Here is a 72,089-nt window from a genome sequence, read left to right as displayed (position 1 = left end):
CAGAACATGTCTGTGACGGACGGGTGAAAAGCAGTTAGTTTAGTTTACTTTACTTTAGTTTAGTTTAGTTTAGTTTCAGTGAGATAATCATTTAAGCTTCTCTGGAGATGTAAACTCTGACTGATGAGTGTTTTGGGCGTCTCATTCCTCACTGAGTGGAAACACCCGTCTGTTCCCTCACAGAACAACAACAAAGATCCAAATAGTTCAGCTGCTCACAAACAAACAAACAGGGTTCCTCGTTAAAGTTGCATCATCCTCACTGAAGTAAAAGTATTTAAGTAGCAACATGTAGCTGAAGTTTTAGAAGTAAAAGTATTCATTAGGCAGCAGAATGATGTGTTGATGTGATTTCATATTATTGATTTATTATTCAAAACAACTTAACCTTCCTGACCTGAGAGCCCCCGTTGGGGGGCTTTAGCGTGATGTAGGTCATATTTGTGTGTAAAACAATGGCTCTCTAGCGCCCCCAAACGTCGGACCGGTGACGCCCCTCGGCCAGTATATCCGATTTACTTGAAATTTGACACACATGTCCAAATCCTCTAGATCTACAAAAAAAGCCTCTCAGACCCCTAAGCTCCGCCTACTTAGATTTTCCACCATTTTGAATTTCGTGAAAAACACATTTTAAAAACGTTTTGATATCTCTTAGCGTTTACAAGATATGGACCAATAAACTTCTTAGGGCGGGGCTTATATGTCAATACCAGTGGCAGGCGTACATTGTATACCTGGGCCTTCTGTGTCCTACTGCAGGTGAATTACCTCCTAATAACCTCATTATGACGCATCAATCCAGCAAACCTGCAGCGGATCCACACATTCCACCACACAAGAGCACGAGCCATTCAAACACTATTCATACAAACACCACGATAGACAAATGAACAGTAGTAACGTTACTATGTAAAAAAGAAAAAACGCAGTTTGTGACTTACCGAAACTTAGAGTTTAATCCCAGTACATGGTTTCAGTTCCAGTAAAAAGTCCTTCTGGATTCATGGAGCAGTGATGACCGTCGAGCCTCGGTTGCATCTCTCCGGTCTGCTGCAGCAGGTTCACAGCGGGACCGTGATCCCGCCTCCACCGGCCGGCGCTGACCGCACGCCGGGCCGCGGTTGTGGAGATGTTTCCCTGTGAAAGTGTTCGTTGAGTTGTAGATCCACTCGAGTCTCTCCAAAAGTATTCAAATGCTACGGTGTCCTCAGGTTAGCGTAGCATAGCTTCAAACCAGCCATAACATGTGCAACGCTTCTCCGACGCTGTCAGCAAGAAACACCGTTCATACAAATCCTCTTCCTGCTGAGTCAGGGCTGCAGCTGTGGCGTTCAGTGACCATTTCTTATGATGTTCAGCTTTTCATGAAATGTCTTGAGGAAGACGTTGTCAGTAACTCCATCACTAAATACAACATCGTCCCCATTCACTTAACCTGCACATGGATTCACTGGTGAGTCTGCAGGCCTGGGGCCTCTCTTCTACCTAGAGACACAGAGGTGAACTCTGATTGGATCAAAGCTCTACTTAAAACAAGCTGCACTGAAGCAGAGCAACTGAGGAGCACAGTAGCTGTGCAATGAGAACATAAGATAATGGGAAAATATTATAATACATGTAGTGTATTTAAGAAAAATTATAAAATTATAAAATAGCTCTAACTTTGTGATTCTGTTTAGGCCAGCACCTGATCAATACACATAACTTCTCAACCGTTTGTCCTAAAATCACCAAATTTGCGCATGTGAACAACACATCCTGTAACGTACTCTGAGATTTTCTTTCCATTCAACCGCTAGGGGGCGCTACAGTAAACCCGCAATTTGGTGCTTTTTTGTCACTTTTTGCATTTTCAGCCTTCGTACTTTAACGAACTCCTCCTACAGAATTAATGCGATCAACTTGAAATTTGGTCAGGATGCTGTTAAGACCTTTGTGATGAAAAGTTATCAAAATCGTGAGTTTTCATGGAAGAACCTTGACGTGGTGTGGCGGCCATTTTGCCTCATTGGTTATGAAAAAGGAAGTTGTTATAACTCCAAGGCACATTATCCAATCCGCACAAAACTTCTTCGCGGACGCTCTCGGACGCGCAGGCCGGAGTCCCGTCGGCATCCGGGACATGCAGGAGAATGCGAGGGCCCGTTCATCGCTGCTCGCAGCTTTAATTAAAATTGTGTTTGTAGTCTCTACCTACATACATGTAGGCCTGCTGTATTTGATGAAGGTTACATTTTTCGAGGTGCTACGTGAGGCCCTTTAATAATCATAGTTTCTAAATGTTGCATAACAGCACGTACTGAAGGTAGAGAGACAATCCTATTTAAGAGAGACAGCAGCAACATGATAGGCTAATGTTAGAAAAGTTATATTCGACACCAAGTGTGGAATCAATAATCAGGAGATTTATTCCTGCAAGAAGCAGCAGGATACAGCACATACAGTTCTGCGTCTCATAGCTGCTCAGAGCTCCGTCTCTAAGTCCCTGTGTTTTATACACTGTGACAAACAACTTTCACACATGGTATAGTGAAGGTTTGGACCAGTTTGAACCATCTTCTTGGTTGATTCATATGTAATAGTGTGGTTGTGTGGGTCCCTGCCCAAGTGCGCACCTCATTGAAGTGAATGTGATATCTGTCTTCAAAAACATTCTGTGATTAGCAAGTTCATATGAAATCGAAGGCTATATTCAAACGGGTGCACAGTCTGTTTCTAAGCATCATGGAAAAGTACAAGCATTTTGCACACATCATTCTGTATTTTTCCAACAGCTGACAATGTCATTGTGAAATTGTGTTATTGGATAGAAGAGACCAGCTGATCTAGACAGTTGATGTCATGATCAACAGCCCCAAAGAACAAGTGTGCATGCGTGAGGCAGATGTATGAGAACTAAACCACAGGCTTAGTCATGCAAGAGTAGAGTCTTCTTGACTGAACTTGCACTAGAGCTTCATTAGAGGCATCTATTCCGTCTTTTCTCTATGATTTTAGGATGGGCTCATGGGAGAGTTTTTCCCCCGTCTCAGCTGGCTTTTACCCCAAATATTGTATATCTATTAGAACCGTTGTCACAGGGTTCAAATTAACGTTTTCGTTTAGTTTTGATCATGATATATACGTTTAATCCGTAAGGCATAGAACATGTGCATATAAGTGCTTGTTATTCGACAGCAAGAAGAAGAGGATGAGTGTGCAGCAGTCAACTAATGCATGCACCACAAGTTATAGAATGCAAGCTTGTGATAAAAACAAGTTATACTTTACTGATAAGAATATAACATTTCCATTACAATTGGCATAAGGAGGTGTGACCCAGTGACCTACTTTCAGGACAATAGGAAACGGGATATGTCGGTTAAGTCCTCCCACATACTGTATATTAGCTGCAGCGCATGAACCTGTCCTGTCAGAAGTCTCAGCTGCAGCTTTCACTTCGTTCTCCGCGAATTCATTAATTATTCATTAATTCAGTCTCAGCTACAGCTTTGAACTCAGTTATTTTAACTGATGTGCTTTTCGTCCTCCTTCATGTCGACAACATGAGTTCAGCCAACAAGGTGAAATAGTCTTGCTACACAAAATAAATTCAATTGTTTTCTGTTTAGAAAGACAAAGAACCTTCAAGAAAACATTTTTGAAATAGTTTTTTCAACTCTGCCATGAGAACAATAATAATGTCTGACTGTTTATTTTCCATTCTTGATGAGTTTTCACTGTTAATTCACCGTCTCTAGTACATGCTGATGCCTCCATGACCAAGTTAAGCAGATGAGACTGAGGACAACTATGGAGAAGAACAGATGTTCACTTTGTAGCTTTATGTAGCTTGCCAGAGTTCTCCATGGATAAATAAATAAATATATATGCATATATATTTTTATAAAATGATTTATTTATAACTATAAATCCATTTCATGTCCCTCACTCCCTAACTGTCCATGCTGGATCAAGTTAAATAAGTTGTTAGAATGACTGCCTCCAGCTAGTCAAACCTGTCTGCTGCAGCTACTAGAGAAGCTTCACATGTACCGCTTACCTTTCCCGATAGGCTGCTGTCTGAGTGTGAGGTCAGGTTGATCTGGGATCAGCTCTTTCACTGTAGTGTCTCCTCAAACTTCTCCTCTCATATGGGTCATCGGAGCTCGCGCTCGCCTGTAGAGACTAGTTCTGACGAGCATGCGCAATTGGGGGCAAAACAGATTGTGCCCATTGGTTAATTCTATTTGAGGACGCTGATTGGCTAAATTGTATCTCACACTTTCTATCTTTAATCAGCCATTGGCTAAACTGCTTCATAGACCCGCCTCCTGTTGGCACGTCCTCCAGAGCCCCAGAGCTGCTGAGACATGCAGACAGGCGGAGAGGACGTGCAGGAGAAGCAGATATTTTGAGCAGATATACTTTACACATATTACTGGGTGCATTCCATATTTCATTTTATTAATATTATTATTATTCTTTGTGGCTCGAGGGGGGCGTCGCCCTAGCGCCCTCTATTGACCAGCCGCCACCGCTTCATACCTTTATGGTTCATCAGACACCAATCCAAAATGTTCAGTATTTTATTGCCATATTAATCACAGTGCCTTCTGAATTTGTTTAGTTGCGCTCAACCACAAAAACGTAGAATCACATAGCACACATAACAAAACACACGGTCTAAAAAAAGAGTAGTCCTTGGTGAGCTTTCAGTGGCTTGGGATGCTCAGAAACTCATAGAATTATTTCCATGTGTCATAGGTCATGGGAAGACATATTTTATATGGGTTTTTGGCTTGGCCGTTTTAAATTGCCTCCATAGCGCCCCCTACAATAGTTCAAAAGACCAGCCCCGGCGCTACGTTTCAGCTACATGTATGAAACTTTGCAGGAACATGTACCTTATGGAGACTTAAAAATAAGTCTCTTGGGACCATGCTCTAAACCATACCGGACGTCGGCCATTTAGATTTCTGTGTCATTTTTCCATAGGGTTTGGCCTATTTCTAGTCGCTATACTTTAACTCCTCCTCCTAGGGAATTGATCAGATCCACTTCAAATTTGGTCAGTAGCAAGAATATTTCACCTTGTTGGCTGAACTCATGTTGTCGACACGAAGGAGGACGAAAAGCACACCAGTTAAAATAACTGAGTTCAAAGCTGTAGCTGAGAATGAATTAATGAATAATTAATGAATTAGCGGAGAACGAAGTGAAAGCTGCAGCTGAGACTTCTGACAGGACAGGTTCATGCGCTGCAGCTAATATACAGTATGTGGGAGGACTTAACCGAGATATCCCGTTTCCTATTGTCCTGAAAGTAGTTCACTGGGTCACACCTCCTTATGCCAATTGTAATGGAAATGTTATATTCTTATCAGTAAAGTATAACTTGTTTTTATCACAAGCTTGTATTCTATAACTTGTGGTGCATGCATTAGTTGACTGCTGCACACTCATCCTCTTCTTCTTGCTGTCGAATAACAAGCACTTATATGCACATGTTCTATGCCTTACGGATTAAACGTATATATCATGATCAAAACTAAACGAAAACGTTAATTTGAACCCTGTGACAACGGTTCTAATAGATATACAATATTTGGGGTAAAAGCCAGCTGAGACGGGGGAAAAACTCTCCCATGAGCCCATCCCAAAATCATAGAGAAAAGACGGAATAGATGCCTCTAATGAAGCTCTAGTGCAAGTTCAGTCAAGAAGACTCTACTCTTGCATGACTAAGCCTGTGGTTTAGTTCTCATACATCTGCCTCACGCATGCACACTTGTTCTTTGGGGCTGTTGATCATGACATCAACTGTCTAGATCAGCTGGTCTCTTCTATCCAATAACACAATTTCACAATGACATTGTCAGCTGTTGGAAAAATACAGAATGATGTGTGCAAAATGCTTGTACTTTTCCATGATCCTTAGAAACAGATTGTGCACCCGTTTGAATATAGCCTTCGATTTCATATGAACTCATCACAGAATGTTTTTGAAGACAGATATCACATTCACTTCAATGAGGTGCGCACCTGGGCAGGCACCCACACAGGGGCGGACTGGCCGTAGGGGATACCATATATTCTATGCTTCACAGAACACGTTAAATTTACTATAATACTTAGAGTCTATAATCACTGACTGAGATTTATACTTCTCCTCGCGATCTGTATTCACATTCATGGTTTCCATCTTCTTTACTCATCTAATCTCTTCCGTCAGTCTAACTTAGTTTTACGTGTTATTAAATGTCAATCCCTCGAGCCCAGTGGGTCCACAACCTTTTTTGCGCCACGGACCGGCTTCATGTAAGACCATATTTTCACGGACTGGCATTCAAGGTGTGGCGGATAAACACGTTGAAATAAAATGATACGATCGGCATTAAAACATGCGTCAAGACGCGGATGAAATTGCGAGAGAATCCGGTCATTTTTCAAAATAAAACTTTCAATAAAAAAAATCAATAAAACGGAAATAATATAATATGTATTCTTTCTGTGCGGCCCGGTACCAAATGACCCACGGCCCGGTACCGGTCCGCGGCCCGGTCGTTGGGATCCACTGCTCTAGCCTGCTCAACACTTGAGTCACTCACTCGCAGATAAAGCCGTTTTTGAGGGCGAGTTGGCAGCATGGCACCGGCACCAAAACATAAAGGTGGAGCTGGAAAGCTCAGGGAGAAAAAGAAGAGATGTCTGGAGGAAGGTGCATCAAAATATTTAAAAATCTCTGATTTATTTGGGAAACCACCGACTGGTGACAGTGATATGATGGTAAGTTGTGGCGTTGACTTGGCCAATGTTAGCTTGCTTTTCACAGATGAGGTAACGTTCCCTACAAGCTAGCCTAGCTCAAATACAGCAGGCCTACATGTATGTAGGTAGAGACTACAAACACAACTTTAATTAAAGCTGCAAGCAGCGATGTACGGGCCCTCGCATCCTCCCGCACGTTGGGGGTACTGGCAGGAAGCCGGCAGAAGCGGCCATAAATATCTGCGACCATCAGACAGCGAGCCCACAAGGTAGACGTATTTGTAATGCTTGGACTGTGTGACACTGGAAATTATGTAGTGCAAATATTTCACCAGTTCCTGTATCCACTATGTGGCGCTAGAGAACACGCGCAAACATGCATTATGTTGCTCTATATCAAGTATAGACCACATCGTGTAAATCCAATTCAGTGTGTCACATAACGCTGTCTTCCTGTTGCCAGTAGGTGGCACTATGACTTTAAGTGGAAATTGGCTCATAGACATCCTCAGGCCATGACTATTATCAAGTATGGCAAGTTTGGAACAGATTTGAGCAAGTCCAGTGGAGTTACATCAGCTTGTTTAACGGTGAATCACTTAAAATGGCCGCCATGCCACGGCTTTGCCATTCCAGCAAACGTAAAAAAAAATTTAACTTTTAATTGCAACAGTCTTTAGATTGTACTGACCAAATATGAAGTGGATCTGACAAAGTCCCTAGGAGGAGTTCGTTAAAGTATAGCGACTAGAAAGCATGGGAAAATTCACACAAAAATCAAAATGGCCGACTTTCCGTTAATTTTAGAGCATGGTCGCAAGACATTTATTTTTAAGTATTCATATGATACACGTGCCTACCAAATTGCATACATGTAGGTCAAACATAGCGCTGGGGCTGCATTTTTGAATATTTGTAGGGGGCGCTATCGAGGCAATTTGAAAGGGTCAAGCCAAAAAGCCATATGAAATATTTATTTCCATCACCTATGACACCTGTGCAAAGTTCCAAGGCTTGTTGAGCATCCTAAGCCACGGAAAAATAAGCTTCATTTTACATGGCGAATGACGCGTTGCCACGGCAACAGCGTTTAACAACAACTCACAATATTCATGATGAAGCATCATCATTGTCTTACAAATTACCTTACCATATTTGAGAGTGATCTGGGCAACTTCCTAGTCGAAGTACATCAAAGTATAAAACTTGTCATTTCCTTGTGCCAGTAGGTGGCGCTATGACTTTGTGAAAATATTGGCATGGAAATGTGTTCAGGCCTGGACCAGCATCATGCAAAACAAGTTTGGGGCAGATTGAATAAAGTACCTTGTAGTTACAACAACTTCCTCTTTCATGGCGAACGGCACGAAATGTGCCTGACATGGGCGCCTCATAAAACGAAGGTCGTTCAATGTCAGTACACCATTTCTGTAACTTTTCATCATGAATGTCTTTAGATCATCTTGACCAAATTTGAAGTTGATTGTATAAATTCTGTGGGAGGAGTTTGTTAAAGTACAATGCCTGAAAACAATGAAAAATGCCTCAAAATGCAAAGAAATGGGAGTATTACTGCATCGCCCCCTAAAGGTTGTATGGAATAAAAACTTGAGGGTATGTTACAGGACACAATGTGAACATATGCTACAGATTTCGTGGTGATAAGCCACATGGGTTTGAAGTTATATATATTGCTGTAGAAGGCCAATTCCTCATGAAATTCATTGGTCCATATATTCTTAATGCAATAAGATATCAACAAACTTTTCATAACTGTTGATGATAGATATCCAATAATGATTCACAGCAAGTTTGGTACCAATCAGACACGGGGTCTAGGAGAAGTGATTTTTTTTTTTTTTTACAAAATTCAAAATGGCGGAAGATTTTGGTAGGCGGAGCTTAGGGTCCCAAGAGGATTTTTTGTAGAACTCATTCAGTTGCTCATGTCTGTAAAATCTTAAGTAATTTGGACATACGGGCTGTCGGGGCTTGCCTTTCCAACTTCTAGGGGGCGCTAGCGAGTCATTTTGTCATGCTCGAGCATTGGACCCATAAAATATCAAAATTTCCCGCAGTCCTGATATGCTCGCCAAATATGGGGAGGTTGGGGACATGTCAGATACCCTTAAACGCATTTTCATCATAGGGAAGAATAATAAGAATTAAAGCTGCAAGCAGCGATGTACGGGCCCTCGCATCCTCCCGCACGTCGGGGGTACTGGCGGGAAGCCGGCAGAAGCGGCCATAAACATCTGCGACCATCAGACAGCGAGCCCACAAGGTAGACGTATTTGTAATGCTTGGACTGTGTGACACTGGAAATTATGTAGTGCAAATATTTCACCAGTTCCTGTATCCACTATGTGACGCTAGAGAACACGCGCAAACATGCATTATGTTGCTCTATATCAAGTATAGACCACATCGTGTAAATCCAATTCAGTGTGTCACATAACGCTGTCTTCCTGTTGCCAGTAGGTGGCACTATGACTTTAAGTGGAAATTGGCTCATAGACATCCTCAGGCCATGACTATTATCAAGTATGGCAAGTTGGGACAGATTTGAGAAAAGTCCAGTGGAGTTACATCAGCTTGTTGTTTAACGGTGAATCACTTAAAATGGCCACCATGCCACGGCTTCGCCATTCCATCAAACGTAAAGCTTTGAGTAACTTGTAATTGCAAAGGTCTTTAGATTGTACTGACCAAATTTGAAGTGGATCTGACAAAGTCCCTAGGAGGAGTTTGTTAAAGTATGGCGACTAGAAATCATGGGGAAATTCACACAAAAATCAAAATGGCCGACTTCTTGTTAAATTTAGAGCATGGTCCCAAGACACTTTTTTTTAAGTCTTCTTGTGACACACGTGCCTACGAAATTTGATACATGTAGGTCAAATGTAGCGCTGGGGCTGGGTTTTTGAATATTTGTAGGGGGCGCTATCGAGGCAATTTGAAAGGGTCAAGCCAAAAAGCCATATGAAATATTTATTTCCATCACCTATGACACCTGTGCAAAGTTCCAAGGCTTGTTGAGCATCCTAAGTCACAGAAAAATAAGCTTCATTTTTCATGGCGAATGACGCGTTGCCACGGCAACAGCGTTTAACGACAACTCACAATATTCACAATGAAGCATCATCATTGTCTTACGGCTTACCTTACCACATTTTAGACTGATCTGGGAAACTTCCTAGTCGGAATACGTCAAAGTATAAAACTTGTCATTTCCTTTTGCCAGTAGGTGGCGCTATGACTTTGTGAAAATGTTGGCATGGAGATGTGCTCAGGCCTGGACCAGCATCATGCATAACACATTTGGGGCAGATTGAATAAAGTACCTTGTAGTTACAACAACTTCCTCTTTCATGGCGAACGGCACGAAATGTGCCTGACATGGGCGCCACATAAAACGAAGGTCGTTCAAAGCCAGTACACCATTTCAGTAACTTTTCATCATTAATGTCTTTAGATCATCTTGACCAAATTTGAAGTTGATTGTATAAATTCTGTGGGAGGAGTTCGTTAAAGTACAATGCCTGAAAACAATGAAAAATGCCTCAAAATGCAAAGAAATGGGAGTATTACTGCATCGCCCACTAGAGGTTGTATGTTACAGGACACAATGTGAACATATGCTAAAGATTTCGTGATGATAAGCCACATGGTTTTGAAGTTATAAATATTGCTGTAGAAGGCCAATTCCTCATGAAATTCATTGGTCCATATATTCTTAATGCAATAAGATATTAACAAACTTTTCATAACTGTTGATGATATATATCCAATAATGATTCACAGCAAGTTTGGTACCAATCAGACCCAGGGTCTAGGAGAAGTGATTTATTTTTATTTTTTACAAAATTCAAAATGGCGGAAGATTTTGGTAGGCGGAGCTTAGGGTCCCAAGAGGATTTTTTATAGAACTCATTCAGTTGCTCGTGTCTGTAAAATCTTAAGTAATTTGGACATACAGGCTGTCGGGGCTTGCCTTTCCAACTTCTAGGGGGCGCTAGCGAGTCATTTTGTCATGCTCGAGCATTGGACCCATAAAATATTTGGACATACAGGCTGTCGGGGCTTGCCTTTCCAACTTCTAGGGGGCGCTAGCGAGTCATTTTGTCATGCTCAAGCATTGGACCCATAAAATATCAAAATTTTCCGGAGTCCTGATATGCTCGCCAAATATGGGGAGGTTGGGGACATGTCAGATACCCTTAAACGGTTTTTCATTGGAGGGAATAAGAATAATAATAATTCCAACAGATACAATAGGGACCTCGCGGACCCGACGTTGTCGGTGCTCGGGCCCTTACAAGTATTACAGCAGTGACCCAGCTCTGCCGCTAGCCACCGCTGTTCTGCTCATTTTCTGTAACCGGTGTAACGTTAGCGTTAAACATGGTGGAATTAGCAAACTAACTAGCCTGTTATTATTCCGGCTTATTCTTTTGTCACATGACGTAGATTAGCCCCAAACGGTCGACTCTATCTCAGGATTGGCCCTGAAAGATTAGGGTTCAGATAAAACAGTATGGTGATTTGAGTCATTTTCAAACCATGACATCCAGATTTTGATAATTTGGAAAGTAAAGTGATGTTTTTCATCACAGTACACTTATATAATTTAGCTTATAGCCCTATAAACATGTTTAAGTATCCAATTACTCTTTAAGTGAAAGTTCTGAATACTTCTTCAACTACTGCTGAAACCACAGTGGCTACGGAGCAGCACTTTGTCAGATACTTAACGGTGTGTGTGGGCTAGCTGCGGATGACCTTGCACAGCATTGGTTTAGGTCCTAACCAGCATTCAGCTCTTCAGCAGGAGACTCCCCAATCAATGCACTTAATCTCCCACAAATAAATCAGCACACAGGGGATATGTGACTGGACCGCCTTTGAGAGCGTGTGCAAGTATGTGTGGTCCCACTGAGGTTTTAGTGGCATGTGTGTAAGATAAATATATGGGATTTCTCGGGCAATAAACCCCAAATTAAGATGCATTATTTTCCCAACAGGGCAAAACTGACAGTCAATACAATCATGAAATATATATATATATATATATTGTAGCCACGTCATCAAAAGCTGCAGAGTAGAGAGAGAAATTGAGATGGCACAGAGTGATACAGACAGCGATACGCATGACTCAGCAGTTCCCTTCCTCATTAGAAATCCTGTGCGTGTGCGGAGCTGTTGAAATGTTTAGGATGCTCATTCCAAGCTGGGGCTCCTTGGCCAAGTTCATATTTTAACAGTGTTAAGAGTGACAGAGATTTGCCTCAAGAAATCAGTCTGATATGCTCTCAGAATACTTATTATTCTGCAACCTTCTTTGCCATTTTCGCTCCTTTAGTTGTAAATATAAAAACTTCATTACAGTCGTCATATACACATGTGGAATTTGACCTCGTCATTTAACTCATGAACCCATTTTAGGAGCAGTGGGCTTGTGGAAATTAACTTGGAGGTCATTGTCTCACTCAAGGACACTTCGACATGTGGACAGTAGGAGGTGGGGATCGAACATTATACGAATGTCGGAAACAGTAGCGTTGTAAAAACTGTAAGAAGCACTTAAATGTCTGGTTTTTGCATGTTTGGTTTGTTTTGAAGGCTTTTACGAGAACACCTACATGTTTTTTCTCGTGTTTTTAACAGCTGCCGTCACTACAAGCACTGCCACTGGACGCACAAATGAATAAATGATTATTTAATTTTTGTAGTTTTTTTTGGAATATGTATAACAAGCATATCATTTAGTTATCGCTACTGAGAATTTAACAAACTAAAAAATAAAAATAACATGACGTAGATAGTTTGCAGTTTTCAAGATGTATATTTCAAATTGCATCTCTTACACACATGAAAATAAAGTTGTGAACACCGGCTGAATATCTATTATCAGAATCATTATAACTGTGTTATAACTGCTGCTGTGTAAAGGGAATACTGCTGTTAAAAATAACCTGATTTGTTTAAAGTGTTTGCAAACACAATGTTGCACTTTTGTTCATATAGCCGTACCTTTAAAATAAAAGTGCACAATAAACTACTTTTGAATTCATTATTGAACTTTGCGCATAACAATGGGATTAATTGCGAATAATCACAGAAAATCATGCGATTAATCACGATTAAAAATTGTAATCGTTGCCCAGCACTAATATAAATACATCTGAAACCTTTGGTCACGTAATGTCACAGGCTCCAACTGCTGCTGAGTGCCCATGGAATTGATTGGTTGTACACATTTATACATAGATTTCACCTAATATAGTTCAGTTTCCAAATGTGAGGTATCATCAAAGAGCTCAGATGGCTACAATATCTTTTTCCTCTATGTCTGATTCAACAATGTCAGGACTTCAGTGGCAACAGGAGAATCTCAATACTGGTAGGCTTTATCTCGTCAGCACAGCGTCATGCAAATTTCTTGCTTGAGTCAAAGTTTTCATCTCACGTTGCATCATTTGTGTCGCATCGACTATAATCACCTATAATCATCATCGACATGGACTAGCGGAGCCGGAGATCAAACCGACGATCCTCTGATTGAAGGACGACCCTGCTCTCCACTTAGCCATAGTCTCCCTAAAGCTGCATCCTGTCTACTGTTTTGGTCCGGCCACAGCACCTCATCAACTCACCAATATTATCCCTAGTCAAGTAAAGGGGGAAGTAACGCTTAGCATGGCAAATCCAGCCCTGAAAAGCCTCTGCAGCTTTGTCTGCACACACATCTTCCATAGCGTGCAGAAATCTGGGGAAATACCCAGAGGTACATGGGTACAGGGATTTCAGTCGTAGACCTTCCATCTTCAGGCAGAAAAAAACTCCTCAATCCGATTTAGAAACTGAATATTTGGTGGGAGATAAACTACTGTAAAGCGTAAGTGGTCAATGAACCAGTTGGGGACCAGAGCAGCCCAGCGGAAACTGATGCTGTCCTAGATGCTTTAGGCCAGCTATCTAGTCTGGTGGAATGAGCATGTTGCGTAGTGAGTCCACGAATGTGGCAGATTGGCAGTATGGTAGGGGCCACGATAAGGGCAATGGACACAACTCCAAAGCGCAAGTTCAATGAGTTGGCGGGATTGCATTTCACTGGAGTTATAAGCTACCTTGTATGATTTGATTTCATGTGACAAAACCAGCTTGCTGTGAGTATTATTGAATTGCCTGTAATCTGTCTGATTAGAACACCCTCATGGAAGTGATATTTTACTATTTTTCTGTGTTTAAGCAAACAGTATTTGTTAAAGCAAGTCATTTGATATTTTCAAAGTCATTTTATTAAGCTGAGATGGATTTTGTGTTCTGTGCAAAGGCTGCTTGTGCATGCTGATCTGCTTTACACCGGGCACAGCTGTACCGTGGTCAGGTTTTCACACAGCCGTCATAGCTTATCGTAGAGTCATAACGTATTTTCGTATTTATGTAGCGATACCTACATGCATGTGTTATTCATTTTGGATCAAGCCTAGAACGTAACTCGTTTTTCTCGTTGGTATATTTTCTGGGTTATTCCTGGGAATCCCATTTCGCACCACAATCGTCCTTGAATTGGATGATTGGATGACATTGAGTGGTTTTATCCTCAAATCAGTAAACTGTCAATCCATGTTAACTAAGTAACTAATGTGATACTCGTGACATCAGCCCACCACTTTTACTGTGCGTGTTGGACTGTATTGATCTGAAAAGCTCGGACATCATGACACTGATTTTTGTATGTCTCGGCGGTGAAATAATATTACCATACTGCCAAAAGGGTCAAGGATAACCAATAGTTTGTTTGAATTTCTGATTAAGATGTATGTGATGACCTTATATGAGTGAGAGAGCTCCGTGCTGAATTCCAAACTCAATATTTGGAGCCTGAAAAAATGAAACCAATCTAACAGAATTGGATACTAAATCCCAGCGCTGAAGTTTGCATAATTTTAATTTAATTTCCCATTTGGTTTATTGTGTCAGCCAGCTGGGGCTCTTGTGGAATATATAGTATGACAGAAGCTGCAAATGTCTCCATTTAAATCTTCCTTTGTGTCTGCGCTGGTGTCACCTCTGCAGAGGTGTCTTATTCACACCTTAACAGAGAGGAGATGGTGAGGGTGGGTAACACCGAGGGTGAGATATAAAGCAGTGGAGATTGCACATAAGGGGGCACAAAAGGACGTAAATAATGTAAAGAGTTGTTTGAAACTACTTAATGAGGCTGGTGAGAACTTCCGCCTGTGACTTTCAACACCCTTGAAGTTTCTTGCCTGCTTGGGAAAATTGAGCGTCTAAGCACAGACATATCTTCCATGAAACATGCTATGGGTGTGCAGACAAATGTCTGAGAGGATCTCCGTACGATAACAGCGGATATAAACCAACGCATATGCAAGATTGAGCAGCCTGGTTTGGGCGGAAGGGGTGCGCCGATTCGCCAGGTCAACGAGGAGGCGCCGGGCCGTGGAAGGTGTAACTCAGGTACATGGATCCTCGACCCTGGATGCCAGCGCAACGGAGGGAGTCTGGAATGCGGAGCGGAAAAACGACGCGGCAATGTCACCTGTGTGGAGCCGTGTAGTAAGAGAGGGACGCCGACTAAAGCATGCCACTGAAATACAGCCCAGAGCGCGTCCTTCCAGAAAGAAGAAGACTATCGGTATTGTTGGAACCAGTGCTGGGGGAAACATACAAGTCACAAAGACTGAACTGGTGAGTGTATTTGCTACAAAATTCTCGCCCGACTTGGGCTCTGACACACTGGCAATGTATCTAAAAGAAAACCTCTGCCGCCATGTAATCTGTCAAAAGATAGACACTGCTTCAAGTCGGTTTAGCTCCTTCAAAATTACCGCCGAGTGCAATGAGGTAGGCGAAATGTGTGAGCCACAGCTTTGGCCAGAAGGGACTTTTGTACGGCGTTTCTATGAAGCCCGCAAGGCTGCAGCTGTGGGGTCACTGGGTGTAAAAACACCTGTTCCTGGAAGGAACATGCCTGAGGCTGGGTCATCCGCTGCCATGCAGATATGATTGTGAAACATGAGTATTAGAGTTGTGTCTTATAACTCGCATGGCTTGTGCCTGGGACAGAGCGCGACGCATTGTTATTGACACGCTCATGGAGAGCGCTGATATCTTGTGTATACAAGAGACTTTTTGAGCCAAACAAGACCTGGATAAACTTAACTGTCAATGATTTTCATGGGGCAGGGGAATCCACAACAGATCTAAGCAAGGGAATAGTGCGTGGCAGAATACCGGGGGGGGGTCGCCATTCTGTGGCATAAAAAATATGATCCACCGATCAGTGTGATTAGGCTAGAGGTGGACTGGTGCATAGCAATTACAGTTGTACATAATAAGAATGTTTTTGTAATTTTAAATGTTTACACTCCTTATGAAAGTAACCAAAACGAGGATGAATACCTTCATAGGCTTGCTTTTACAAGTTATTTTATCAAAGAAAGTGCATATAAAGTATATTTGTTGTGGGGGATATGGACGCTGATATCTCAGATAATAACTCCCTATTTAGTCAGCACCTCATGCAATTTTGTCAAGATAGCAAGTTGGTTCTTTCCAGCAAAGTTATGTTGCCAGTAGATAGCTACACATATAGTAGTGAAGCATGGCATACAGCCTCTTGGCTGGATCACTGTGTATGTACAGCTGGGTCTCAAGGATGTTGCAATCCTGTATGAGCTGGCTACAACAGATCACAGACCTGTCTCTATGACATGAAATGTTGAGAGTCTACCTACATTGACCAGTAATGATAACCATGAACACAACTTTAAAGTAGATTGGTCAAAGCTCACAGAAGATGATTTCTTGCATTACAATTCACAAACCGATAAGAGCCCAAGTAAAAGTAATATTGAAATACCACTTGATGCAATTCTGTGTGGCAACATTAACTGTAAAAACCAAAACCACAATAGTGATCTATGCATAATGTATGATAAAATTGTGAATTGTTTAAATAATGTCAGTGAATCATTCTGCAAAAAAAAGGGCTAAACAACCCCATCTTAGGCCAGGATGGAATGAATAAGTGTCTGAACTTCATATAGAGGCTAAAGAAGCTTTTAAAAACTGGGTTTTATCAGGAAAAGCAAGACATGGTCCAGAGTGTGAACACTAGAAACACGCAAATGCTAGATTCAAATATGCTGTGTGCTTTATTAAAAGAAATGAACAGGCCATGAGGGCGAACTCCATGGCCAAAAAGCTTCAGCAGAGTAAAGTCTCTGAATTCTGGAGAGAAGTTGAGGTTGCCAATAACACTAAGATGCCCTTGCCATCCAACATTGATGCGGCTACTGGTTCGGATAGTATTGCAGATCTGTGGAGTAAACATTCTAGGGATATTTTCAACAGTGTGAAGAGTGATTCATTTAATATTGGTGATGTTCCTAATGATGCTGGTGTGCGTATTTGACCTGATGAAGTGCTGTATGCCATTGAGAAATTGGCAGTGAACAAAGCATGTGGCCTTGACCAAAGAGCAGCAGAACATCTGAAGCATGCTGGCCATAGAATTCCAGTTTTACTTGCAATGTGTTTTTCTGGATTGTTAATGCATGGCGTACTTCCTGACTCTATGCTGACTGTTTTGTTAGTGCCAGTAATCAAAGATAAAACCGGTAAAATATCCAGCATTGAAAATTACCGACCAATTGCTCTGGCTAGTGTACTTTCTAAAGTATTAGAACAAATTATCTTAGATAGACAGTTCCTCCCCTTCTACTGGCGAGCCGTGCCTTTTGCTGGGCACCGGGATATAAAGTGACCAGCCTGGCCACAGTACAGGCAAAGATTTCCCCAGCGGCGGCACTCACGCTCCTCTGGAGTGAGACTGGTGCGCCCCACCTGCATGGGTTCAACGCCCCCAGGTTGAGGCCTTGGGGTGACGCTAGTAGCTGCTGGAGGACCTTGAAGCCAGGGGAAAGAGCGGCGATCTGTCTACCCCTTGCGTCGCTCCTGTCAGTTCGTCCTTAATGTAATCAGCTAGACCAGCCAAAAAGGCGTCGCACTGTGCTGCCGAGTTCCAGTCGCTAAGGCGTGCTCTCGTGCGAAACTCAATGGCATAGTCAGCTACTCTCCGGTCTCCCTGATGCAGTTCCATAAGTCCCCTGGTAGGATCAGGACCCTTGGAGACCACCCCGAAAACCTTGCGTAGCTCTGCAGAAAAAGCCAGGAACGAAGAGCAGGCTGGCGTACATCTCTCCCATCACAGTCGTGCCCTGCCTGTCAGGTGGTTGATGGTGAAGGCTACTTTAGCTTCCTCCGAGGCAAACATGTAGGGCTGCAGGGAAAACAAGATGGAGCAGTTTGTGATGAATGGGTTGCAGCCCTCAGGTTCTCCAGCATAGTGCTCTGGGGTTCCCACAAGGGGCTCGTGTGCTGGAGCCGGCGTCGGAGGGACAGGAGGCGGAGCTGGGATAACATGCTGCGTCAGGGCAGCTGTTAGTTGTTGGACCTGAGTGGCTAACACAGCCATAGCCTGCTCCTGGGCTGCTGCCGACTGACGTGTCTCAGCGGCGAGGTCGGTCATCAGCGCCTCATGCTGCTGGAGAGCCCCCTCGATCCTCTCAAAACGGCTCACTGGTGCAGGGGTGTGTTCTGGGTCCATGACTGGCCAGATTGTAATGTAACCGGTTGTATATGGACCCAAATGCAACACACAAGATTCCAGGGAACTTTGGCTCTTTATTTCAAACTTCCAGAAACAGCAGGCAGAGTTAAACAGTGTCCGGATCAGAAGGCTGGTGGGTTTACCGGGAGTCAGGCAAGGCGGGCAGAACAGGGACAGGCAGGGGCGATAACAGGAGATCAGTCCGGGAGAGAGTGCTGGAGAGTCTGGCATTGAAAACCGAAGAACAATCTGGCAGCGTGTGTCTGGGAGGCAGGAGTCTAAATAGTGGCTTGATTAATGATCAGAGGAAGGTGAGTGAACAGGTGAAGGGAGTTTAGACTGATGAGGAGGGAGTGACTGACAAGTAGAGTGAGGAGGGTCTGGAGCTGAACTGTGACAATTAGTATGCTGTTTATTTACAAAAATGAAATTTACACACTGAAATTCTACCCTTTTAACAGTGGAATGACTGTAGGTTTACTAGATATGAAGCCAGAGAAAAGGAAGGTTGCCTATTAACGATAAAACACAACACATAAGCCCATGTAGGAGCCTTATGCTCATGTATGAAGGCGGCGTCATCCAAAGCCCCACTGGAACATCTGGCAATTTGTCTCTGTAATTTTAGACAAAGACAGAAACCGTTTCTTTGAATCATTGCTTTCAACCATCTGGTGCATCAGGCAACATTTTACTTCAATAACATCGACCTTTTAAGGCTCGGTATTGATATTTTCTATTCTATTCTAATAGTAACAGTCTTCCATGCACCTCTAGCATTGATTCATAGTGGAATTGAGATACACTCTTGTTGCTCTATGGGATGACAATATATCTCATTGATTTTTGAAAGGACACATGAAGATTTATTGCCTTTGCCGTGAGAAACCGAGCCTCGGGGGAATACTCCAAAGCATCTTTTTCAGCCGAGGTCCACCTAAAGGCTAAGCCTGGCCGCTTGCCTGTCTGTTACCATCGGAACCCCATCCCCCATCCCTTCCTAACATACGCTGGAAGTGAGTGGAGGTGAGTCTATTGGATGGCCTTTGTTCTTTTCATTTTGCTGTGTGTGTGTTTTATGTGTTTTAGCATTGTGAAACCAAGGAGGGAGGATTTGCTCGTAACACAATAGTACTATTATAACACAAATGCACAAATCATATCACATAATTTCCTGGGTCGCATAGTCCTGTTTGTCCCCTCATCTTGCTGTTGCATGTAACACACAGCAAGAGACAGCAGAATGTTGACATAAGTGTGAACAAGCCACCAACGAGCTCTGACCAGATTCCCCACTGAGACCGATGAGTGGGACTCCACTTAATAGAGGTCTGCTGTGTCTGCCTCTGTCATTTTCTCCTTTTTTATCACCACGTATCCTTTTCTTTTTTTCTTCTTTTCCTTTTTTGTCTCCAATTGGGTGTATTTTCTCTCTCCTCTAACCCTCGATGTCCTCGTAGCTTCAGGCCATCGCAGCAAGGTGTTGACAACAACTGGTGTCAACAGAGGTGTCTGACTACCAGACGATAGTCACGCCAGATAAACTCCAATCAATGTCGGAGACAACACCATGCAACAAGCACATCTACCGAAACTTACTGACAGCAGACAGACATGGACATAGACAGACCTTTTGACAGAGGGATCCCTCTCCCAGGATGGACAGAAGTGCAATAGATGTCATATGTATAGATTGAACAACATAACAGAGTTATAACACATTCAATGTAATTAGAGCACATTCAATGTATGACGGAACCACGGCAGGAGGCAAGACCAGGTCCAGGTATAGCCACGATACACGGAAACCTGCGAGGCGGCGAGAAAACACAGAGACTCTGGTGAAGAAGCAGGTCAATAATGTGCATTAATGGTATCGGTAATGTGAGTAATAATAAAAATGATATTAGCAGGGGGAGTCAGCAGGGTCATGGCGGGAGGAAGGACCAGGGTCCAGGAAAGAAGCAAAATTAGTAATGAGGACATGAATTCATACAGAAGGAGATAGAGAAGAGGAGATAGGAGCTTAATGTATCCTAGGAAGTCCCCCAGCAGTCTAGGCCCATAGCAGCTTGTCTAGGGGCTGGTCCACGGCAAACCTGAGCCAGCCCTAACTATAAGCACTGTCAAAAAGGAAAGTCTTAAGCCTTCTCTTAAATGTGGTGAGTGTGTCTGCCCACCGGACTGAAACGGGAAGTTTGTTCCACAAAAGAGGAGCTTGGTAACTGAAGGCTCTGGCTCCCATCCTACTTTTTAAGACTCTAGGAACCACAAGTAACCCTGAATTAGTGGAGCGCAGCTCTCTAGTAGGGTACTATAGTACTATAAGCTCTTTAAGATGTGATGGTGCCTGACCAGTTCGGGCTTTGTAGGTAAGTGAAAGGATTTTAAATTCTATTCTAGATTTTACAGGGAGCCAGTACAGAGAAGCTAATACAGCAGTAATATGATCTCTTTTCTTAGTTCTTCTTAGTACACGAGCTGCAGCATTCTGAATCAGCTGGAGAGATTTAAGAGACTTAACCGAGCAGCCTGATAATAAGGAATTGCAGTAATCTAGTCTAGAGGTAACAAATGCATGAACTCATTTCTCTGCATCGCTTTGAGACAGGATGTGCCTGATTATTGAAATGTTACGTAGGTGAAAAAAGGCAGTCCTAGAAATTAGTTTTATCTGGGAGTTCAAAGACAAATCCTGATCAAAGGTAACTCCGAGATTCTTTACGGTGCTGCTGGATGCCAGCGCAATGCCATCTAGAGAAACTATATCATTAGATAACTGATGTCGGAGGTGTTCTGGGCCTAATAGAATAACTTCAGTTTTGTCTGAGTTTCATATGAAGAAGCTGCAGGTCATCCAGGTTTTTATGTCCTTAAACATTGATTGGTTATCTACCTGTCCGTTAAAGAAGAAGCTTCTTGCAGTAGCCAGTGCTTGTAACCTAACACAAACTATTACACTACCAACAGGAACTAGTACAAATAAGAATGGGCTAAGATCATCAAAATGTATTGATCAATGTTATGACTGCAAGTCATAATATAGGATAATGTATGCTGTGTGCCTCCCTGTCTGAGGGTGGTGCTGTGTATTGTGACCGTTTTCTGTGTGTCCTGTAGGTGACAGGTGATTGGACTGGGGACTCATGAGGCAGGACATAAGAAGGCACCTGTGGAGGCCGTTTCTCTCTTCTCCCCGGCTCCCAACCGGGCCGTGCGGCATCGCAACAGGGATCGTTGCGAAACAGATCGGGGCGACCGTCCTAGTACCTTCTGTAAACTAACAGTCCATGTAGTGGGGGGGTGAGCCGCTGTTTTGTTTACTTTTGTTTTCTCTTGTTTTGGGGGAGTTGGGTAAGCTGCCTGTCTTTTCTTTTGTTCAGTTTGGGAGTAGGTTAGGTAGTTGATTAATAAAGCGTGTTTTCTTTATTGTTTTGGGCCAGGCTCACCCTGACGTATATTACTACAAATGGTGTAAATAATAAATATGATGGACTGAATTACAGAATAACTGGTCGTTCTTGGGAGTGGGAGAGAGGGGGGAGACCTTATACAATGCTGCGTCCAGCTTCCCCTAGACCGGGCGTAACAATCACTTCTTCACAAATACCCCTGAACACTTCTCTAAAGCAGTATCAGTAGTTCTTGGTTTCAGCGATCACAATTTAATAGCACTTAAAAGGAAAACTAAAGTCCCTAAAGCAGCCTGTAGGATTACACACAAAAGGTCATACAAGCACTTCCAAGAAGAATCTTTTATGGAGGATGTAAAGAATGCAAACTGGTCAATAGTGTGTGCGAGGAATTTAAGTATTAAAAGCATTGTTAGTATGATTAATAGCATCCCTAGTGGTGGACAATAAAATGTCACAATATATAAATGTCAAAATATGTTAAACGTCACAGTACAGGACTGTCTCAGAAAATTAGAATATTGTGATAAAGTTCTTTATTTTGTGTAATGCAATTAAAAAAACAAAAATGTCATGCATTCTGGATTCATTACAAATCAACTGAAATATTGCAAGCCTTTTATTCTTTTAATATTGCTGATTATGGCTTACAGCTTAAGAAAACTCAAATATCCTATCTCTAAATATTAGAATATCATGAAAAAGTATACTAGTAGGGTATTCAACTAATCACTTGAATCGTCTAATTAACTCGAAACACCTGCAAGGGTTTCCTGAGCCTTGAAAAACACTCAGCTTGGTTCAGTAAACTAAATCACACGTATGGGGATTATCACAATATTCTAATTTTCTGAGACAGTCCTGTATATTTACTTATGGAATGTATTATATGTTTACAGTATGTTTACAATAAGTTTACTTGTAGAAGTCTTAAAACATAATCATTGAATGTATTAAACTAAAAGTATAGTTACTAAATGTTCTGAGCCATGAGGCAGAGACAGGGAGAGAGAGGAATTCTTGAGGACAGGCCCTACAGAGATGGCCACGACCATATATGGTGATAAGATGAGTTAGCAGAGAGGCGGCAACCGGAGGAAACAGGAGGTGGTCCGCTGGACAGATGACCAAGCGGGTCAGGAGGGCGTAGGAGGAGTCTGGAGGATTCCAGCCACACACTGAGCGAATACTGTCCGAAGCGCGAAGGGGACAGTACGATTACAGCCAATCACTGAGCTGATGCTGGACTTTGAATCTTTTTGACACATAAAGGACATTGTTTCTCTGGAAATCCTTCAGAGCTCACGGTGTCCATTTTACAGATAACTAGCACGAGCTGGACTGTTGGGTGGAACTCGTGTGTTCTCTGCTTCATGAAACATATACTATCGATAGTGTAATTCAGTTTGCAACTGTTTTAGCTTCTATCAAATTATTAAATACTCTTTTGAGTGTAAACCGGATCCAGCTGCTTTTTGGTACGACTCTGCTGTCGAAAGATAGCGAGTAGCGGTAGATGTGCGGTCTTCCACAGTTCTACGAAAGGTTTTGAACTCAACATGTGTCGGGAGGAGGACCCAGATTTGGCACTTAGTATATTCATGAAATTATTTATGGTAATTGCTGATAAACATGCACCATTGAAAAAAACAACTGTAAAGGCAAAATGTGCCCCATGGGTCAGTAGAGATTTAAAAACACTTATGGTGCAACGAAATGAGGCAAAAAAAGCGTCTGAAACATCTGGCTTACTTACGGTCTGATCGGAAATGTACTGTAAATTAAGAAATCAGGTAACTAACTGAACAGAGGGAAAAAGAGAGAGTATTACCAGAGTAAAATTAATGACTCAAAGAATGACGGAAAAAAACTATGGAAAATTATGAATGATATAATGGGTAGGTCATCACATCAAGCAATGCCTAACATAATATATAATGGTACTTTCCTAACCAAACCAGTAGAGATTGCCAATTACTTCAATAATTACTTCATGAGTAAAGTTGATCTCAGAAAGAACTTGACACCCACTGATGGCTCCTCCTCATGCACACTAATTGAGAATTATATGATGAGGGACAACAACTGCCAATTTGATTTTGTGCAGGTTACTTCCCCTGACATTGAGAGAATGTTGTTGTCTCTGCCAACTGATAAACTGGCTGGTATAGACCATCTAGATGGTAAACTGTTGCGATTTGCTTCTTATCACGTATCTATTCCAATATGTCACATCTTCAACAAATGCTTAATGTACGGTGTATGCCCAAAGGTCTGGAAAGTGGCAAAGGTGATTCCAATACCAAAGGATAAGAAATCAGCCTTCACATGTACAAATATCCGTCCAATTAGTATACTCCCCATTTTGAGCAAATTATTAGAGAAAATTGTTTTCAAACAAATGCAGGATTATTTTATTCGGAATAAACTCATTACTAGTTCCCAGCATGCATACAGACATAGTCACTCAACAGCAACTGCCCTTGCCCAGCTAACTGATGACTGGCTGATACAGATGGACAATAAGAAAATGGTCGGCACAGTCTTGCTTGACTTCAGTGCTGCATTTGATGTAATAGACCATGATATCATGATTACTAAACTTGAAAGTTATGGATTCAGCATTATGGCACTCTCTTGGATGGTTAGTTATCGTTCTGAGAGATCGCAAAGAGTCTTTTATAATGGTAGTTTATCGGACTGTAGATACGTTAGCTGTGGGGTTCCACAAGGAAGTTGCTTAGGCCCCTTACTCTTTTCTATTTTCACAAATGATCTCCCTTTGTCAATTAACAATGCCAAAATGGTAATGTGTGATATGACACTGTATAGCACTGCTTCAAACAAACAGGAACTTGCAACCATTCTGAATCAGGATCTAGAGAGAGCATCTGATTGGGTGAAAGTGAACAAACTAGCCCTGAACATTTCTAAAACTAAAAGTATTGTGTTTGGCTCAAAGAATATGCTTAATGGTGACACAGCTTCACCTGTCAATGTCAGGTTTGGCAATTGAACAGGTCAAAAAGACTAAACTACTGCGTGTATTGTTGGACGAACAGTTGTTGTGGTCTGAGCACATTGTCACTAAAATGGGACAGGTCATAGCTGTGACTAGAAAGTGCTTTGCTTATTTAACACTCTATTGTTTGTCAGGTGTTACAGTCCCTGGTCTTTGGTCACCTGCTATACTACCATTCAGATGGTCAGCAGCAGCTAGAAGGACTTAAATAAACCACAACTGGTTCAAAACCGAGCTGCCAGATTAGCACTCCAGTGTTCAACGAGAACCAATACTCTCGCCTGTCATGGTTCTCAGTGGAAATTAAACTCCACTATAGCCTCCTCATGTTTTTCAGAAACGTAGTATTTAATCAGACACCTGAATGTTTCTTCAATCAGTTAGAATACACATGTAACAGACATAACCATCACACAAGGAATGCTAGCTCAGTTCACTTGATACCTCCAAACCCAAGAACAAACCTCTTCAAACGTACAGCTATTTTTCGTGCAATTACTGCTTGGAATTTACTACCTCCTCATATAACTCATACAGGTAATAATCTGTCATTTAAAAAACAATTGAAGGTTCACCTCAGGCCACTAACCACTTGATTTGTTCCATTGCTTTTGTAGTCTCCTGATCCTTCTTTGTGTAAATTACGGATGCACTGTGTATATACGGTAGGTTACGACAATATACATCCTAGTCTTTGACTGTACTATGTATCTGACTGTACTATTTTTTTATTTTATTATTGTTATTATTCTGATTGTACTATTTTTAACTGTTTGTTTCACGTCATGTTTTGTATGTATTACGTTTTGTCCTTTCTGTGGACCTCAGGAAGATTAGTGGCCAGCTAATGGGGATCCAGTTAATAAACTAAACTAAACTCCTTTGCAGTAACATTGGTGGCAAAGCTGCTTCCCTTTTTTCTTTGCTTGAAGTGACTAACATTGGGGACCTTCAAGTTGGTGAGTTGTGAGTCCTGAATATTGCTGAATGGATCTGAGACAATTCTGACTTGTTTTTCAATGAAGGCAACAAGATCATTAAACAATGCTCTCTGGTCACTTCACAAGCAACATTTCTCCACCATTCCCTTAATTTATAAGGAAGTTTCAAGATGATGCTCCTCATATTAGATGGTAGGTCCAGTTCCTTCATATGCATCATTTGCTCTGTTAGATTTGAGCATCCTCGAAGAAACAGGGAAAATGATTGCAATGCTTTAAGATCTTCACTTTTAACAGGTGTCCAGCTGAGAATCTTTTCCATACACGCATATGCAATTTTGTATTTGTTTCCAAAGTGCTCTGCTAGAAGATTTTTGGCTCTGTGGTATCCCTGATCTGAAGTTAGATGTTGACAACTGCACACCAAGTCTCTTGGCTGCCCCCTGGTGTATTGTTCGAGAAAGTGTAAACGGTCACTCCAATTAGTCTTTTCCTCCACTCCATTTTCAAAAGCTCCGATGAAAGACCTGTACTGAAGAGGGTCTCCATCAAACAGGAATATTTCTTACAGGAAGGACGGAGCACAGATTTTGCTGGACCAGCAGAGCAGCGATGTCATTTTGTCTTTGCATAACATTTACAATGTCATTCTGATAGCTCTCAGTCAGAGCTTGGGTTTGAGGTTGCACTAGTCCTGCTTGATTTTCATTCACAGTTTGTGTTGCTTGAACTGGAGCATCAGTCTTTAATAGCATCTCATCAATTTGTTTCTGACCTTTGTTTAGGCCTAACAACTTGTGGTTGCGTTATGGGATCAGACACAGAAATAACATCCATTTTAACTGGAACAAAGGTTTAGGCATGGGGATTTAATTGTCTTGCATCTTTAGAATTGTTCCTTTCAAAATAAGAGTTAATTCAGTCTGAAAATTTTGAGCCACACTGGGATGAATTCCAAGACATGAAGCTTTGCATTTGTAGCTAATTCCGTTTCAAATTCCAATTGTTCCGTTTCTCTCTCCAACGTTTCCTCTTGAGCTTCTATTAAATGTTTCCTTTTTAAAGCAGCAACACGCTCCATCAGAGCTGCCTTGTCGGCCTTAGCTCTAATGCGTGCAGATGATGTCGATGCACTTATGTTTCTCATACACCCTTTAGCTTGTTTACATTTTGCACTCCTTTTTTGCTGGCACATTTCCGTGTAGAAGCCCAAGCCTTTAGAAGTCAATTTAATGTTTCTTTTTGCTGACGGCGTTTCAACATCCTTCGCCTGAACATCAGACATTTTGGACACTTCTTCTAAACTGCTTGTCGCACATCAATCAAAATCCGTCATCGGACCAAAATGCAGGCAAAGTGCAACAAACAAAACAGTAAAGGTGCTTACAGGCCGATCAGGTCCAATTCATCACACAAACACACACTGAAGTTGGGTTTTTAATCAATGAAAGCCGCCGATAGTGGTGTGCGGGTGTTGCGCAATGATCATTTTTAGCAATCCAACGCCGTCAGACTTCTCAAACATCAAGAAGCATGTACATCACTGTGAATATGGACTTTTGAACTCCACTCGTTTGACCGTCTTCCCATTCAGCAGTCGTATCACGTACCAATTTCTTCTGAGAAGTTTCAGCGCTTTGTTGATCTGGGCCAAAGCAGTTTTCCCGCTGATGCTGAATCCAGAAGAGTGATGAATGAAACAATGCTTTTTGATCATCCATCCGAAATCCAAAACGATCCAACCAGTCCAATGATGAGGGATCGGTCCTTTGAGTCCAAGGGCGAAGTTGTTTACTTTATGTAGTGGCCATTTGTCTAATAAATCAAAATAAAACAAACAATAAGCAAAGGCCACTGATGCACCGTGGTTTGTAGTTTAGGCAGGAAAGAGTAGAGTGTCCATAAAGGATTCAGATTTTTCTTCTTTATTTAAGTAAACAAAACAAAACAAGCAAACAAACAAAAAGAACAAAGAAAACTCCTGTCTTATGCTGCCTCTCCTGTGCTGGTAAAAAACTATAGGCCCACCCCGGTGCATGCTGGTCCTACCTACCTACTCCTATATATAGCCACAGGTGCCCACATGTTACCCAAAGAACAAACAATGAACTAAGTATTAACTAAGTAAAAATAATATGGTAACACTTTATAATAACTACACACTATGAAGCATTAGTTAAGTATGAGCAAACACTTAATTCATCATTTATAAAGCATTGTTCCTACATTAATAATTCATTGGTATGCAGTTCATAACAGTTATAAATGTTTTATTCTTGATTAATAAGCTCGTCTATTATGTATTTCATGATTGTGTTTTCATACTTTATAAATGATGGATTCCTCATTTGTAAATGAAGTATTATATATTTTACAAACCAATTATTAAGGAGTTGTAGATGATTAGTAAGATCATTTATAAAGTATTAGTAAATGATTAATAACTTTTTTAGATGTACATTATTCATGCATTTGTATATATAATGATTTATTATATTAAGGTGTTAAACCCATTCCTTAATTTTGCCTTGTAACCGTGTAGTTATCAACACTCCTTAAGGTGCGTTCACACCAAACGCGATGGATGCGGCGTGAATCGCGTTCATCGCATCATTCGCGCCGCCGGTCTCGCCGGGGACTATTTGTGTTCATTCGCGTGAATCGCGCAGGACGCGCCAAAGAGGGGGCGTGGCTTATCGGCCTGAAAGCCGTTCAACTGTCCGCCATCAACCATGGAAAAATAACCTCTATTTCTGCCTAGTACGCGTTGTGGAAGTCCCAGATATCACGGGAAACTAAACGCCGTCATGTCTGGTTCATAACATAGTCTCCAAGAAGCTCCGTGGATTTCATCGAGCTCACTGTGTCTAGCGAGCCACACGTCGGCTGTTTACCACAGCTGTATGAATACAAAATAAACTGACTTGGCTGTGATTTAACGGCAATAAACCGACAAAAAGGGACTCCGAAATAACTACGTAATGATGCCGATTTGTACTTGTTTTATCAATGGAGCTCGGATCGACCGGTGCTAGGCTATGCTAACATTATAGCAGCTCCATCAACACTCACAATAACGTCACATAGACGTAAATACGGCAGCGTCTATTCATTGTTTGTACCATATGGTTTACACACACACACACACACAGACACACACACGTATACACATAGTTTGGTCCGGTCTCTACTGATATGAGGTATCGTAGAGCTCTGGGTAAACATAGGCGGCTACAGTATTTATTTCCTGATTCAACAACGGCAGGACGTCAGTGATGACAGGGGGAGCAACTCAACGCTGATAGGCTATCGCGCTGGAGCGTCACACGATTTTTTCACAGAAGTTCAAATATTTCAACTTCTGTGTTTGGGGCGATTTGGCGTTTGACGCAAATTCGCGTCACTCCAGTTTCATTGCGTCTGTTCATAGACTTTGTATGTAATCTCGTCGCGTTTGGTGTGAACACACCTTTAGAGAACAGATGTTGTGATGGCTGCAAATTGTAATTTCTTTTTTTTGCATTGTAGTGTACGCAGCATTGTTGAAACGGCCCTTCAGCGTGGCAGAGAGTTTGTGTCAGCGAAGGCCACCGAACAATCTCTCAAAAGGTCTTTATGACTGCACTTGGCTTCATAGATCTTCATAGATGGGCGAACATTGATCACAGCATGAAGGCCATGTGTTCTTTTATTTTATTCTCCCGGGGTTTGTGTGTATGTGTGGGTGGCTTTGGAGTAAAGTTTTATGCTGGATGGACACATAAAGAGAGAGGAAGGAATAGAGACATACAGAAATGATGAGGGGCTTGAGAACAGGATTGTTTCCAAGCTCCAACAAGCAGATGACCAGAGGTCGTAACTCCTGCACCGATGAGCCTTTTTCTTGTTTTACAGGACGGTCATTTAGTGTTTAAGGGCCTGATTCTGAAGGCAATATATTAAGTGTATATTTCATTCAGAAGTGACAGGATTCCACAACCATGCTACAACTCATAATGAAGTTAGTTAACTAACTTTTTAAATGAGTTCATGACTGTGCATACTGTGCTTGCTCAAAAACATCTTAAATTACATATTTCATATTATAAACTTAGGTGAATAAAATATAAAAAACATGAACCATGCATGACTATAATGTACTTTGTGTAATAGCATTAACACCTTGACTCACCATAAGGTCAGAGACCAGAGTTCCAAAACATTCCTCATTATAATGACTGTATTCGGCTGTAAAAACAGGTAAATCAATATACCTGCAAGTCCCTGTCTGCATCTTGCTGCTTTAGACAAGAGAAAACAAAAGACAACAAATATGTTTAAACACTAACAGCACACAAAAGCTAGTTACTTAAGTTGCAACCAACCAGAAATGTAGGCCATACATTCCCTAACCTTAACAAATGTTGCCAAACCCTTACCATACCCCAACTTTACCCTGTCCTTAGTGAAAACATCATTTTAATATAAGAACAGGGTTTTCACAGGATCATCAAATATCAACATTACTTTTGACGCTCCGAAACTTAGTTCCACCACTTTCTCTAATTGAAGACATTTTTTTTTAAGAGCTTTAGAATCCCATCATCACTAAAGTCTATGTCATGGAAGAAAGCCAATAAAAACAAAAGCAATGGTCAAAGTCATATTGACAGGAACAGCGTGTAACATTTAGGGGGATTAATTGGAAGAAATGGAATAGAATATTCACAATTATGTTGTAATTAGTGTATAATTACCTGAAACTAAGAATCGTTTTTTGTTAGGTTAGAAAAATATATTTACTTCTACATAGGTAGCGGGTCCTCTTCCTCGGAGTCCGCCATGTTTCTACAGCAGCCCAGAACGGACAAACTGAACACTGGCTGTAACAACAGCCTTTCACCTTTTTATATTGCCTAAAAGTAGAGATTGATACTGAAACTGTTTTTATTCGTACTTTTTAAACGTTTTGGTGTAATCTATTGTCATGCTGCAGCTAGCATCTCCTCTGCTGTCCTCGTCGGGGCTGAGCTGGGCTGAATGGAAGTACAGTACTTGATTTAATGTAATTTTGTATTGGTTCTATCTGCCTTTTTACTTTGAAGATGAAGTACATTACTTTTCATTTGGGGCCCGCTGTCGTTCTGCTCAGTATTACCTTCGAATTCAACAATTAGTAGCAAAACCAAATGAGACATTTTGAGGAAAAACCAAAACCAGCTCTCATACCAACCAGTACAGGGGAAACATGGTCACGCTCACACGTTTTGCAATTACAGCTTCAGGGCCAACATATAAAAGACATTTCCACATTTATTGATCCGTTGGACTGCAGTAAGCAACATTGTTCCTTTATGTCTCTGTTTCTGTCTCATTCATGTCAGTACTTTAGCTCAGTGCTTTGCAGTCACACCAGCCAAATAACAAATGTTTTACATTGACAATCATTGTTTTGGCCGTTTTAAATCGTGCTGCACAATCTCATTTACAAAGTGGAATAATCTAGAGAAGCCCTAACATTTACCTCTTAGGGTCTTTTCAATTATTTTCAAAGACTGACTCATACGTATTAGTATCCGCATAACAAGATCACACAAGGAGTCGAAATCAACGTTGCATTGTGTGCATTAACGTGATGAATACTAATGTCTTATTTTTACATTTCGAAATACTGCGCTTTATGATCAGCCCATATTTTCTGATTGCTGTCTAGATGTCAATGTGAGTCAGATATCCCTCATTATGGTCTGGTCAGTGAGAAGAATGACATCATTGGGGTAAATAATTGAAGTATTTCAACAGAAGCTAGGTCCCAGTAACCCCACGATAGCAAATAGCTGCAAGGGATTGTGGGGGGAAAATGAGACCCAGTGATGAGATACAAGTGAGGTAACAAATGTAAACAGCTTGGGATGCACATCTGAAGGTTAATCTTGTATGTGTGGGCCTGTCCACCAGTGTGTGTTCATGTGCTGCTCTGTGGGTGGATCGCTGTGTGATAGACTTGAAAATAATCTGATGCCATTCAGCCAAATTTACACTAACAGTAAATGACATTGGTGAGAGCACTGAGCTGGCCCACTGACTGGCAAAGACGCCCTGCTATTGATCCATGTTCACACATTCTGCCTGTTGTCAGAGCTTCAATTTCACTAGAAATTAGCTGGATGACACCTTGAAGATGTTCCGAGCTCTCGAAATCGCTTTGGAGAGTGAGGGCTTACGAGTGAAAGCTGAATACTAAACACAGTCGGGCCATCCATGGCTCTTCTCCGGCCCTCTGTCTCAGCATGCATATATGCAAAGCTGATACCCAAGTGGGTAAAATCAGAATCAGCTTTACGCATTCATGGAATTTGCTCTCATCGTACATACACACAGAATATACAAATAAACAAGAGTCAAACCTATTAGAACAAATAGGATGTGAAATAATCTACTCAATACCATATAAACCTGAAATTAGTTTAGAATGTATCTATGCCTAAACTAGTTGCTTATATCCGACAAATCTAACCCTAACCCCCCTCTTTTGAGACAAGGGATGGGTAGACAGGGATTAAGAAACCAGGGCAGCCAATACAGACAACTTGCAAAGGCACAGAAGAAGTGATTCTCCAGACGGTAATATTGTTTATATAAAACAAATCGGTCCTACACATCCGTATAAACTTCGGAAAAAGTAATGGCTGAGGGATTAGATTATTCAATTTACCACCCTCTCACCAGACGCACTGCCTGTCTTGTCGCGCGGAGGACAGGGGGGAACTAAGATGAGGAGAGTGTCAGACCCTGAAAACCCCACTAACTGCCTCACCTGGACTGAATATATACCAGACCAATAGAAAGAAGAAAAAAACCCCTCAAAGAGTAGGATATACTCTAACCCAGGATGGTAAAAAAAAAGAGGACAGTATATGTATTTTCTCACAAACTCTGCACCGTCAACATGCAGCCCCCTTGCATGCTCTTAGAGGATAACTCAAAACCTTTTAGTGTGCTGTCAGCTTGCACTGCATTTACTGGCAATATGTTGACACGACATCACCTCATGAACATTATCTTTGGCCAGTCTACAGCAGTAAAATACAACTACAACAAATTGGGTCTTCAGAGGCAAAGTGCATCAACAGTAGCTGTTTTGAGTGTTGCAGAAGTGATTTTTTGTCTTTTTAATGAAACAAACCACCCAAAAAAAATCCCCTTTGATAGAATATTCACAAGAATCAAGTCATAAGAATACGTCTTCCTGCTTCAAATACGACGATGTGGTGCAGTGCGTGGATATGTAAATGTTAGCACATCAGCCCATTCATCACACCACCCCCCAGTGTGCATTGGTGTCGGTGTGTATGGACACGTGTGCTCATTCAAGGGTAAAAATCACTGTGTATTTGCGTGCTCGTAAGTGAGAGAGACAAAAGGCTTACAATATGGTCACTGCACTTGTCATCGAGCATTGAGTTGTACAACATTGAGCATGAAAGAATGTTGTTTTATGCTGTTTTATCTGCAGGATGGAATTGTAATGTGACCGTAGCTTTATCAGCCGCTATACCAGAAAGCACCAGTGTGTGTAGGGCCTATAAAAAGAGTTAGACATTGCTAATTGCACTAAGCATAGAACCCTTAGTAAATGAGTATGTTTGTATATGGAGGCAGAATAAAACAGTGGGGCACGAATAACGTATTTTTTGTCGGCCAACCCCACAGAAAGCAAGATAATCTTCAAGTAAAAAGCTAATGTTAGGCTACAAGCAAACTTCACCACGGTTGACAGAGTGAATAAACAACAAGGCTGTGAAGGTGGACTCATTGGCGTGATGTTTTGTAGTCTAATTGAGCCAGTTGTTAGCAACTGCCTCTTATAAGACACGTAAAAGGGTTATTCGTTACCATATTTCATGCATTAAACCAAATGCTAAAACATCAATAAGCACAGACCTTATTTATAACACACAACCAAAAACCCATTCACAAAACCTATGTCCTTCTAGACGAGGGAACTGGAATTGCAAAAATGCGAATTAATTTCCAGGTTTTAGGACTCGTTCCTGCACCACTCTATTCTCTAAAAATACGTAACTGCTCACTCTCTGGGACCACGAGATATTAAACCAACGGCAACAGAATGAGATCATCCGACCCCTACGAGCTTTCTCAATGGCCCTACATTCTTACTATTACAACTCATTTTCTCTCCATCTCTCCTAATAGTTTAATCTTCTGCGCAGGTGGAGAGCACACCGCTGCGGTGCAGCAGCTGTAACGGCTGAGGTTTACAGAACGCTAAGCCGAAATTGTAGTTTGCGAGAGCCTGGAATATCAGTTTCACATCTTAAAGGTATGCGATAAAATTTCAAGTTGGAGTCGTAGGCCTAGTCGATTTTGCACCGAAAAACACAAGCAAGATGACATTTTCGATGTGTGACTTTGGCCTACTACTCCGAGGTGATCTGTGTCTGCCTGCTGTCTTTCTTTTGTTTTGCCTCCAGCTAACACTGAGGTAATGATGACATCAGCATGAAAAATGGTCCATAAGAATGGAGATGAGAGAGGCCTGGGTCACAGGCACAAAGTTAAAGAATCAGCCTGGCATTTGGGAACACAGTAAAGTGGGCGATGCTTATCATTCCACAAACCAGTATTTGTAACTAAATCAGTAGGTCTCTATTACATCACAAATAAGTTACAATATATTATGTGTACAAACTATCAGAGGCGTTAAACCAAGAAGATGTAGATGACCCAGGAGGAAATCCCATCACACACACTCACACTGTTTACATATAGTTCTCTCCTCCCCTTCCCAAGCGTTAACGCAGCGTTTTCTGCAGCCTTAGACCAATTAGGCTTGATTGATATGGCTGAGATTACCATCCTAACTGTCGAGGTGGGGTTAATGGGAGGCAGGAGCCCACCCTCCCAAACTCAATGCTGTCTGTGGAACCTCAAGCTAAAGAGCAGCACGTAATGGATGATGGAATCAATGACAACTGTATCTGTGTGTGCGAGGGAGAGGAAAAGCAAACCAGAAATTGCGCGCCATCATCTGAAGGTTCTTTCTGAAGTCTCAGTAGCACTAAGTGACACAGTGATAATGACACGCCGTTGCTTATTTGGTGGCACGTTTAAAAATGGAAACCATGCCTGGGATTTACCAGGAATCCCACAGCTTGTCTATTCAAATGTCTTAACAAAAAGGAGCAGCTCCATTAAAGGTGTGTAGCTCTGCAGCTATTTTTATCAACCACCCTGGTGTGTGTGCACATAATGTTTCTAGCATCTCAAACCTGCAGATTACAAACTCAGTAAGCATGCCATCTCCTAAAAAATAAGGATTAGTTTGACTTTCAGGTGGTTACATCAAGTACATTTAGTATTAAGAGGTTATTAGCATTAGCTACCATTAGCATTAGCTTTTGAAAAGGGGATATTTCAACTTGTGAGCATTGTTAGCTTTGCTTATTAAAACTAATATGGCACTGTAATGCTTGCGCGAATGCCTGCAAATGACCATCACCTATATTTTATTTTTTATATCTTATACATATATATTTTCTATCCTCGCTTTGCCAACGAATATGAATGTTTCTCTGCTTCTTCATCCTTCCTTCTCCCGTAGTCACTGATATTGTTAAGAAGAAATGTAGAACCTCGTATTTACTCTACGTGTATGAATGTATTTGTAAAAATCAAGCCTGTCAACAATATGAGCATAGCTTAGCAATGATTGATCCAAACTCCATTTAAAAAAAACTCTATTCTCTGAACTGACAAGGCATGAATTCTGACTTTAGAAAGAATTGGCATCATGATGTAGTTATTCCGGGATTCTTTTGATTAGTTTATTGCAATAAAAGTTTATTTTTGATTGATACCGCATAAATAAGTTAGTCAGCTGACATGTTACCAGCAACATACAGTGAATATGAGCCATGTGCGTAAATAATGTTATGAACCCAGACAGGACGGCATTTGCTTCTCCGACCGCAGTCGTGGTCATTTTAGTCGTGGTTGATGAAGCATTTTGGTATTCGTGGAAGTAAGCCCCTCTTCCTTTCTGGTGCGTCTAGCATAAGATATCACAAGCTGTGTTAAGAGGGAGAAATGTGAAAGTCCAACCTTGCTATTAGTACATATGAGTATTAATCACGATATTAAAATTACAATAATACTGCACTTGTACAATGGATATCAATCATAATTAATCAAATTAAATAATATTTGTATCACATGTAACATGATGATATGCATCAAATAGCTAACTATATCTTATCTTGAGTCGTACAGACTGGGAAAGGACCATCATGGAGCCCCATTTGGGACTACCGTCTCATTCACTGCATGGAGGATCGTCCTGGGTATTTCCATAGCAAAGCAGTTGTGTACTACTGTTTAAAGGAGGTGGGACATTTAACCAAACATAAATTTGCCCAAGCTACTTCATCCTTGATGTCTTGTCTAATTTTATAAGCCGCAAGCCAAAGATGACCGATCTTCTCCTTTCTGCATCATCATCATCTAACACTCCTGAACTTGAGACAAAAGCCATGGCACTTATTAAATCTGTACCAATCAGTGACTTCAGATCGTGTTTGGATGATAAGAGTGGCAGCCCCTACTGGGACGGAACCACCAAAAGAGGAGCTTGTATTAGTGGTGAAGCAAATGTCAGCTCTCCACATCCCCGTGGTCTTTCATTTTAAAGATGACTTTTATAGCACTTCCGCCTCATCTGACAGCAATGACAGGAGCATGACAGGAGTACACATGGGACTGAGGAAGAGCATGGCGACAAAGTGTGACAAACGCCAGGGGCCAGATCTGATCCTGCAGTTCCCTGCTTTTTTCACGATGAGTGGGAAAGAGTGATGGAAAAAGGCAGGACAAAGAGGAAAAGATTAACTCAGATGAAATTGAAGGAACATATAGCCGGCAATGCCTAAATCGGTGGATGGATGGGATTACAGGTAGATGAATGGACTGAAATGCACATCTAAAAAGCACCACATTAATGCAGCAGTAGGTCGAGCCATTCTGAATACTCCATGGCATTGTCATTTAAAGACGTGTCTTCTCTGCTAAATATCATACATCTCTCTTCCTCTCTGCATGACTGACCCATCAGCAGCCAGAGCAGTTGAATGGCATAGTTTGTCATGATAACCTCCTTTTCAAGTCACTCATCGCCATGCTTGACTTGGCATCAAAATGTTATCTCAAGCAAAAACACACACGTGCTAAAAAAATACACATTGATGCATGGTGATCCACAGTATTTCAGTCCGACAGTCTCACAGCAGTTCATGAAAGAGTCACAAAATGCAATCCATTGGTTTAGTGTACAAGGACACGGATCTTTCATGTCGCTCAACATGACCCATTTTCGGAGACATTCATGTTAGTTTAGGCAACATATCCCGGAAAGGTCTAGGAAAAACATTCTTGTGGTGCTCCAAATAACGGCGTACAGTTTTTGTTTAGGTAACAATGGGGATTCTCCACATGTCGCCAGCTGTTAACAACATTTACTTTCTTCATTAATCTATGTGGTGTCCCATCCAATGACGGATGACCACCTGAACACATATAGATGTACCTGGTGAGTGACAAGCACACAATGTATTATGGGATAGTCAGGTGTCAGAAGTGGGCCGGTGCTCACCAGTAGAGACGGGTCTGATTGCAGCCGGAACGTTCATATGGATCATTGGTTTATGTAGAACAGGAACTTTTTTGTACCTAATGCCCACTAACTTTACAATAACAAAGCACCATTTAACTCCCATATTAATGTTTCTGTGTATTAATTCACAACACCTGCTCATAGAAAAGAGTGGACAGTCAATAACTGCCATGTGTAGTTTTGATTGCGTTACATGGAAATTGAGTGTGCTTGTGATAATCCATGAACTAGATTGGGTTTATAAAGATGGTCCCATTATATTCTTTTGAGTCATTTCAGTCATGTGTTTTCTTAATGCAATAGAAAATACAATGAGCGAGCAGCACTCAGATAACACACGAGCAGTAATAATCTGCTCTCTGTGGCTTTGTTCGGTTCCAGCCAGCCTCTAATCTCTTCCTGCCTTTCTCACCAGCCTTCTTTTGTGCCCCCATCCAAATGAAGACAGAGTGGATAATTGGCCCATGTTGATGGTCTTAATAACAGTAAAACATATCTCACCCTCACAGTGCATCCCACCCCCCTCGCCCACAAATGTCACATTCCAGAAATGACTTTTTAATGGGCTGCACGCACTGGGGGACGAACGCCTCGTCATTTTAACGGACGTCACTTTTCCCCGCCGTTACTCAGACTGCAGGATGAGGCAGCGAGTGGCCTCTGACAGTGTGATGTAGTAGACATAAGGAAAGTGAACGAGCAGTCTTAATTAGAAAGGAGGAGGCGTCCTATCAGCTCCCTGGAGGGTTGGAGGGATACGTGGTGATGTTGCAGTTGATTTGTCAGCGATTAGGGCATAATCTTAGCACTTGGATCTTGTGTCTGATCTCAGATATCTCTATACAGTGTCTACAGTACAGCACCAACATATGTAAATAGAGAACAATGGATAACCTTCGACCTCCAGTTTGGGGGTCATCTAAAGGTAAACATCCATCAGTTTAAAGAAAAAAGGTCACAAAATGTTACTGATCTGAAGGACCCAGAGCAAAGCCCAGCCGACATCCTCCAACCAGCAGGCCAATCACACATTGCACCAAGTCCATTCATAAAGTAACCTACAGGTAAATTATTCAAATGAAAATAAATAGGCAAATAAGTAGACCAGACACAAATACTGCAATATAATGCTTTCGTTGCGATGTCTACACCGGCAGGTCTAAACTGCTGCGTTTACTTTTCCATAAACGAATCAGGGATGTAGGCAGTGTGCGAAATACCCGGTGGCAATCGGGGAGTTCAAATTTGTCCAAAAGGGGTCCAGTTAGGTTCACAATCAGACATAAAGAAAGGCTCTATATTGCGGCACTGGCTGGCTGTGTCATTGACTGAAAATCGTCTCTTGCACTCACTATACAGATTTGTGAATAAATGTTTGGCAGTTTGATGAATGAAAACTGCTGGGCATTAGTAAGCTTTTAAATGACATTTTAGTGATAATTGCAAGTGGTAAATAACTGTCTTGTGATTTTAGGGAGATCTGAAATGTTGCTGTTGAGGTTTTCAGGGGGTCTGAAGTGTCAATTAAGGGTTCTCTGACCCCCTGAGACCCCCCGTATTTCGCACACTGGTTGTAGGTGTTGGTTAAAGGGGCTAAATTCTAAATTCAGAGTATATCTATGATTGAGGGATTGCCCCCACACAGCTCTCAACATGGCAGCTAATAGTGGTAACAGCACTAACGGTGCAAACAACAACAGGAGTACTGATGGAGCTAACCAGAGGGTGGGCGTTAAGGCTTGGCGATCATGGCGTGGATTGGCGTTGTCACTGTTACAGTAAGATTTACTTCTTTCTCTGCTCAAGTAGACATTACTTCACAATATCTCATCGGAGCAAATAGTAATTTGCTGCAATATTAATTAATGCTGGAAATTTTGAGTTTTGCACCTGTAATTAAGCCACTCTTACTGCAAACCTCTAAACCGCTGTATAACACTGTAAGGTATGTATAGTTTTACTTTTGAACTGCTTTTGGGAAGAGATGTGTTCAGGAGATCCTGCATGTTAAAAAATGTCTGAAATATCACTGAAACAAAGGCTACACTCTAAAAAACTGATCAATGAAAACAAGTCCACTTTTAATTTGACCTGCAAGCCACCTGCAAGAAACACGGAAAGTGCATGCACCGGTAAATATTCTTGGATACAACACAATGCGTACGCACACCACGCAACGATTTCCCTTTATAAATCCCAATCAAGCTGACATTTGCAGTGTGTGAGCGAGCTTCTTGCCCTACCCTTTTAACGTCCATAGTTGCCTTTAAATACTCAGTGAAAGGCTCCTAATTATTTTTGATCAATATGACGAATAGTGGAGACTTCAGAGAAAATGGATTAAAAAAAGCACTTGTTGGGGAGGAAGAAGTAACGAAAGTATATATTGTTTGGGCGACACAGTGTGGGCATTACAAATCTCAAAAAGGCTCTTAGGTGGCAGTGTGTGACGGAGGCAGTGAATGCTGCCGGCTCAGAAAAGGTCAGACCCTCTCAAGAAGTGGTCCAACATAAAAGTCCAATCCGAGAGATGCATAGCTGTTCAGAGGGGGGGGGGGCTCAATCCCCTTGATGAGCGACTTAATTGGAGAATCCCTCTGGAGAGGGGTAAGAATGGAGGTGGAGGGGTCATGGATATGAAAGGTCTCACTGACTGTCCTCTATGAAGGTCAATTCTTCATAAAGTCTTGACTGTCGACGTTTTGACAGTCGCCATCTTAGCTTTTTTGCAACCAGTAAACGAATGACGTAAAGATGCCGTATAGGCTCTGGCAGGGTAGCACCCTGTCAACCCCCCCCCCCCCACACGTATTTGTGTGAGAAACAAGTTGACTAGTATACCATATAATATACCATTGGCCCTGGTATTTCAACGCGTGTGTAGCTCTCATCAGCGTAAATATGGAACCAATCAAACTTCCCTGTGCAGTTATCTCATCTGTATAGCGTACGGTAGAAGAGCTGCTTCATGCACACCTGGGATTTCCTGCCTGTTGGGTGACTGACTGCTGCTTCACCCTGTTATTCCTCTCTATCAGCATCCTCACAGGCAGGCAGCCGGGGGGGGGGGGTTTCCATGGTGACCAGCCTCAACTAGTGATGTGTCAAGTTTGCACTGCACACACAGATGCAGCCATACACAAATACACACACACACACACACACAGACACGAGCCATGACAAACAGCATTGATCCCTCGCTGCCAAGATCAGGTGAAGAAAATGCTTCTTCTTACACGCCACAGAGCAAGAAGCAGAGCCGTTATCCAGTCTTTTATAATACCAATGCAGGGATATTTTTAAACATAGAAGCCAAAGAGTGAATTTCCTTTTCCATTTCAATGAAACAAACACATGATTGTCATCATATTTAATATTGATGAAGTGAGAAATTGTGGCACCACTCTCTCTGCCTCATAAGCATAAGGAGACAGATTGCTTCCCCAATCTTCTCAATCGCCCTCGATTTCAAACAGAATTCCCTCCTTTTCATTGGCAGAGGGATTATGTCATCGGCTGAGACCGAGAGGAGAGGAGGCTTTGGAGACACAGCTGAGCATTTATTCCTAATACTCCTGCTGCCCTCTTGTGATATAACCTGCGTATTACAGACAACATCATACCGTGATGGAGGAATCGGTTGATGGACACTCGCTCATCAACGTTCTTCAGAGAGAGAATGCTGCTAACCCTAACCATATTTTATACTCTCCACCGACAGAAGGACATGCTGTTAAGTCAGGGACTTTGATTCTTAATGCGTATCTGCTCACGTGTACCGAATGTAAAGTGTTTGTCTGGATATTCATAATATCATAAATGCCATTAACATGGGGGTTGTTGAGTTTTTATCTAGAGGTGCATCTATAGGGACAAAACCCCAGGCGACATCATTTGTCTGTGCATTTCAAAACCAATAGAACTCACCGCTGAAAAATGAATGATTGTTTTGGTGAAGGCACAAAAACAACTATGTAGTTAGAAAGAATTAGGAAAACATTCAGACATTTATCGTGAAATGAAAACAGTTCTATTCAGTTATTTAAAACAAAAGAAAATAAGTATTTGTCTTTTCATAATATTATGACATGTAGAGAGTAATTAAATGACAAACAAATAAAACAGGCGTAGACAATATATTCTTCAGATGTCATGACAACATTGTCACAAATATTTCGGTGAGACACAAATATTATGGAGTTCTGCAATGCCGTATGAGTTGTGTAGGTTAATACCCAACAAAAACTTAAAAAAAATATATATATAAATATCATCTGAAGTTTGAGTAACACAAAATGTAATGAGGTTGAAATATATATATTGGAACCAATTTGTGTTACTCTGATCCTAAATAAAATAAACACATTTATATATATTTTTTGCCCATGCCTGTCTTATTTGTCCATTTTGTTGTCTGTCATTTAATATTAGTCTTTACAATTTCAAACATCTAAATAGCAATAGAATGACTTGTGCACTGCATGTTAAACTTTGCCCAGTCACACATACGTCCTCACTCACACATTTGTAGAAGCAGACACTTTACTCGGGAGGCCTCCTCCACCTCAGGGCACTGATTGCCTGGATTGATTTCAGGTGTGGAGCTGCACCAGGCCTGTCTGTTCACTGGAGGGAGAAAGGAGCTTCCATCAGACACCAGCAGCAGCAGCAGCAGCGGACACAAGCTGCTTGTCTTAATGTCGCCGGCAGTCTGAACACACGGCTTGGAAATGGCTCGCGGGTAATGTTTCTTCATGTTTAACTTTTATCAGAGTTTTGGTCAACAGTATGCTGAGGCTTTTTGGATCTTAAAGTCCACCTTCAGGCGAGATCCTTCAGGGCAAAACATTGCACTACATGCACAGGTCAATTGTTTAACATGTTGGGGTATTTTGCTTCCATAACATGTGTTCTTTCAGACTAGTTGGAAAGAAACATCTAAAATACTTATGTTTTTAATTTGACTACTTAAGTCTATTTGACAAATTTACCAAAAGTTACTGTTTCATTTGCAGACTTGAACAAAAGATTGAAAAAAAAGTGCAATACAATCGATGGGGAAACTTTCATCCATTAATTAATTAACCCCTTTTCACCTGTAGTGTCTTCAAAATGTATGGAATTTAATCATCTTTAAGAGCCATTTCTGAGAGTTCTTTTTTTCTCACTTTCTGAGCCAAAAATCTCCACTTGAGTACCACCAAACCTTCTAGTTTCATTCCTCTCTATTATCTGAAGGTTTTCACAGAGGGGTTTATTCATATTTTCATTTTTTTTTTAAATGGCTGTTGACAGATATCCACTCTAACATGTCAACAAAATGAAATGATACATTTTGATTCTGGCTTTATCCAATGTTCAGATTTCTGTTGTGGAAATGTTGTCCGAACAAGCACATTTAATAAGACAATGACTAATTTGCATGTTTAAACATAAAACACAGGCCAAGCAACTTACCAAACAATACTTCCTCAATATAATTGTTACAAATGTGTAATTCTTTCATTATCTTTGTTTCTTTACATTGATGCATTCTGGTTCTAAGAATCACTTTTGCCAAAGTGTTAGACTTCCTTCGGAGCCTGAACCGAAAGAAGCCTCTGAAGCCCGAGGGCGAGGTGTCCAACTTCTGCCGATGCCTGACTACCTTGGACCTGGTGGGCCTGGGCGTTGGTAGCACGCTTGGTGCTGGCGTCTACGTGCTATCCGGAGAGGTGGCCAGGGAGGTGGCCGGCCCCAGCATTATCATCTCCTTCCTGGTTGCGGCGGTGGCTTCAGTCTTCGCCGGGTTGTGTTACTCTGAGTTTGGAGCCCGGGTGCCCAAGACGGGCTCGGCTTATCTCTATAGCTATGTGACTGTGGGGGAGGTGTGGGCGTTTGTGGCCGGCTGGAACCTCCTGCTGTCCTACGTCATTGGTAAGTGAAAGTGCACAATGAACATGGCTGTGCTGTAGAGGATAAACATGCAAAATTAGGAAACTTGAAGTTTCTATACTGACCAGCAGGGGGCGACTCCTCTGGTAGCAAAAAGAAGTCTGATTGTATAGACGTCTATAAGAAAATGACCGTGTAGAGTCATTATAGCCTCTGTGTCCAGAGCAGTAATGACATCATACCTCTTATTAAAGCCATCTTGAATAAATACAGTCAGATCTTGGAGCACAATGAAGATGATATACAACACGTCAGTTCGCCAGGTTCTTGATCTGTTTGTTTGTGAAGTCACTTGTTCCTCCATTGGTTGCAGTCAGGCAGCAACGTTTGGTTGTGCTGAGTGAAGCCATTTAGAAGTCCATTTAGAGTCAAACAAACCATAATGCTTTAGGGCGGGGCTACTGTGATTGACAGGTCTCTACCAGAGCCAGATATGGTGTCTTTACATCACTCCTCTACATTCCGTATATGGTAACTTCTGTTCATTGGTTGCGAAAAAAACAACCTGGCAACGGATGTAATCAAAGATGGCGACACCAAACTCGAGGCTTGAAATCAGCCATCCACAAGCCAATGGGAGACCTTGCATGACTACGTTCTCTTATTTACAGTGTTTTGCCCTGAATTTGCCAACGGCCCAGTTTTGCAAATGTATATGACTAAATATTTATCCAACCTCCTATGTATAGAGTGTTCGATCCCCAGCTACGCTAGTCCATGTGTCCTTGGGCAAGACACTTAACCCCTTATTGCTCCCGTAGGCTGTTCTTGCAGTGTGTAAATGGGTGAATGATGACTTGTAGTGTTAAAGTGCTTTGAGTAGTCTGAGTACCAGAATAGCACAGTACAATTTGATCTTATAAAATGTGTCAGGTGGACAGAAAGTACTCTAAATGAATGCTTATGCCTGCTGGATGTCTGAAGAGAAATTGCTTGCTTTAAAAAAACAATAAAATAAAGGGCGTCCATATTTACAGAGCAGGACAAGGTTCATGTCATATCAGTTATTGCAATGTCCAACTTGTAAATAGCAGATGTTTCAACATCCAAGTCTTAATTGTGACTGGGAGGCTTTTCTGAAAGCACTAAATGATTATGATGATGATTAGCACTTAATTTGAAAGTGCCTGAAATTCGCACAAAATATAATACTTATGTTTTATTGTAAGTTCCCAGTGTTTTTAATTCTCTGTAATCAACAACCATTTTGAAGACATGAACACTTGCAAGTCGTTGCCATAGAATTTTTTTTTTTTTACCATCCATCCCATATGGCATGAACACAGCATTGGACAGATTCATTCCCGAAGTCTCTGTTGGAAGATTTTGATTGTCAAATTCTGTAACTTTCAAGTTAATGAGGGTATAATGGTCTAACAGTTATGATAAAGCAGAAAATCATGTCACAGTCGTGATTTTATTTTTTATTTTTTTTAATTGACCAACCTACATGTGTATACTTTGTTCTTCTCAGGAACATCTAGTATGGCCAAAGCCTGGACCAGTACCTTTGATGACCTCATAGACAACGTTATAGCTCAAACTCTGGAATATTATACACCAATGGACTCACCTGGCTTGGCTCCATACCCAGACTTCTTTGCTGCTGGGCTGATTATGTTTCTCGCTGGTAATATAATTTATGTAATGTAAATTTCTGTGAAAGTTAAGAAAAGATGCAGAATGTTTTGCGAGCTGAAATTCGCGGAACTTTTTCATTCTAATTTCAGGAATTCTTGCGTTTGGCGTGAAGGAGTCAGCGGTCATCAACACAGTTTTTACTGGGGTGAATGTAATCGTGTTAGTTTTTATCATCATCTCTGGGTTTATAAAAGGAGACCTCAACAACTGGCGCATCAGTCGGGAGACTATCCTGAATGCAACTCTAGCCATGGAGTAAGATTTCTCCTTTTTACACTTTTACGCTGATTTGGTATTCAAATTATTCTGTTATGTAGGTATTGTCTCAATAGAAATGTATTTGAGGAAAAATATATTTGTAAAAACTTTAAATGATGGATCTTTCATTATTCACTGACTAATACTTCAATTGGATATGTCCATTGTGACCAAACGTCCATGAATCCTCATAGAAATCGGCCAAATAACCCTCCTTATAAAATAACTGAACGACGGTTTTTAGGTTCAGTATCAAAGTAACCAGGTGATTTCTGCACAACTGTGTTAACAGGAATTGCAAATGGCTAGTTAGTATAGATTTAGTGGTGCCCAAAAGTAAACTTGTGCTTGGCTTAAAACGGCTAACTCACTGAATACATTATACTTCCTGTTTACCTCATTTAAATGACGGGTATTATAGTTAAAAAACAGAGCATGAGTACCTTTTTGAAAAAGAAGACAAGGAATAATAGGAGTGACAAAACTCCATTAATAGTTTTTTTTTCATGTTTCACAAAACGAAGGCTCAAAACACCTCATCAATATGGTTATTATAGTCACTAATATATCTATGAATTAATTATTCAGAATAACTAGGAAGGTGATTTTGGAAAGTCAAATTGCCATTGAGATTTTCAATTGTACTTTTTCATTGCTTTTAGAGGCACAAACATTGAGCTTCATTTACCAACAGTTCTTCAGAACATATTTCTTCCTAAAACACACTTTGCACAGTATTCCTGATTCTGACATTCACCAATGTTTTTTTCTTATTTGAGATTTGTTTGTGGATAAGAATGGAATCTACGTGCACTCATGAGTACACCTCAACAAATTTCAGGGCTGACATGCAATTGTTTTTTGTGTTTTTCTGCAATTCTACTGTTGTGTAATATAGGATTTAAATACATTCATATTTTTTATCACTTATAATAATTTTCTCATTTTACAAAGCATTATGGACTATTTATTTATCAAACACAAATTCAAATCAATGTTTTTAATTGGTAACCACGCCATCAATAATTAGTGATAGATCATGCAATGCAAATGTGTTTTTTAGCTGCTGCCTTGCAAATGGGGAACAAAAATTACATTACACTCTGAATAGAATTAATAAAGGTATTCTTTTATTTCTTTAAAGGAACTTTACATCAACCCAAAATGAAACCGTTAACTTTGGCGTTGGTGGCTTCTTCTCCTTTGGCTTTGACGGCACATTAGAAGGAGCGGCGACCTGTTTCTATGCTTTTGTAGGATTTGACTGCATTGCCACAACAGGTATCATTGAGTAGTACGAGTAAAGCACATTTTGTTGACTTGACTGCAACAGTAGTGATGCAGGAGTATTGCCCCAGCTAATGGAAGTGCTCTTTCTAGGGGAGGAGGTGCAGAACCCACAGAAAGCCATCCCTCTTGGGATCGTGGCATCCCTGCTCATCTGCTTCTTGGCCTACTTCGGCGTGTCAGCCGCTTTGACTCTTATGATGCCCTACTATCTGCTCGACGGCCACAGCCCTCTACCTGTGGCCTTTGAATACGTTGGCTGGGAGCCCGCGAAGTACGTTGTGGCTGTTGGATCCCTCTGTGCACTCTCAACAAGGTACTGGTCTGTAGTTCTGCATCATACATAAGGCATCCATTTTTTTTTCTGTACGAAGTTGTAGGACTTCCAGTTGCTAGTCTCATGTCTCAAGTTGCCTTTTGAAATTTTACCACCAGCCTAAAATGTCGTAGTCGTTGTTGGGATGCTGAATTACTACTTGCATAATAGAAAAGTTAAAATAATTACTGTAGTGCAGCTATTACTTGTATTTACATGGTCTAAAATGAAATGGGTGTTAGTTAGCTGTGTCCTGTGACTTTTTGCAGTCCATTTTTGATATATATATATATATATATATATATATATTTATTAAAAAAAAAAAAAATACTAGTGCATATGGAATTGAATGTCTAACCTGGTTGATGTTGGCTAGCTCTCAATTTGCTCACAGTGAAGCGGCGCTGTCATGTTTCCACAGTCTTCTGGGAGTGATGTTTCCAATGCCGCGGGTGCTCTTTGCCATGGCAAGAGACGGCCTGCTCTTCAAGCCCCTTTGTTACCTGAGCTCCAGGCAAAGTCCTGTCGTTGCCACACTGTCTTCAGGAGCAGTGGCTGGTAATCCAGTTGCAATTATACTTTTTTTTTTTTTTTTTACAGTTTGTTTGTTGAACGGTGATGTCAGTGTGTGCATGCCGTTTGGCAACTGAAGTACAGCGGAGTGCAATAGCTTGTCAGGCTATGCAAGGCAAACCATTCACAGCTACTGGACAAAGAAATGACTTGTAAAAACACTGCCAATGGACATAAATAATATTGCAGTGAAACACAATCTCGGGTTTTGCAGAACATTCTTCTCTGATGATAGTGTTGAGAAGATTAGGTGCATCTTGTTAGGCCAAATAATAATGCAGTGATATTCTGCCCAGGCGGCAACCTCCAGTTCTGCCGAGTGAAGCAAACGTGGAAGTGTCTTACATTGTCATTCTCTCTACTGACCAGCAGGGGGCAACTCCTCTGGATGCAAAAATAAATCTGGTTGTATAGAAGTATATGAGAAAATGACTCTACTTCTCACTTGATTTATTACCTCAGTAAACATTGTAAACATGAGTTTATGGTCTCAATCTCTAGTTTCAAGTCTTCTTCATTACAGCATGATGTTCATTTAGTAAATGATGGTCCATTTAGAGTCAAACAGACCATAAAGCAGAGTATGCTTTAGGGCGGGGCTACACAGTGATTGACAGGTCTCTACCAGAGACATGTACAGCATCTCTACATCACTCCTCCGCATTCCAAATATGGCAACTTCTGTTCATTGGTTTAAAAGAATAAATGACTACCGTCGTAATCCAAGATAGCGACGTCAAAATCGTCGAACTCTAGGCTATAAAATGGAAGATTCTTATCTCTGCAGTTTTTCACAATTGTTTCTCTTGAGCGTAAAGATTTGTGAAGATAAATACTGTACTACTGTAGTTTTAAAAATAGTTATCCAACTCAGCATTCATTCCCACAGACTGGTCAGTAACATATTTGGTTCTCTTTGCAGCTTTCATGGTCCTGTTATTTGACTTAAAGGCACTAGTTGACATGAGTTCAATTGGGACCATCTTTGCCTACACCCTTGTTGCAGTGTGTATCCTCGTATTAAGGTATGTACACTTGGAGTAACTAGGTGTAAATTTAATTGGTTTGGTAAAAAGCCGCTATTTAAAGTTCCCAGTGAAATGGCATATTTGAGCACAGTACAGTTACAATAAGGATTTAAATCAAATGTGTGAACGTCCCTTAATGCTGGATGAAGTATTAAACATTTGGAACCCTTTCAAAAAGGAAGGGATTTGATTTAAAATACTCTGATGCTGTGGTTTTATAAAATACATTAACAAAGTGACACAAGATTAAAACTATGGGAAGTGTATTTTTCATTTCACTGGGTCTTTCAGAGAATTTTAGACTGAAAGGAATAACTTGTTTTTACATGACTCAAGTTGGTAGAACCGTAGCTTGTTAGCATGTTGCTTTTGTCTTTTCTTTCTTCCAGGTACAGAGAAGACCCTGGTCTTGTCCGTAGGCCGGAACCATTTAGTGTGATGGGTCTGTTGAGGCCTCCATCTCAACCCACCCACCGCACCTCTAAAAATGTCAACATAGTCACCATCATTATTTGTAAGTAAGCTCTCATTGTTCTGAGCATACACTTATCTTAGCTGGGTCTCACTCCCAGGGCGTCAAATGCCGACTCTTGGACAGTGACCCTCGGCGTCTTGACACCGGTGCCCAAGGCATCCATACGCGACTCACTAGGTATTCGGCTAACTCCGATGTAAAACCATCTGTGTTGTCATTAGACGCTCAAAGCAATGACGTAGAATAAAGTCCTCTGAGGGAGGAGGTGGATGGGTCAAACAAACACAGGACTTTAACTCGGGACCGGCGTTGTCCTGGTGAAACCATAAGAAATTATCGCCCATGATGATCTGTCATGTGACTGAACAAATTATGTTAAGTGTGTCACTTGCGTTACAAGCATACTTATTCTAAGCCAAACCATGTTTTTTTCTAACCCTAAGCAATTGGCTTTGTTGTCTAAACCCAACGCCAACTGTTTCCAAATGATAATCTCGTGCAAACTCTCAGGGTCAAGATAATGGGTGGAAAGGTGCCCCCACAACTTTATAGATTCTGCCCAAGCAGCAAAATATGACGTAGAAATTATTTCTCGTTGCTTAGCTTATAGTATGGAGTTTTCTGCGCACACACTTGTTGCCTCCTATAATTACATTTTTATTTATATACTTTCTAGAGTTGCTGAAACAATTTTTGACCCACTTGAAATGTAGGATGCTGAACAAAACTCAAAATGTAAAAGATTTCCCTAACTGCTCCGATTCCTCCTCAGTGTTCGTGGTAATCGCTTTAAGCGTGCTGCTGTCCGAGGCCATGCATTCCCTTCGCAGAAGAGAGTTGTGGAGCACGCTGCTTGTCTTTGTCCTCATGCTTGCACTGGTCCTCGCTGTCGTTATCATCTGGAGACAGCCACAGAGCACAACCAAAGCAGCTTTCATGGTAAACAGAGAAGGGCGGTGGGTAGGATTTCATGCATGCTGAGGATTTGCACCTTTTACAGTTCCAATAGGGATATCTTGTTAGGTGGGTCAGTTAGCGGGCCTTACTGAGGTTATTCTGCAGGGCACAGAGAGTTTATGGAAAAGACATAACGTGCCAATTGCAGAGAGGCCAACCCAGTTTAAACCCACAGCGAATGGGCACAGTTTAAAAAGCAAACATTTTTCATTTGCAAGAACTTCCCTTTATAAAGCTTTTGTGGACTGAGATATTGAGTTTTGCTCTAATTATATGTAGAAAGTTATACTGATGCTAAATAGTGAGCATTAGAGGTGCTGGTAGGTGGGTTCTGTAACATTTGGGGCAAAGTCAAGCTAGTTGTTTCCCTCCATCTCTGGTGTGTGAGGTAAGCTAACTCGCTGCGGACTACGGCTGCATATTTAGCGTATGGATATGAAAGTGGTATAAATCGCATCATCTAACCCTTGGCCAGAAAGCAAATGAGGATAATTTCCATATAGATAGTTTGGATGTTTTGAAGTAGGGTTGTATTCATTGCCCTACCCACCACTGAGGTACATTCCTCTGTAATTTCTGACTGAAGATAACTTGACTTTGCTGCAACAAAGATATTTTCTTAATGCCAAGATTACCGTCATTGCTTGTGTTTGTCTGTGTGGGGGAGGTGGTGAAGTGGATGATCTTCACTCGTCATGGCGGTTCTTCAATATATGTCAACCAGTTAAGGAAAGCGGACGAGCAGCTGAATCCACACAAAGCACGATTCAGTTAACTACGTAGTTTAACTAGTGGTCTGCATGTAGTTTAACGCCATTCACCCCCAGACATCATCTGTCCAATAGCTCCTGTGCATTTGCGCTACATTTAACACAGGTCAGTGATTCCAGCTGGTTAGTTTCACTTTCACCTCTATAAAGCCTACACATGTCTACTATCTCCACCATCCTGTATACACGGACTATGGATTAGTAGTACTACATTTTATTTGTATAATGCTTTAAAAGGTACTCAAAGGCATGGTAAAAACAGAAACATGGTAAAAACAGAAACGATAAAACCAATAATTCAAATTAAAGCTGCAAGCAGCGATGTACAGGCCCTCGACCCTTCCAGCGTCTCGGGGGTACTGGTGGCACGCCGGCAGACGTGGGAGCACGTATGTCTTTGACCATCGGACAAAGCGCCCTGGAGTTGAACGTATTTTCCCCGCGTGGACTGTGTGAAGCTGGAAATTATGTAGTGCAAATATTCCACCAGTTCCTGTATCCACTATGTGGCTCTAGATAACAAGTGCAAACATGCATTATGTTGCTCTACATCAAGTGCAGATCACATCATGTAAATGTCATGTAAATCAGATGCCGTTTGTCACATAATGCTGTCTTCCTGTTGCCAGTAGGTGGCGCTATGAGTGAAAATTGGCTTGTAGACAGGACTCTTATAAAGTATGGCAAGTTTGGGACAGATTTGAGCAAGTCCAGTGGAGTTAAATCAGCTTGTTGTTTAACAGCAAATCACGTAAAATGGCCGCCACAGCTGCGCTATTCCATCAAACGTAAAGCTTTGAGTAACTTTTAATTGCAAAGGTCTTTAGATTGTACTGATCAAATTTGAAGTGGATCTATAAAGTCCCGAGGAGGAGTTCGTTAAAGTACAGCGACTAGAAAGGGGAAAATTCACACAAAGATCCAAATGGCCGACTTGCGGTTGATTTTAGAGCATGGTCCCAAGATACTTTTCTTTAAGTCTCGATGTGATACATATGCTTACCAAATTACATACATCTAGGACAAACATATTGCGAGGGCTGCATCGGTGACATTTTGTAGGGGTGCTATTGAGCAGACTTGCTACTCTGAAGCATTAAAACCATAATATGTAACTACATTTCGGGCTTTAAGTGTGTATGCCAAGTTTGCTTATGTTTCGAGCATTTTTAGCCTCTCAAAAGCGCCTTCGTTTTTCATGGTGAAGACTGCACAACAGCGTTCGACGAAACATCAAAAGCTTCATGAACTGGCATTGTGAACTTCTTACATTTGTGTGGAACTAATTTGATGTTGATCTGATTTACCTACTACGGCGAAGGATCGAAATTCGCCGAGCTGCCACGTCACCGCCTTTCAACAAATTCTTACAATCTTCACAATGAAGCATTATCAAAGTCTTAAGGCTTTTCTGACAAAATTTGAGAGGGATCTGATTAATCTGAGCAGCAGGGTATAACTTCCTGTTGCCACTAGGTGGCTCACTAATTACCATGATTTGAAATTGTCATGTAGATGTGTTCAGGGTTAGGATGTTATGACATATGAGAAATTTGGCGCAGATTAGACAATGTATGGCCGAGTTACAACAACTTCCTGTTTCATGGCGAATGGTGTTTTTTTTCGCCACGCCACGGATACATAGTTCCATAACTTTTTGATCTTTGAGTAACTTTTAAATGCCAAGGTCTCAAGAGCATACTGACCAAATCTGAAGTCGATCGGATTAATTCTCTAGGAGTTCGTTGAAGTAGGGCTCCTTAAAATGGTCCAAAAACGCCATAAAATTCAAAATGGCCGACTTCCTGTTTGGTTTTGTACGTCCCATCACGTTCCACATACCTACCAAATTTCATACAGCTAGGTGAACCCCAATGTTGGGGCTACTCAATAGGGGGCGCTATCGAGCCAATATTTCATACCGCAGCTGGACACCCCAATCAGACTGCAAATTCTGGCTTGCGTGCCAAATTTAAAAAAATTCCCAGTATCCCAAGCACCTCCTTTTTGCGATGAAACACGCTCGATAATAAACATTAGAAGATCCTTAGGTCCTCCGCTCCGACTACGCCGGTGCTCGGCCCCTAATAATAAGAATAATAAACATTTGAAGAACAATAGGTCCTCCGCTCCGACTACGCCGGTGCTCGGCCCCTAATAATAAGAATAATAAACATTTGAAGAACAATAGGTCCTACGCTCCGACTACGTCTGTGCTCGGGCCCTAACTAGCGTCACAGGTTAAAAGCAGATTTAAATAGGTGTTTTAAGTGCAGTTTTGAAAGTGGCGAGTGACGGAGAATGTCTGAGGTGTTGGGGGAGGGAGTTCCAGAGGGAGGGGGCAGCAATGGAGAAGGCCCTGTCCCCCCAGGTCTGATGCTTGGACAGAGTAGGGGGGTGGTAAGGAGGTTAGCGCACCAGTGATCAGACCAGGATGCAGGAGGTCCAAAAGGTATGTTGTGGCGAGGTTATGAAGGGCTTTGTATGTGATGAGGAGAACCTGGAACTGGATTATTTGCTGTATGGGGAGCCAGTGGAGGTTTTGAAGGACTGGGATGATGTTGTCTCTGGTGCGGGAGTGGGAGAGCAGACGGGCAGCAGAGGTTGTATTGTAGTTTGTTGATTTTGGTGGGTGAGCCGTACAAGATGCTGTTGCAGTAGTCCAGTCGAGAGGCGTTTTTAGTGATGTGATTGACGTGGCGTTCAAAGGAGAGGGTTTGGTCAAAATGATACCAAAGTTACGGACATGTGTGGAAGCAGGAACAATACCTCATGCAACCCCGCTCTAAAACAGTCAAACTGTACCTTTTTTATCATACTGAACCAGTCATGATTTCATGTTTTTGCAGGTTCCCGGTCTACCTGTAATTCCAGTTTTAATTATCCTCATGAATACCTACCTGATGGTCCAGCTGGGAGGAGAAACTTGGATCAGCTATGCTGTCTGGATGGCATTAGGTAAGCATGCCTGTCTTAAGTGCCCTAAATAACCAGCTCGATGTGGAATGTTTTTATTCTGTCAGGTTTTCTGCATCATTTGTAGATGGTGGAGGGATCTAAATGCACAAAGGTGTCATTTATTTTTTTTAATTGACTCTTGAAAGGCCTCAACTCTTTCCTCAGGCCTGATCATCTACTTTGGCTACGGGGTTCATAATAGCGTACAAAAGCAAAGGCTGCAGGAGGTTCGCATCCAACTAAATACTACTGTAAACCGTGACGTTGCAGCTTGATGTGTGTTGAATTATGTTACATGTTGCTACCCACTTGCATGGAATAAGCTGGTCACAGAATATGGTTGAGGTCATCAAGGAATAATCTTGAAACCCATTTTAGTATTTTATTCAGGATTCAGTGAGTTGGATCGGCCTGTTTTTATGCTAACAATTGCTTTGTTAAAAGTATTCTAACAGTATTGTATATTGTACCTATAATATAAGTATCGTCATATTATCCATTATGGCTCATATGTCATTCAAGACTATGCAATCTTGGATATTTTTTTCAAATGTCTGTTTGAAACAGACATAACTTTAAAAAAAATATATATATCTATATTGTGGAACTCATTTAAATCGGTAAAGAATGTTAATAAATTTGTAAAAAAAATAATTTCACTTTCGTCGATAAAGAGTTGTAGTGTCGTCTTTATCCACGCATTTAGACTAATTCAAGCTGCATTGAATTTATTTTTTTATTACTTGGGGGGGCAGCAGTCATTGACAAATTGGGCTACCTTTTGTATAAGGCCCTTATTAATGTGTTGGCAGTTACTAGTGCTATGGAGTCATGTTTGTGTTCAGTTAAGTGTAAGTTCAATATTCACTCTGTTAGCTGAAGCTACATAAGACACTTCATCTTTAGTCTATTAATATAAAAATATTGATTAATGCAGCTTTAAGGGCATGACAAATATCCAGTATTTAGTCATGCTTGCACTGTATTAATTTATATTAAAGTAGTTATGAACATGCATCCTGACTTGTGCGTGGTGCTATTAATTTCCCATAAAGCACAAAGGACGTACATTAACAAAATACAAGTCCAAGGATATGTAACCAGCACTCGGAACAAACTGCAACCTCCCCCAAAGGATCTATTCCCCTGCGTAACAGAATAATATAAAAAAGACATCTTGCTCCACTCTATTGGAGTTATTCTTCTTCTACTACCCCAATATTTTAGGGTAGTATCAATAATGGATAAATACAACTGTGGGTGCTCACAGTATACAAGGATGCAGGGATCATTGTCATTATGCAACACAGTTGTAGCCCTTCTTGCATACAGTCTATGGTTGTAGCCCATTTGTGACACAAGACAAACAACCAACAGTAGATCATTCCTGCAGTGCATTTTTTAAAATCTGCATCATAATGAATTTAAACGGAAGCAACAGACAATTCTCTGGTCAGATAATATGGCCGACATCTACACATTCAGAACTCAACATGAAGAAAACATTGTCCATCAACTGTGACTGTTTACATCTTGATGCTTGGTGCTCAAACACAGAGTCCTCCTCCTCTGGTCCACCAGAGTCCTGCTCTCTGTCCTGATGTCCAATTAAGTTCAGCTTGATCCTGGACCACGATGGATGCAGGTCTCTGTGAAGATGTGGGCTCAACAGTCATCGACCTCCCACTGCTTTCATCCTTATTTTTCTGTGACCGGGCATCAGACAGCCAGCAGCATGCTGGGTAGTAGAGTAGCCTGAGGTCCTAGCTGGGTTAGCTTAGCTTCCATCTGAGCTCTACTCTCTGGGGTAGTTTGGTGTTGTTGGGCCCAGGTGCTTCCTTTTCCTCACCATGTGCTTTGAAACAAAGCCGATTCTGCAGGCAAGGGTTCATTCTGATTTGAGTTTGATAAGGACCAAAACCCCCAATGGAAGTGTGAATTCGCCCCCCAAATGCAACACTGCTCTCATTAGACGAGCCCAGGGATGCCGAGGCGGGACTTCCGGTTTTACAACCGGATACCCCCAAAACTACAAAAACCCTGAGCCCCCCTGAACGCATCGCTTTTCCCTCGACCACCTCGGTCGTTCAAGGAGGAACAGGCAATGTTGCTGTATTTAAAATAAATCTTAGGTTTAACAGTTTTAAATTCGCTGGACGTATCTACTGGACTGTTAGTTTTGTTTTGTTTTTGTTAGCATCCTGGACGAGGAAGCGAACCATTTTCCTGCAGTAGTGAAGAAACTGACTTCTTCAGAGAGAGAGAGAGAGAAGCACATTTCTTCTCTCCACCCAAGTCAACTTTGTGCTAGCTGTAAGGACGGGAATTCCCGTACTGAGCCGAAGAAATTCTCTGCCATAGAGAGAATCTATCGCGCCACACGGAGCCTGAGTCCCACCGACAAACTCAGAAGGACCACACGTTCAACCACGAAATCACCTCATAGTAAGCTACTTGCGGTGTCTGGGCTAGATTCAGATCATTGAGGCCTGATCATCGACAACGTTGGGCCGCGAGGTCCCTATTTGAACTGTAGGAATTATTATTATTAGGGCCCGAGCACCGACGTAGTCTGAGTGGAGGACATATTGTTTATTATTATTTTACACCTTTTGTCGCAAAAAGGAGGTGGTTGGGATACTGGGAATTCTTTTTTTTTAATTTGGCACGCAAGCCAGTCGTGGTGAAAATTGCCGTCTGATTGGGGTGTCCAATATTTCCAGTATGAAATATTGGCTCGATAGCCCCCCCTATTGAGTAGCAACAACATTGGGTTTCACCTAGCTGTATGAAATTTGGTAGGTATGTGTAACGTGATGGGACGTACAATAAATCCTCTTGGAGTTATTCACTAAACCAAACAGGAAGTCGGCCATTTTGAATTTGATGATGTTTTTGGACCGTTTCAAGGCGCCGTACTTTAATTAACTAACTCCTAGAGATTTGACCCGATTGACTTCAGATTTGGACAATATGCTCTTGACAGTGAAAAGTTACTCAAAAAGTTATAGAACTATGTATCCGTGGCGTGGTGTCAAAAAAACACCATTCGCCATGAAACAGGAAGTTGTTGTAACTTGGCCGTACATTATCTAATCTGTGCCAAATTTCTCATATGTCATAACATCCTAACCCTGAACACATCTATGGGTACATCCCAAGTCTCTTAATTGTAATTGTAAAAGCGCAGATTTGTTTTATTGATGCTCATTACAGAGAAAACTTGCTCACAAAGATATGTGGTTCCAAACATGCACAACACTTTTGCAGCAAGGGCTGTCAAGTTGGGGTAACGTGGCAAGAGATACTGATAAAATGTGTCCAAGCCAGCTGCGGCAAATTTGCCCTTCAAATCTGAGTCACACTGCAAGGCTATTATTTCAAGTTGGATGTTGACGGGCAGATCAGAGGCATTCGCGGTGAATGGCGAGCAAAAGAGTCTTTCTCCAGTTCACCAAAAATCTGAAAACGTTGCTCAAACTCCCGCAATAGTCCTGTTATTTTATCTTTGAACCGCTTCATGTCTGCAGCATGTTGGGTCGCGCACACATCTGTGCAGACAAGGAAAGTGAGCTGCATCACCACCTGCGAGTTGCGTCTCCCACAATGACAGCTTCAACTTGAACGCACATATTCTGTCATAATACTGCGTAACAACTTTGTTGTGCCCTTGCAGCATTTTGTTCGTTAGTAAAGTGCTCTCTAACATCCACCATAAATGCAAGGTCCTACATCCATTCTGTGGACTGAAATTCTAACACTGGTTTGCCCTTTTTTTTCATGAACTGTTCAATTTCCTCTCGTAATTCAAAGAAACGCCTCAGCACAGCACCTCGGCTTAACCATCTTACCTCGGTGTGGTATGGCAGCCCATAGTTGTGGTCTTTCTCTCTGAGAAGGCTGTCAAACTGACGGTGATTCAGGCCTCTGGATCGGATGAAATTAACAGTTTGGACCACCTTCATGACATTATCCATCTTTAATGACTTGCAACACAAAGCCTCCTGATGCAAAATAGTGAAAAGTCCAAAAATCACGTTCTTCATTTGCAGTCTGCACTTTCTCTCTGAACTTTGTCACAACACCTGCTTTTTTTCCCGATCATTGAGGGCGCACCATCTGTAGCCAGGCTGACAGCACGGGACCAGTCCACTCCGACCCTGTCCAGGGCGCCGACGAGTGCGGTGAAAATATCAGCTGCTGTTGTGGTATCCGTCATTGGCACCAACTCCACGAACTCCTCGGTGACTGTCAAAGTGTCATCAACTCCGCGGATATGGCCAGTTGCGCAACATCTATAATGTCAGTGCTTTCGTCAATTGCAACCTAAAACGCAATAAATGACTTTACTTTGCGCTTCAATTGGCTGTCCAAATCCGACGAAAGATCAGAAATCCTGTCTGCAACCGTTTCTTGTCAGGCTGATATTTGAAAAAGCCTGGCGCTTTTCAGGCCACACAATCTTCTAGGGAATTAATCAGATCAGCTTAGAATTTGGTCAGAACAATCTAAAGACCTTAGTGATTAAAAGTCACTAAAACCTTGAGGTTTCAATCGAACGACGTGGGTGTGGTGTGGCGGCCATTTTACATGGTTCGCCATCATCCATCAAGCTGTTGTAACTCGACTGTACTTTGTCAAAACTGTCCCAAACTTGACATTCTTGACTGTCATGACTTTAGGACTTCTGCATGCCAATATTAACTCAGTCATAGCGCCACCTACTTGCAACCAAGGACGTAAGCAGGATTCTATATTTACAGCAGCCCAATCACTGAACTTATTGAAAGAGTTCGTGGATACACCACCAGAAAGACTTCTCTGATCTAAATATGTGCAAACTAAGATGATTGGAGAGCAGAAATTGGATGATAAAACGTTTCCAAATCGCGCTTGTATGTGGAGTTTTCAATATAGTGAATTGTTTTTGTTCGTTTTGGAACAGGCCGTAATGTAAAGTAATTTCATGAAATGTGAAGTTTGTTTAATAAATGCAAACTGCACCCAGCTTCATTTTTTTTGATAGATTCTTCCACATTGGCTCGCTTTTTGGCTTAAGCTTAATTCTTTACAAAAAATATTTTTTTTTCCACATGGAACTATACATTCTATTTCTCTTCAACGCTTCCAGCTTTGAGTCTCTCAGCAGTGATTGTCAGAGCTACCTGCACAAACAAACAACCTGCATTTACTTTGACTGTTATGTTACAAACATTGAAGACTATTCACACACTTTTTACAGGCTTACAGTTATGATTGTATTCGGAGGTACACTCAAAACATTCAAGGCTTAAGACCTGGCAAAATGACCTGGCTACGCCATTAGTCGACACAGGAAATACCGTTTAACTCGTGCATGCAGTGTATGATGGTCACATAAATGCATGGCTGCATCCACCAGAGTCCTTTCAGTACCCTCGACGTACGTGAATATGCGAGGGCCCGATCAATGCTGCTTGCAGTGTCAATTTTCTCCTCCCTCCTACACACTGCATTTACACACACTGCACGCAAACACTGCACACACACACTCTCCCCCTTTTCCATAGTCTGTTGATTTTAGATAATGTGCTCATAAATGTATAGTTGTTAGTTTTTAGATATTAGTTGACTAGATAATTATTACTGGAACTTAATAAACTGTTATAGTTTAAAGAGCAGCTGTCTGTGATTACTTTGTGCATGTATTGTGATAATAGCTGATATGAGGTCTGTTGCTCGAACTCAAACCTTCACTTTCACTCTGAATGTGTAATAGTACTGAGACTGTTGACATTGTGAGTGAATACTAATTATGAGACTTAGTTTATAGTTTGGTTATTGCTCCCTGTTCGCAGGGTGGTGCCCCGTTATTAATAATCTTACTGACAATAATTCTATTGATGTCAATAATTTAGTTTTCTTATACGCTGATAACTCAAACACGCTCCTTTTCATTCCCAACAGTGGGGTTTGGGTTGGTCGGCCTTGGACGGTGATCGCTACATTACATTAGTCATTTAGCAGACGCTTTTATCCAAAGCGACTTACAATTCAGATACTATCACACCGTAGGCACTGCTACGGGAGCAAATCGTCTCAAAGTCCTCTGCTCTTACTCCAATTCTCACGCTTCCTTTTCACATGTTGAGTGTATTCTGTCATATTAGTGCTCCAGTAATAAACAACAAATAAAGACAAATGTAATGAAATTCATGTGAGGTACGGGCCACAGCATGTACATCTCATGTACGTGTGCCGTTTTCATAGCAAATAAATATACTGTATACTATCTCCAAATGACCCCCAGGTATGTCCCATGCAGCTAATTATTCTCAATCATGTGTGCCAAGCGCACCCGGCAGAGGGGCTGTCAGTCATTTTTAAATGTAATGGACGCCACAAATTATATGTTCACCTTTTTTTTAAATGAAGCTGGATGCAGAAAACTCAAATTGTGGTCAAGTAACAAAACAATAATAATAAAATACACACTACACGACTACATACCACTTGAATGCAAATATTTTGACCCTTTAAGTTCTGTGTAGACCTTTCCATTGGATACATGGCTAGTTACACCCCCCCCCCCCCCCCCCCACACACACACACACACACACACCTACTTAGAATGGTGTTCTTTGCATCTCTTTACTCTTCCTTCATTACACGTCTTCATTTTGTCATCAACGCATTGGCTAATTCTCTTACCATTTCATTCATCCTCCATCTATTCTTTTGTTCTATCCATTTGCACCATCACCCCGCTCTCCCTCACGCTCCCTCAATCACAGCTCTGATCGATGTGATTGCTGGGGCTGTGGTTAACTGGTGGCTATAGACGGAGGTGCTAATTTATGCAGCCAATCTTCGTGCTCATTTGTCAAGTATCACTCATTTGTGGAGCCCACAGGACACGCGTCTGCCCGTCTCCGAGGGGCCTGACGTACTGTATGTTTTGTTGGTTTGATTGCAATTAGAGGATGTGTCAACGTATTAAAGAAGCAGTGGAACGTGACCGCCGCAATATGGCCACACCTTAGTGCTACTGGGGGGGGGGGGGGGGTAGTGGAATTCCTACAGTATGTTCTCCATGGCTGTGAGGATGTTTGTTGGAATTTCAAGAGTAATGATTGTCATAAGCAAAGATAAGTGTATTAACACAGACGTTTTAATTTACCACTAAAGCAACATCAGAAAGACTAAAAATCACAACCGCATAAGACTCAAAATCAAAGAATACATAAATGAATCAGAGCATTCTCGTAAGAACGTAGCACTACCAGAGCGAACTTTTCAGAAATTCTCTGTCAAAATCGGCAGGGAGAGCCTCGTAGAAACAGCTGCTTGCAGCTAGCGCTCTCTCTCTGTCAGTATTTTCTTTTATTTAAAACCTCGGAGAAAAAACTTTGAGGGAGAACCGTCACTTTCAATGGTGAGTGGAGACCCAACCAAAATCACATAAAAGAGGAATACATGGCTGTATCATTTAATACAATGAAATTAAAGGCAGTGACAGTCTCGCTCCACGAAAAGCCGAAGATAGGAAACCAAAGTGTTTAACAATTTGACATGGTTGGTGCTAGATGAAACGTTGAGGGAGTCAGTCGTCTAATCCTCAATATTTAGTCCCGGTCCATCCGGTAGATGTTGCACAGAATAAGTTGCGATCAAATCTGATTGATTTTCAAGATATGCATTGGAATCAACAACAAATTAAGAGTGAAAAATAGGACAACAATGTTACATTTAATTATTTTGTTTTCTTTTATTTGTTCCACCAAATAAGTGTAAACTTTGACCCACTGGTGGAAAGGACGAGGATTCATCCTCTGGGGACCGTGAAAGTCTGGATCAAATTTCATGGCAATCCATGCAATAGTGTAATATCATGGACATAATCCTGTATCATTATTGATCTTACCTGTACTTATGATCCTTACTGTTAACCTTATTTATATATTCTGTATATGTTGGATTTGTGGATCATTATTGATATTTGCACTATTTTCCACTTTGTACTGCAGCCGCTGCATAACAGTTTTAGTTCTATCTAATATGTCATGACCAATATTACCATCGCTATATCCTGCTGATGCCAGCATGGCTTAAAACACCAAATGGTTTAAAGACACAGACGGTAAAGAGAAACAAGATTTTACATGAAAGCAGACAGAAAAAAGGTCACCTAAGCAGCAGTGAATGAGCACAACTGACTTACCAGAAATCGTCACGCTTCTCCATCTCTTCCACTGCTAGTATATTAGATGAGGATGATCATGATGTAGGGCAGTGGTTCTCAAACTTTTTCTGTCATGCCCCACTTTGGAGGAAGATAAATGTTCCTGCCCCACCGCCCCAACAACATGGTAACAAAATGGTCCATGTTGAATTTTTAATGAAATAACATTTTGTGACTCCTCCATCTGTGCTTTTTCAAATAATGGAATAAAGAAAATTGCAAATACAATGTGCAATCCTTTGTTGGAACAATGCAAATAAAGTTCTATCTGTGCAAAATAACTAATATTTGGCAAAAAATAGCTTCTTTTCAAGATAACAACGTGCAACCTGTGAAAAACTAAACACGAGTGCAGATATGTGTGAGCCATATGCTCACACATGCCAGGATAATTTTATTTTAAATATGAGCTTTAAAATGTATTATTCTGGTGTACTCTGAGAAGAAAATTAAGTGATAAAACATTTACTTTAAGCAAAAAACTAATTTATTATTCAGTTATTAATCAGTATTTTAGTTCTATTATTAACCTTTAAAAGTTTGTCATATAAAAACAAAGATAGCGTGAACTATCGCCTGTACAAATAACATGATTAGTTTTCATTGAACCCTGTTACTGTATGTCTTCATATTAATTATACTGTTACTGTGAAGCTGTTAGAATTGTGGCCAATCTTCTATTTGCAATTAATATGCATTCAATCCAGTTCAATTATTTAAATTTGCATGTTTCATCACGTTACGTTTTTTCCTCCTAAATCGCGATAATGACGAACTTTAACAGTCCACAGAGTTCCGCATGCAGTGAACGTTAACTTAACCCAGCAAGTCTGAACGGTAACGGTACTTAACGTAACTTAACTTTACGGAGGGAAAGACGCTGTAGACATCTTAACGCTGATTGGCCAAGACTCCACACGTCACATCAAAGATGTTTCATTGTGAAGATCACCACATCACCCTTTCTCCTCGTCTCACCCCAATCTGAGAAACGCTGGCTGGCCAGTTGACCCCCCCCCCACCCCCCCCCCCCAAAAAAGAAAAAACCCAACTCAGTATACAGCCACATCAAAACACAGAAAGTACGCTCACAGTATCTTGTACGTCTCCCCCATCAGTCGGTGTGTCGCCCTGCACTTTTTTACTCCTCCTGTCAGTCTCTCTGTGGCTCACCTAAGCAGCTGCCACCACCGACACTGAAAATGAGTCCATCAGGGACACACACACACAAACACACGCACACACTGCTTGTGCAAACTTGCCTTATTAGCTGCTCCAGATTGGCCATCCCGAGGCCCAGATGCCCGTGACCTCCACGCGCCCCCTAAATGCAGAGTTATTGTGATTAAAGCATGATTGGCAGCGCCGGTTATTAATTCTAATCTTGGGCACATATGCGGGGCGGTGGGCAGAGGGCAGACTACGGCGTGTGCCAGGCAGACGCCACGCGGAGGCTAATTCACTCTGACACGCTATCAGAGCACGGTCACACACACTCCTCCCCCCCCCCACACCACACACACACACACACACATTTACACAGACACACACAGACACCTATAGGCCGCACACACTTTCCCTCTAATGCACAGGAGAGGGGAGGCGAGGAGAGAAGGTTATCCTCTAACAAGACGGCACACGCAGATTTCAAAGCACTCCAGCACAAAAGTGGCTTTTTCCTGAAAACCATTAAGGGCCCTCCGCACCTTCAAGTACATCATTTGAATGTAGAAAAGCAGCGCGTGTTAAGCAAATCATTTCCATCTCGAGACTGGCATAAAGGTCTTCCATTTTGCCACTACTTAGCAGGCAGAAACTCAAGTGATGGGTTATTTTGAAAACATATTTTCCTCCCTCAAGGTAAAAGCCTCGAGGCAAACGATGTCTCATCCTTCTTAATAAGTCTCGTCTCGGGTTAAGATGTCTCCCCGGCAGCTGGAGAGAGTCGTCCTGAAATTACCTCGGCAATATCGCGGGAGGGGAGGGACTGAAGTCTGATCGCTCATCAGGGTTATATCGCATTATGATAAATAACAGCCAACAGAAAGTGCTTTAAAAGTATGCAGGTTCAATTGCTGTCAATCACTTACTGTACTTGTAGTAATTTGATGAGAGAGTGAGTCGCCTCAAAAAGCGGGTAAACAAGATTAACAACAAATTAAACTTCCCGACCACGCTGGACATCGAAAGGCCAGGAAATGAAAGAAACACATTTATAATAGAGGCTGCTGTTTTGCGTTGTACTAATTCACGTCAAATGTCAAAGAATACAAGGTTTCTTCAAAATCAGCACACGAGCAGGTGTGCAGTGGGTTTAGACTGAAATCCAAGCAGACCGTTTAGGTGAAGGAAAGCAGGAGGTACTCCTTTTCTCCTGCAGAGGGCATTGCAATATCATGCAAGTGAAAGAGCTCTCTGTGTCGGGGATGACATGGCTGCACCATTACGGTGTGATCTGAAGGGATAGGCTTAGCGCAGAACATTTGGGATTCCAGCAGTCTCACAGTAGCCAGACCTTTTTCTACAGCAACTGTGTCAGCGCGACAAAAGCTCTGCACGTTCCTATTCAGATGATGGCGTACAGATGATGAAAAGTCTCGGCCCAGATATCCACTGGCTACAACGGACCCCCCCCGAAATATTGTTCCCAGTGGTTAACCGATGTTAACGATAGCCGATGGGTTCCAGGATTAACGGTTCGTCGGGGACTTTCTGTGGTCTTCATTTTCTTACTCGGCAAAAAGCCAACATTATGAGTTGTTGAAGTTCCTTCAATGCACGTACACCTTTTACTTATGGCACCGTTCGACCCATATATATACATATATATAAAAGGAGTGGACGTAGTCATGGTGACGTCACCCATTGGTTTGTGGACTGATGTTTGGAAGCCTCGAGTTCAGCGATTTCGCTGTTGGTGTGTTTTATTTGCAGCCAATGAACAGAAGTTACCATATTTGGAATGAGGAGTGACGTAGAGACGCCGTATACGTCTCTGGTAGAGACCTGTCAATCACAAGGTAGCCCCGCCCCTAAAGCATACCCTGCTTTATGGTCTGTTTGACTCTAAATGGAACATCATGCTGTATTGAAGAAGACTTGAAACTAGAGATTGAGACCATAAACTCATGTTTACAATGTTTACTGAGGTAATAAATCAAGAGAGAAGTAGAGTCATTTTCTCATAGACTTCTATACAACCAGAGGAGTCGCCTGCTTTGACCACACTCTTTCAGTCTATTTGCAATCAAGCAGGGGATCTTGAAATCGCGTTAACGCAGAGAACACTACATTAGTGCTTGTAACTCCTGAACCATGAGATGAGTGCTGGATACGCAGGCCTAAGACAAACCCAGCAATCGGACATGAGGATCGACAAACTCTTCACCTTTTAAGACTTTTCCCACCACTCCTACAAATGTAATCTTCACCAGCGTTTAGTGCACAACATTCGGAGGAGCCAAAAAAAAATACATTTCATTTGTAAGAAACAAGCTAAAAGGCATCTCTTCTGGGACTTCTTTTTGGTATTTCATCACCGTAAGAGTTGAAAAAAGTAAGTAAGCTCACCTTTGATTATGTTACTACACATACTGATCCCATGGCTCATAAATGAATATGCACTCTCAAAACTATTTATCTATGAAAATGTAATTGTACTGTATGAATTTTGGGTAATTGCAACCAAATTGAGGTAATGCGAAATATCAACTGTGAGCATTTCTACGGACGTCTGAGTCCGTGGTCATGCATCTCACTCACAAGTTCCAGATCAATATAAATTCCTCTGTTCCTAGACTCTTTTTCATTTCTTTCAATATTAACTACACAACCATTTGCCCAGAATATTTATACTAATTCTCCCTCTTCAAAATGTCTCACTTATTGAGGTCAATAAAACTTCTGCAGGCGACACCTTGAACAGTAATTTATGATGCAAGGGCCGAGCACGGTGCAGGTACAACTAAGACAGTGACAGCAGTCGTTGAGGTAAGAGAGCGGAGACTCTGCAGGAGAGGCTGCTGAATGGAATTGATAGCTGGCAGTGCATTATGGGGCATTATGGTGGCTGTTCATTAACACTATGCTATGGACTGAGGTGAAAGCGCTTTTACGGGCTCCTGCCATCTGCACATCAACGTTTAATGACAGCAGAGCAGGCCTGGTGACAGACACAGAGCCCTTCTGTACAGTTCAAAAAGCAACACACACACACACACACACACACTAAAAGTGATCATGTTTCTCTCAATGATGATTCCCGGGGCTTGGATTAGAATAAAATGTTTTTTTTATTCTTAACCTTTCTTATCATTACCCTTTACCGTCCTTTCGCATGTACTACTGCTTTCATTTTCTCCTCCTCTCCTTCTCCACTCGTTTCCTCTGCTCCTTATCTTTTCTCCTCCTCTCCTCTCCCATCTATCTCCCCCGTTCCTTTACTTTTACTCCGCTAAAATAAACTCCCACATCGTCTCTTTCCTCCTCTTCTCCAGTGCATCTGGAGGTGTCATTTGAAGCACCCATCCCTTCAGGACCTGAGACACACACACACACATGCACACACATAGCATCAGCATGGACACCCATTACCTCTGGTGTCATTACTATAATGTTATTTTTATGTGAATTCAACATGAAAATAGGCGGGGGAGGACAGAAAAGACAGAGAAGGAACACCAGGAAAAAAAGAAAAAAAACAACAACTCGAAGCCAGAGGGACACACAACGCCCAAGGAGCAGAGAGCAATCTTTCATTTATTCAATTAGCTAACGAGGCGAGGGAGCCAGACTCCGACAGAGGATTGATGGCGGGGAAAAACTTCTCTCAGCAGGCGACGCTTACTCAGGACTTTTACTCCTGTCTCTCTCTTTTCGCTGCTCTCTGTCTTCCTCTTTCTTCAAGAGGAAAAGTTGAGCCCGGGGAAAGAAAGGGAACTAAAGGGAGGAGACCTTGAGCAGCTGTTTTCTGTCTTGGAAGCAAAAAATAGAACAAATGAGTTGATGGAACAGAAAGAAAAACGGAAGCTTGTTTAAGTTTTTATGATGTACTGTATTTTTTTCTTTTTGGATTAAAATGTGAAAAATCAGAAAAACAAGATCACTGTTGTAATCCGTGACTCTGTATCATTCAATGTGGTATTCAATTATTTACATGGAATTATCACGTCATAAAAACATGACAATCAGTTCAGATGACTGAAAACAAACGGGAAGCAGACTCTAACTTGCCCATCACTTCTTTGAGTCTATATGGATGGAAGGTGTTGATATTGGGCAGTGTGAAAAATGAACACAGCAGAAATAAAGAAAAATACCAAGTTAATGATAAGAGAAAACAAATGAAAACAGGCAAAACCATAAATAAGAACAAGATTAAAACAAAACAAAAAAAGTAGTGCGGGGCAACGACTACAAGTTTTAATTGCGATTAATCGCATGATGTTTTTGCGATTAATCACGATCGCATTGTTAGTTCAATAATGAATTCTAAAGTAGTGTATTGCGCACTTTTATTTTAAAGTGCTGCTCTATGAACAAAAGGTTAAACACTTTAAACACATCCGGTTCTTGTTAACAGCAGTATTCTCTTCACACAGCAGCAGTTCTATCTCTTCACTATCTGTGCTCAGTGTGTGACGTCATGTGAAACGTTCACTGCTGTGAACATGAACCACATGTTTCAGCACGTTTCATCACAATGTGTGTGTTGTGTCTTCATGTGAATGCAGCTCTACTCTTCATCACTATAATGCTGTAACTCAGAGGTGATGAAGGTTACCCAGCGATGTCCAGTAGTCTCCAGTGAGCAGCAGCTGGTGCTCGTTGTGGCGCGTCGCTGTTGTATGTGACGCCATTCGTTGATCCTAAAGGTGCGTTCACACCAAACGAGACGTGAACGCACCTTAAGAACGTTCCTCAGACCGACATCTTCCACAACACTAATCGGCTGCAGTTTGTATCCACTTCTCTGTAGCATTTGTTAGCTTCCCACATAGCAGTCGACTCCGGGGCGGATCCGCCCTCAGGTCGGCAGATCCGCCGAACTGGCCCAATCCCCATGTCCCCCTAAACCCTCGAGGACTTACTGACGTCACCTGCAACATATCACGTTACCATGAAAACTATAAAAAATATAATGTATGATTGTGCGTATTTATTGTATACTTTGTACTCCCTGATTTGATCGTCTTCCAGGCTCTTTCCTCGCAAGATGAAGTAACTCCATATAATCTATTTACTCGTTTTTGTCAAAACAGCTTCAATGGCAAAATCAAATATTTGATGAATAAATAAATAAATATTCTCTGATTTCATGTTTATATTTTGTTATATCTTTAACCCTTAATGTTTACGTCTCCATGCGTCCACTGGTTACCCCGTGTTTAACGTCACATTGCAATGATTTGTGGGTAATTCCCTTACGGAAAGGGTTCATAAATGTCTGCAGAGAGCCTCAAACACTCGATTTGCAGCACGACAACCCTAAACCCTCACGGACTTTGCGGGAGCGCGACTCAAAGTCCGTGAGTCCGTACGGGGGGACATTGGGATCGGGCACCTGTCGCACTCATTTCGGCCATGCGCACAGGACACGGGCGATACTGAACAGTCTTGCTTTTGTTTCTCTATACTTCTCCCACATGCTGCATCAACGTGGTCTGCCGAAGCCTCCCTCCACTGTTTGTTTGGGTGATTTACTGGCATCAACGGTGTGTATTGTATTTTTTTAAAAACTGTGTTAACGCGCGATAAATTCATTGTTGGCGTTAATTAATTAATGCGATAACGCGTTAACTTGCACAGCACAAAAAAAAGACAATAACAGGACCTGTATTGCTGTTAACTGTGGAGAGTACAGATGAATTGCTGGGTTGCAAATTAAGTGATTTTGGCTGCACATAATAAAAATGAATATTTTAACTCAAGTTCATTCACTTACTTGTTAGTCTGATGAGAAAATCGACATCACTCATGTCAGTACCCTATGACCGTGTTTTTCAACCTTTTCTGAGCCGCAGCACACTTTTAACATTACAAAGATCCCGCGGCACACCAACAACCAAAAACGTTACAAAATGACACCTTTTATCAGATAATACAGCATCTATGCCATGGTGTCAGACTCAATCTCAGAAAGGGACAAAACTAAAAATTGGGACTTACGTTGAGGGCCGAATAGAGTCACCATTTAATAAACAGGATAGAAAGGATATTGGACAAAGTGCAAAAAGAACACATGTTTAGGTAGCTACATTATTGTATGCATACATACCAGAGCCAGATGTTTGGCATCTTCTCTTGGCTGCAGTTCATTAATATCTGGGGTTAGGTTCTGTGGAAACCCTCAATGTGGAGTGAAGGTGTGCATCAGTGAGACGACTCCTGTGTGTGTTTATGTTCATCTTCATCACAGAGAAAAGCTGCTCACACAGGTATGTGCTTCCAAACATGCAGAGCATTTGAGCAGCAGGTACAGTAGGCGGAGTTAAGGCATCGTTTCGGGGGTGAAGCTTGGAACCTGTGCAGCGCCCACAGAGTCACACTTTGCCTTGAGTGTCATTACACTGGAGGTCTATCAGCTCCATGTGGATGTGCACAGGTGCTCTTTCCACGTCAACTGCAAACGGATTGCTGAGCAGTTTAAATTTTAATTTCTGAGCTGCAAAGTCGGCAAATCGCCGAGTGAACTCTGTGCCTAGTGCGCCCAGTTATCAGCAAAATGCGCAGTCGGGAACACAGCGGTGGAGACTTTTACTGCATCACATGTCTGTGATCACACGTCCCTGAAGCTGGAGGTTTAGCGCAGTGAGATGCTTCGTTATGTTGCACATAAAGCCAGCTCACATCGCCACGTTTCGTCCCGGAGCTCTGTGGTGTGGCGGCCAGTTATGATGAACATGATATGTTCTGGCGGGCCGTTGTACCGAGGGCCGGATATATGCTGACAATTTAATGACAAGTCTCTCAATGTGTTGATCCTTACGAGGCTTTTCATCTGGGTTATGTTGTCCAGGGCTCAGTTCAGAGTCTGTATTTTTCCTTTTCAAATATTTCTCCATCGCTGTTCGTCTTGTCACCGCAACCTCTCCCGCGCGTCATTTCATTATGTTTGAAATGAACACGGTCATTATTGCGCTACCTACCACCTACAGGCATGGAAGAGTATTATTACTTAGCCAGACACGATATTGCAGCTCAGACGCTCAACAATAGCAAAGTATTTGCAACAACTAAATAATATTTTTTTGGACTCATGAAGTGAAATTGGACATTTTCCCACTGCACACCTGGTGATCTCGCTGGTGTGCCGCGGAACAGCGGATGAAGATCACTGCGCTATGCTAATCATCAAGCTTTACATAAAGACCCGAAACAAAGGGGACACAGCTGAGCCTTGCTCTGCTCAAAGTTTTAAAATCTCACTAATTAGCATAACTTGTTTGTTTAGTACGTACACAAACAAAACAAAAACAAGTTGTGGTTTCACGGGGTGTAAAACCCCTGATTCCAGTCTTTACGCTAAGCTAAGCTAATGGCCTGTACTGGCTCTAGCAGGAGAGTAGCACTGATAGTGATCTAACTCTCTGCAAGACGGCGAACATGTTCAACAAAATGTGGAACTCAGCCGCTCTAACATAAGCAGCAGTGCTGGATGAGATTCAAGTTTCTTCCATCTTGTAGGTTTTTAGCAATCGAGTGGAAACACTAAGTGCAGCCGAATGAAAGCGGAACGAACGCCCTTCCTGTCTGACGAATGTCAAAAGCAGCTTTTTTTAGACACAATCCAGTGCTTTGTGGGGTGAAGTGTCGACCCCTTGGCCTGAGGCCATGCGTTGACATTCAGCTTGACATTTCACAAGGACTCCGCCTCCATCGCTGGTAAAGGTCGGCATAGCTGTCCTGTCAGTACGAGGTCATGAACTTTGACCCCCAAAGAGACACCAGGATGGAGATTGGACTAAAGAAAGAGCGGGAAAAAACGGTGCGCTTACGAACTGTTGATTAAGAGTGAAGAGAATAGTCCTTCTGTGTTGATCAAGGCATGCAGCCACACACACACACACACACCAGTGGTCCCGGTGACCTTGAGGGGGTGTTAGATTTGGGTCACAATCAGAGAGCCCATCTGTGCTACTCTGGAAACAGGTCCAAGCAAATCCACTGGGGGAGAGGGCACCTTTACTGGTGTGACTCAGTAGACCAACAGGAAGGCCCCGTGACGATCCTGCGACATCAGAGGACAGGGTTTGTTAAAGTCAGAGACAAAAGGAAGACAGATGAGTGGACAACAAAGAATGTCGAAACAGAAATTGTGAGTAGAAATAGAAAGGAGTAAAAGTAAATTATACACGTGATGAATAAAATGTGATTATTTGCTGGACATGAAAACTCCAATTTGTTAAAAAGATACAGATAGTATGTGATACATACAGAAGGCAACAAGACAAGACTAAATTGTAGTGCATTGTTGCTACAACAGTTTGTGTTAAAAACGTCTCGCCTGCTGCTAGCCCCAGTGCTGCTAAATGCATCTATTCTCTTGCTGCGTTTTATACATGTGGCAACCTCTGGTTCTGTTGAGTGAAGCCTAAGTGTCCTAAAACCTGCATTCTCTCTAGTGTCCATCAGGGGGCGACTCCTCTGGTTGTATAGAAGTCTATGAGAAAATGACTCTACTCTCACTTGATTTATTACCTCAGTAAACATTGTAAACATGAGTTTATGGTCTCAATCTCTAGTTTCAAGTCTTCTTCAATACAGCATGATGTTCATTTAGTAAATGATGGTCCATTTAGAGTCAAACAGACCATAAAGCAGGATATGCTTTAGGGGCGGGGCTACTGTGATTGACAGGTCTCTACCAGAGACGTATACGGCGTCTCCACGTCACTCCTCCACATTCCAAATATGGTAATTTCCATTTATTGGTTGGGAAAAAAAACAACATGGCGACCCACAAACCAATGGGTGAAGTCACGATGACTATGTCCACTAATTATTTACAGTCTCTTCTCACTGGACGACATCACATCACCCAAATCCTGGCCTCTCTGCACTGGCTCCCTGTTCATTTTAGAATTGATTTTAAGATTTTACTGATCACTTTTAAAGCAGGGATGGGTCTGGCCCCAACATATATAGAGGAAATGTTGACCCCCCCTATGAGCCAGCTGGCAGCCTTATTTTTATCGTATCGACTGAGTTTCCTGTTGTTATTATTGCCTT

The 72,089-nt window shown here is 41.7% G+C and overlaps 1 protein-coding gene and 1 long non-coding RNA gene across 4 annotated transcripts in view; one reads left to right on the top strand and one right to left on the bottom strand.

The window, feature by feature from the left end:
* LOC306703473 overlaps positions 1–4,141 on the bottom strand; it is a 6,838-nt gene extending 2,697 nt beyond the window's left edge. The window contains exons 1-3 of one of the 3 annotated variants that reach the window (XR_013767291.1): positions 4,046–4,141; positions 945–1,140; positions 1–10 (exon numbers count right to left, since the gene is read on the bottom strand). The exon at positions 1–10 is cut by the window's left edge and continues 457 nt beyond it. This is a non-coding gene — a long non-coding RNA (uncharacterized lncRNA). Of the gene's footprint in view, positions 11–944; positions 1,489–4,045 lie in introns of all 3 variants that reach the window. The other 2 variants (XR_013767292.1, XR_013767293.1) reach the window with 2 other exon arrangements.
* A 38,030-nt stretch (positions 4,142–42,171) lies between these two features.
* On the top strand, positions 42,172–53,913 carry LOC306703495 (cationic amino acid transporter 2-like; the record flags this gene model as incomplete). Its single annotated transcript, XM_079169475.1, has 12 exons — positions 42,172–42,182; positions 42,987–43,357; positions 44,850–45,005; positions 45,106–45,271; positions 46,419–46,555; positions 46,655–46,877; positions 47,299–47,435; positions 48,373–48,475; positions 48,868–48,992; positions 49,726–49,892; positions 53,530–53,638; positions 53,804–53,913. 12 exons carry the CDS (start codon positions 42,172–42,174, stop codon positions 53,911–53,913), a joined length of 1,815 nt encoding a protein of 604 aa, XP_079025601.1.
* Positions 53,914–72,089: the final 18,176 nt, after the last annotated feature.

This window comes from Pholis gunnellus (assembly GCF_910591455.1).
Source record: "Pholis gunnellus genome assembly, chromosome: 11".
NCBI lineage: Eukaryota > Metazoa > Chordata > Actinopteri > Perciformes > Pholidae > Pholis > Pholis gunnellus.
The sequence above is the reverse complement of the archived record's forward strand: the minus strand, read 5'-3'. Positions and strand labels throughout refer to the sequence as shown.